Source organism: Tachyglossus aculeatus, chromosome 19 (genome assembly GCF_015852505.1).
Source record: "Tachyglossus aculeatus isolate mTacAcu1 chromosome 19, mTacAcu1.pri, whole genome shotgun sequence".
NCBI classification, from domain to species: domain Eukaryota; kingdom Metazoa; phylum Chordata; class Mammalia; order Monotremata; family Tachyglossidae; genus Tachyglossus; species Tachyglossus aculeatus.
Window position 1 is genome coordinate 36214603 of NC_052084.1, and position 72089 is coordinate 36286691.

The 72089-nt window shown below is 41.7% G+C and overlaps 1 protein-coding gene across 1 annotated transcript; it reads right to left on the reverse strand.

Annotated features, from left to right (window-relative positions):
- Nucleotides 1-23224: 23224 nt before the first annotated feature.
- MCHR2 (melanin concentrating hormone receptor 2) lies at nt 23225-39219 on the reverse strand. Its single transcript, XM_038761332.1, has 6 exons — nt 39132-39219; nt 33909-34115; nt 29724-29933; nt 26998-27192; nt 25452-25571; nt 23225-24082 (listed from the first exon to the last, which is right to left on the reverse strand). The coding sequence occupies exons 2-6, from the start codon at nt 34088-34090 to the stop codon at nt 23758-23760; spliced, it is 1032 nt and encodes a 343-aa protein (XP_038617260.1). The 5' UTR covers nt 34091-34115; nt 39132-39219; the 3' UTR covers nt 23225-23757.
- Nucleotides 39220-72089: the final 32870 nt, after the last annotated feature.

Here is a 72089-nt window from a genome sequence, read left to right on the forward strand (position 1 = left end):
GCCCAGCGAGTAGGTTAGCTTGAGAGGAGACAAGAGGATGAAGCTGCGGTACAGCGATAGAAGGAAGTGGGCAAGGAGGTGGGAGAGAGATGACTGGATTCCTTAAAGCCAATGCCAGGAGTTACTGTTTGAGGCAAGGAGAGCTGCGGTACAGCGATAGAAGAAAGTGGGTAAGGAGGTGGGAGAGAGATGACTGGATTTCTTAAAGCCAATGCCAGGAGTTAGTGTTTGAGGGAAGAGGAGTAGACAACCACTGGAGGTTTTTGAGGAGTGAGGCGATGTGTGCAGAATCACGCTTTAGAAAAAATGATCAGAGCAACGGAGTCAAATGTGAACTGGAGAGGGGAGAGACTAGAGTTGGGGGAGATGTGTGTGAGTGTCCACCTGTCAGGAGACAGATGTGACTACTTTCTCATGCTTTCCCTGACTCTGGCCCTGCAGAGCTCCTCTTTCCTGCCCAGGCCCGTTCTTAGATTAATTCTTCCACCCGCCCGGTAGACCCATCTGAAATATAATAACGAGATTAAAAAAAACCCATCCGAGGCTGGGAAAGGCCTTTGAACTAGCAAATGGCACCCTCTTCTGGCAGCCCGTCTGAAGATTGCCCAGCGAAGGAGAACCTTGAGCCTTCTCCTCGCTTTAGCTTGGTTTTCCAACGGCTTTCCCTGCAAAGTTTGATAACTGCCCTTTAATCCAACCCAGACCCCATTTAAGCCTCTCCCTGAATCCTGGAACATGCCAGTTTGACTAGGAGCACGAGACAGGAAAGGATTCTGGGCAACCTCTGCCTTTATATCTTCCTGCCTTCCTACTTCTAAAGATTAGGCTCTTACTTGCATTGCCACTAAACCTGGCTTCTTCTGAATGCCAGCTACAGCCACTGTGAAATATTTAGCGTGGCATGATGCTTGGGGAAATTCGGACGTGCTGTAATGTCTATTTCCCCTCTAGACTCTCTAGTCTATTTCCCCATCCGCCAAGCTAGCTCTCTTCCTCCTTTCAAGGCCCTACTGAGAACTCATCTCTTCCAGGAGGTCTTCCCAGACTGAGCCCCTTCCTTCCTCACCCCCTCGTCCCCCTCTCCATCCCCCGCATCTTGCCTCCTTCTCTTCCCCACAGCACCTGTATATATGTGTATATGTTTGTACATATTTATTACTCTATTTATTTATTTTACTTGTACCTATCTATTCTATTAATTTTATTTTGTTAGTATGTTTGGTTTTGTTCTCTGTCTCCCCCTTCTAGACTGTGAGCCCACTGTTGGGTAGGGACTGTCTCTATATGTTGCCAGCTTGTACTTCCCAAGCGCTTAGTACAGTGCTCTGCACACAGTAAGCGCTCAATAAATGCGATTGATTGATTGATTGATAGACTGCAAGCTCATTGTGGACAGGGAATGTGTCTACCAACTGTTGTATTGTACTCTCCCAAGCACTTGGTTCAGTGCTCTGCACACAGTTAACGCTCAATAAGTATGATTGGTTGACTGACTGACTGCTTCTACTACAACTACCAACAATAATGTCTTTAATGTAAAAAGCACACGTATTTCTCCAAAGCATTTTCGTATTAATCACTCCACCTTATCCTCATAGAATTCTTTTGCATAAGAAGAGGAGGGTATTATTAGACCCATTTTGCAGATGAGGAAACTGAGGTTCAGAGAAGTTTAAAAGCTTATCCTATGTAGCACAGCAGGCCACTGTCAGAGTGGAACTAAGTTCCAGGTCTCATGACTTCCAGTTTTGCACTCTATCCTCTAGGCTATACCACATTCTGAAACCCTGGTCCATTTGTTTATTTATAACCAATTAGCATTCCTCTTTCTTGGTTCCACCACTTGACGGCTGGGTGACCTTGAGCAAGTCACTTAACTTCTCTGGCCTCAATTTCCTCTTCTGTAAAAGGGGGTTTAAACACTTGTTCTCCTTCTCCCTAAGACTGTCAGACCCATCTGGGACAGGACAGAGTCCATGTGAGCCCACTGTTGGGTAGGGACTGTCTCTATATGTTGCCAATTTGTACTCCCAAGCGCTTAGTACAGTGCTGTGCACATAGTAAGTGCTCAATAAATATGATTGATGATGATGATGATCATGATTATCTTATATCTGCCCCAGTGCTTAGTACAGACCTTGGCACAAAGCAAGCACTTAACATATACCACACACATTATTACTACCCTAAAATACCCAATTCTAGGCTACAGTATAGTAAAGGGTTCAGGTTTTAACTTCACCATTCCCTGCCTTTTTATGGAATTGAGACAGAAACTCTTACCCCTGGTTCTTCATCCCACAGGTGCAATGTAGCCACAAGAAGATGACAAATGAATAAAGAATCAAACAGCAGCTGTGGATGTCGGGTAGGTGCTTCAGAATCTATTTCTGAAACAGTAGGTCACAGCTCCTCACAGGGTTGAAACAGTTTGGAGGTTTGCTCTTTTGGGAAGTATACCCTCCAGAAAGAAAGAGGAAAGGCTTGCCCTAGTTGATGATTTGCCGTTGAATTCCTTGAAAATTTGGCACCTATCCAGTGCACCTGTGGAAATAATTTTATTTAAATAAACCTAAGAATACTTGCTCTTTGGAAGGGCACCAAAGTGCTTTAGTGATCCAGAAGTGTGTGTTATTAGAAAACAGAATAACCTAATCAATCAATCAGTATTTATTGAGCAACTACTGTGTGCACATCATTGTAATAAGAAATTTTAAGCTCCTTGAGGGCAGGGGTTGTTTCTACTTTCTCTGTTGTACTCTCCCAAGCACTTAGTACAGTGCTCTGCACAGAAGAAGTACTAAATAAATGCTACTGGTTGATTGATTGGGAAGCACAATAGAATAGAAGACATGATCCCCTGCCCTCAAAGGGATCACAGTTCAGCAGAGGAGACAGATGGTAAAGTAAGCCCAAATATCATGAGAATATGGTTCCTATATTCTTTAAGAATATAGAATATAGGGCAGTAACACTAATGTTTTTTACTGAGCACTTTCAGGTGTAATACACTGTACTAAACAAAGAGGAAAGTACAACAAAAGTGAAAGATACATTCCCTACCCACAAGGAGCTACAAACCTGCCATTGTTTTTTATTTTTTTAAATGTTACAACAAGCTCAAGTAATGTTGAAGGGATAATTCCTTTAAGTATTGTTTCTGAGTAATTCATCACTTGGAGGAGCTCAGTAAAAATGATTGATTGATAGATGATTGAATGGCAGCCTTTCCCCTGGATATAGTCATGGTGAAGTTGGCACCTCAGTGAGCTATGCAGAGCTGCTTAAACTCATTTCTTATCATAGCAACAACTCGAGAAGCAGAGTGTCGTAGTAGACAGAGCATAGGCCTGAGAGTCAGAAGGACTGGGTTCTAATCCTGGCTTTTCCATTTGTCTACTGTGCCTCCTGGTCATTTCACTTCTTAGTGTCTCAGTTACCTCATCTGCAAAATGGGGATTAAGACTGTGAGCCCCATGAGGGAAATGAACTGTGTCCAACCTGATTGGCTTGTATCTATGTCAGTGCTTAGTACAGTGTGTGGCACCACACCTTTAACAAATACCACAAAAAGCCCCCCAATTTCCTCAAAATCCAAGCTCAGCCAATGGCCCACTGTGTGATTATGGCCAACTATTTAACCTCTCTGGGCCTCAGTTTCCTCAACTGTAAAATAAGGATCATAATAATAATAATAATGACATTTGTTAAGCACTTACTATGTGCGAAGCACTGTTCTAAGCGCTGGGGAGGGGATACAAGGTGATCAGGTTGTCCCACGTGGGGCTCACAGTCTTCATCCCCATTTTACAGATGAGGTAACTGAGGCCCAGAGAAGTTAAGTGACTTGCCCAAAGTCACACAGCTGACAAGTGGCGGAGCCGGGATTAGAACCCATGACCCCTGGCTCCCAAACCCGTGCTCTTTCCACTGAGCCACGCTGCTTCATGATACTATAATGATACTAGCAACTTCCTGCCTCCAAAGGATGTTAGGAGGAATAAACTAATTGATGTGGAAATGTTTCATTGTCATTATTGCTATTATTATTAGAATCCAGATCTTCTGAATACCAGGCCTAGACTCTTCCACTAAGCCACACTGCTTCTCGTCTCTCTGCTTCCTTTGGAAAAGATAACCTCAATGTGGGCAGGACACGTGTCTACCAACTCGGTTATACTGAACTCTCCCAAGAGCTTAGTACAGTGTTCTGCACACAGTAAGCGCTCCATACATATCATTAATTGATTGATTAAAGTGCTTGACAAATTCGAGGTATTTGAGGATGCTGGTTCGAGTTGTTGCAAGGGCTCCTGATGTCCACCTCTATATTAGGGTGGATGGAGCTACAACAGGGACAATGTAGAGGACTCTATCTATTTATTTTATTTTGTTAGTATGTTTGGTTTTGTTCTCTGTCTCCCCCTTGTATACTGTGAGCCCACTGTTGGGCAGGGAGTGTCTCTATATGTTGCCAATTTGTACTTCCCAAGCGCTTAGTACAGTGCTCTGCACACAGTAAGCGCTCAATAAATACGATTGATGATGATGGTGATGAGTGGACGGTGGTAGGAGCCTTGTCCTTCAATCTGTCTGGGAACTACAGAGGAGGGATGTGGTGGAGGGAACTATCTCCACAAACTTGTGATGTTGTTAGAGTGCATTGCATGTGTAGACTAACTCCAAATTTATCCAATCCCACATCCATCTTTGCTTTCTGCAAAAGAGGAAGCCAGGGAGTCATTCTACAGGAGGCACTATTGATGTATGTTGCAGGAACTCACCTAATGATAATAATAATAATTGCTTACTCTGTGCCAAGCACTGCACTGAGTGCTAGGGAAGAGACAAGATAATCACTCCAGACATAGTTCCTGTCCTATATCAGGGTCAGAGTAGGAAGATGGCTAGCTTTGGAAGTCTTGGAACTTCTTACTGAAGTACCACCAATTTTTTTTTTTCTAGAAACATTTCTACTTTATGGGACCTTGTAAAATCGGATCAGAGAGATTTTCAGGGCTGCGAAACAGCTTGCAACTCCAGATGGTTTATAAAGTCTGAAAGCAGTCCATTTCACCCTGTAGTACCATTTTCTGAAACTGTCCCCAGCCCAACAGCTGGAGAAACACACATCGACAGAAGGGAATACTTGACATATTTATAAATAAAAAGGGAAAATATTTCCTATCCTCAGGGGCACAAATAAGCAAGTTAAAATGAATTCAGTATCGTTAAACACCAGGACAAGAGCTAAAATGTAAGACAGACTGTTGAACAGTTGAATCTGTTGATGCATTTTGTCTCTTTTAGAATAGATAACTGTATCATTTTGTAGAATCCTGAATTTGTGTTTTTCATTAGGAACAGACCCAGAAAGGTAGATAATTCCTTCTGGAAAAGCAGGCAGAATGATCCTGTTTCATTGTTGTGATATGGTATTTTTTAAGTACTTATTCTGTGTCAAGCACTGAACTAAGCATTGTGGTAGATATAAGTTAACTAGGTCGGACACAGTCCCTGTTTCACATGGGGCTTACATTCTAAGTAGGAGGAATAATGGGTATTGAACCCTCCTTTTACAAATGAGGAAACTGAGGCAGAGATCATTTGAATGATTTGCCCAAGGTCACATAGCAGGCAACTGGTAGAACTGGAATTAGAATCCAGGTCTACTAACTCCTATGCCTGTGCTCTTTCCACTAGGCCACACTGCTCCACATGCTTTGACTGCCCACTAGATCTCGTTACATCTGTCCCCGAGATCTCATTACACAGTCTCTAGATTGTGAGCTCTTTGTGGGCAGGGAATGTGTCTGTTTTTTGTAGTGTACTCTCTCAAGTACTTAGTACAGTGTTTTGCACACACTAAGCACTCCATAGATACGATTGAATGAATGAATTACATATGGAGTGACTGTGATACAATGCCAATACTGGGCCATAGTTATGCCACCACCCTGCTCACCTACTTACCCATTGCACTTTGGGCTCTGGTGGGAATGAGAATATGTGAGTGACACTGCACAAATCACTAGCACTAGAATCTATTTCTTCGTGCAGATGCTCAATCCCAAAGTCTCAGACCCCAAGCTGGGCCATAATTCTAGGTGGGACGCTTCATCATCATCAGTCAATCAACCAGTGAGTGGTTTGTATTGAGCACTTACTGTGCACTGAGCCTTAAACTAAGTACTTAGGCGAGTACAAGCAGTATGGCTTAATGGAAAAAACACTGGCCAGGAAATCAGAAGACCTGAGTTCTAATCCCAGTTGTGCCACTTGCCTGCTTTGTGACCACGGGCAAGTCAATAAACTTCTTAAAATATTATTTGTTAAGCACTTAATATGTGCCAGGCACTGTACGAAGCACTGAGGGTAGATAATATAGTCGTGGTATTTGTTAAGCACTTATTATGTGCCAGGCATAATACTAAATCCTGGGGTAAATACAAGGTAATTGTGTTGGACACAATCAATGTCCCACAGGGGGCTCACAATCTTAACCCTCATTTTACAGATGACATAACTGAGGCACAGAGAAGTTAAGTGTCTTGCCCAAGCTCACACAACAGATAAGTGGTGGAGTCACTTCTTTGTGCCTCAGTTTCCTCAATGTAAAATGGGGATTAAATACCTGTTTTCCATCCGACTTAGACTGTGAGCCCCTCAAGGGACAGGACCTCTGATATGATTATCATTTATTTACCCCAGCACTTAGAACTGTGCTTGATACATAGTAGTCACTTAACGAATACAATAATAATCATAACATCTATTATTATAATTAATAATATTGTTAATACAATGGATCCCTGAAGCTGACAGTCTAGTGGGATTTGAACACTAAAATAAACTACAGATAGGAGGAAGTACTAGAGTGTAAAGACATGTAGATAAGTAATAACAGGGTTGTGGTACTTGTGCATTTACAATATTGGCTGCGTATTTAGGATACTTGCTGAGAATCTACAGTACTCACCATGATAGGAAAATTGCCATGTATCTATGATGCTCTCTGTAAATCTAGGATGCTTTCAGGGTACCTACAGTACTTGCTGTGAATCTAGGATATCAGCACACAGTCTAGTGCTTGGCACGTAGTAAGCATTTAACAAATACCATAATTATTATTATTTGCCAGGTATCCATGGTGCTCACTGTGTGCTCAGGTACACACTAGGTGTCTACAATGCTCTCTGTGAATCTAGGATGCTCGCAGGTATGTATGGTACTCATTGTGATGCTCACTGTGACTCTAGGTAGGCCATTTACTGAGCCCCCCATCCCTTGGCTTTTTCCCAAATGTTCTTGGGGACTACTGAATTTCCCTAGACTTACTTTCCAACTAGAAACCACATGAAAGGAGAGGAGAAGTCATTTCTCCAGGATCATAAGCAGTTTCCAGTGGAGCCAGAAAACCAGAATTCCTAGCAACTAACATTTCTAAAGCAGAGAGGCCAAGGTGCTCTGGCCATTGATACAATTTGCCTGCCTCACCAACAGCCCAGAGACAGGAATCCCAGATGAGGCTGTCTGCTGCCCCACTCCAGAGATCTGGAGGTAATTGAGGTGGAAGGTGGGTCTCCATTGAGCATGAGTGTGTCCCCTTGGAGTGAGAACATAAGAATTTTTGGGTGAAGATACTGCCCAAGTGGGCAAAATATTTTGGAGAATTAGGAACTGCTGTGATCTAGTTTGATATTCATTACGAGTTTTCTATGTCCCAAGCACAGGAGTACATTCAAGATAATCAGATCATTCACAGCTCCTGCCGAACCAGGGCTCACACTCTAAGAAGGAGGAAGGGCAGGGATCTTATCCCTATTTTCCAGATGAGGCAACGGAGGTCCAGACAGGTTAAATATCTGCCCGACATCACTCAGCAGGTCAGTGGGAGAGCTTAGAGTAGAATGAGAGCTTCCTGACTCCTTCTGTTTCCTTAGTGTCTGCACTATCAATCAATCAATCAATCAATCAATGGTATTTACTGAGACCTTACTGTGTGCAGTGCACTGTACTAAGCACTTGGGAGAGTACAGTAACAGAGTTGGTAGACACGGAATCCGTCCACATTGAGCTTACAGTCTAGAGGGCCCACTAGGACCTGCTGCCTCCTTTCCCTAGGTAAAGAAGGTAAGGATATAAAGATAAGAAAATACAAGAATAAGGATCAAATGACTTAAAACAGAATATCCCTACAATCCAAAACTGTGGGTGTTTCAGACTAAAGACACTAATCTGAAACATTTGAATGCATTTCTTAGTCGAAGTCAAGGAAGACAGTTTAGATCTGAAAGGTCAGTAAAATGCAGCAATTGTTTTCCACCATTTTGAGCAGTAAAATCTCTTCTTTGAGGACCCAGGAAGAAAATGGGGGGCGTTTTTAATCCCTGCTGTCAACACAGTCCAAATGGCAGAATTGTGTAACCTCAAACTCATCACAGATGTGGACTGTGGGGCGTGTTATGACCCCGGAGAGACTGGAATAAAATGTAAAATGTCCAGCTGATAATGTTTTAATTTACACAATGCAGAGGGAGCACTGAGCAGTAGTTTGTGACATGATTTGACTTGCTGGCCCTGTGGGGGGAATGTGTAATCATCAGCAGAAATCCTGGCTTCCCCTCCTCCTCTCTTTGCCAGCTGTTCCCGCATTCTCAATCCAGTTCACTTTTCCAGCGTGTTGGAGAATTCATAACTTTCCCTCATGATGGGTACTGACCCTGGGGACCGAGAAAGTCACCCATGGGCATTGAGGGCAGAGTGGGCAGGTGTGTGGAGAGGGCATTTTGGATGAGGCAAGAATGGCTTTCCTAGGTTCTTCCTCAGGCCCGAGCTATCCAGACTGAAAACTCCTGAGGGGAGGGACTGCATCTTCCCATTAATCAATTAGTAGTATTTATTAAATGCCTACTCTGTGCAGAGCACTATAAACACTGCTTGGAAAAATACAGTAGAACTTGCATATATGATCCCTGCCTTCAAGGAGCTTACAGTCTACTGGGAAAGATTGCATTTTCATGAGCCCAGGAAATGAATCCATCTCCCTCTGCCTCTTCCCCTTCCTATTTCTCCTTTCCCCCTCTTTTCCTCCCTCTCTTCTTCTTTTCTCCTGCCTCCTCAAAGCCTTGCATTAATACCCTGCCCCACAATGCTTCCCCCCAAATTCACCCTCATGTTCAAAATGGATATTTGGCACCCTTGGGTCATAAAGCTAATAATGCAGTGTTCTTTGAATGTTTTAAGAGATGGAATCTGGCTGAGACATTTATGGGACCACTTGATCATAATAATAACAACAACAATAATAGTATTTGTGACAGTCACTGTACGAAGCACTAAGGAAGATGCAAGATAATCAGGTTGCATGCAGTCCTTAACCCACATAGGAATTACATTCTAAGAAGGGGAGAGAACAGGCATTAAACCCCAATTTTACAGATGAGGCAACTGAGGCAAAGAGAAGTTAAGTGACTTGCTCAAGGTCACACAACATGCAAATAATATTGGTGAAGAGCACCCTCGGAAACAAAAAGAAGAGAGCTGAGTTAATGAGTTATTTAGCTTCGTCTATTCTGAGAATATTGTTCTCTCTATTGTAATCTCTGAAGTGCTTAGTACAGTGCTCTGCATAGACTAGGTGCCCACTATGTACCACTGATTGATGGACTGAACCACCTTGACCAGTGAATAGCCTGGTGACTTTATGGCACCTCCATTGGTGTAACTAGCTTCAAGAGGGAGAAGCTTTAGAAGTGGATTTACTAAGCACCAATGCGTCTCTGGCAGCAGTAGTAGTTGTATTTACTGAGCTTCCTCTGGCTCCAAAATCACTGAACTAAGCAACTGGGAAGTAAAAAATAAGTAGATGAGCCATTCCCTTCTCACAAGGACTCTAATGGGAGAAACAGACATAAAAGTTTGTATAAACAGAGTAATCAAAATAAATGAATGTAAAATTGAATAAGTGTATATACTTAAGTGCAGAGAGTGAACATAAGTACATGCATAACCGCTAGAGTTAACTGATGAATTTAAAAGACATGGGGTGTTGGGAATTAATCAGGGAATTAAATCTGGCAATTAATCCGTTTGAAAGAATGGATACAGAGAAACACAATTGCTGAGGAAGAGTGAATGCAGTGTTCAAACTTGGGCTCCTCCATCTCCGGTGCTGTAGATAGAAAGGATCAAGGTCATCCAGTAGATGGCGGGCTTCACTCAGTTTATGAGGGCATTGGAAACCTCCCTTTTTCCCAGGAAAAATGTGCAGTATTCCAGGGAGACAATCAGGAGAATGGATTTAGCTTGTAAAACTGGGACCTCCACACTCCTTTCTTCATTTGCTTCCTTATTTAAAGCTAGCTTGAAGCAGCGTGGCTCAGTGGAAAGACCTTGGGCTGGGCAGTCAGAGGTGGTGAGTTCTAATCCCCACTCCGCCACTTATCAGCTGTGTGACTTTGGGCAAGTCACTTAACTTCTCTGTGCCTCAGTTCCCTCATCTGTTAAATGGGGATTAAGACTGTGAGCCCCACGTGGGACAACCTGATACCTCCACCCCCAGCGCTTAGAACAGTGCTTTGTTGGCATATGTTGCCAGCTTGTACTTCCCAAGTGCTTAGTACAGTGCTCTGCGCACAGTAAGTGCTCAATAAATGCGATTGATTAATTGATTGATGGATTGATTGCTTTGCACATAGTAAGCGCTTAACAAATGCCATCATTATTATTATTATTAAACGTTCGTGACGGTTTTCGATAGCCCAAGCGAGAGCAGTTCGAGCTGAACCCAGGCAGATAAAGGGCTCTCCTTACTCAGGAGATCAATTATTTCAATCACAGGAAAGAGCCGCCTCCTAGGTGAATCCTGGAGTAGAGAACTCACTCTTAAATCAGTCTCATTGGCAGGGGCCGATTAACTCTGGGAGCAGAATGATCTAGTGGATAGACCGCAGGACTGGGAGTCAGAAGAACCTGGGCTTTAATCCCAGCTCTGCCACTTGTCTACTGTGTGTGACCTTGGGCAAGTCACTTAGCTTCTCTGGGCCTCAGTTAACCTCATCTGTGAAATGGAGATTAAGACCCTGAGTCCCATGTAGGGTATGGACTGCATCCAACCTGATTAGCTTGTATGTACCCCAGTGCTTAGAACTGTGCTTGACACATAAGCGCTTAACAAATACTATTACTATTATTATTATTATTGTTATTATTTGAACTCTCCTATAGGATTGGGGTTATTGGATTTTGTGGGGCCCCTGAATACAAATCTTTTCCTAATTTATAACAGAATGGTCATACTCCTGTCAATCATCATGTGATAATTTGTGACCAGGAAGCTGTGTGATTTTGGGCAAGTCACTTAACTTCTCTGTGCCTCAATTTCCTCATCTGTAAAATGGGGATTAAGACTATGAGGCCCACGTGGGACAACTTGACTAGCTTGTCTCTACCCCAGGGCTTAGAACAGTGCTTAGCACATAGTAAGTGCTTAACAAATACCATCATCATTATTATTATAAATCAAAATGGATATATATATATATATATTCATTCATTCATTCAATCATATTTATTGAGTGCTTACTGTGTGCAGAGCACTGTACTAAGCTCTTGGGAAGTACAAGCTGGCAACAACTTGGCAACAAGTTGGCATCAGAGAAGCAGCGTGGCTCAGTGGAAAGAGCCTGGGCATTGGAGTCAGAGGTCGTGGGTTCAAATCCCGGCTCCGCCACTTGTCAGCTGGGTGACTTTGGGCAAGTCACTTCACTTCTCTGGGCCTCAGTTACCTCATCTGTAAAATGGGGATTAAGACTGTGAGCCCCACGTGGGACAACCTGGTCACCTTGTAACCTCCCCAGCGCTTAGAACAGTGCTTTGCACATTGTAAGCACTTAATAAATGCCATTATTATTATTATTATTATTATTATTATATAGAGACGGTCCCTACCCAACAGCGGGCTCACAGTCTAGAAGGGGGAGAAAGACAACAAAACAAAACTTATTAACAAAATAAAATAAATAGAATATGTAAATAGGTACAAGGGCCTCCCTGCCCTAAAAGCAGCCCAGTTAGCAACAAAGGCCACCACCAGGGTCTGCCGGCTCCCATCTTGGCCTTCCCTACAAGGGCCCCGATCTTCTACATCTATAATTCTATTTTAATAGTATTGCCACCCGTCTACTTGTTTGGTTGTCTGTCTCCCCCTTCTAGACTGTGAGCCCGTTGTTGGGGAGGTTGGACCTTATGGGGGGGAACACACCTCTTAGCCTGAAGCCTTGGGCTATAGCCCCTAAAGCCCCTGTGTTGTCTGGTCCAGCTCATTGGCTGGATGAGATAAATAACCTCACTCACAACGCAGTTCAAAGATCAAAGGCAGTTGCTCCACAAAGAAAGGGTTAAAGACCCACTTAGTCGATCCTGACACTAAAGAGGAGTGCTTGCAGGGTTTGTGAACTTAGCAATGGTGCTGCACCCCTGGTCGCTTACTCCTTCCTCGAACCCTGTCTCCCAGTGGGATCATGATGGGCAGGGCTGAGAGTGTGGCAGTGTGCTGTGCAAAGCCCCCAACCCTAGAAACAATTCCTGAAGTTCTTGATCCTGAAGTCTCAGGATGGAGGCTCTGTCTGTCCTTCTCAGCAAGACTTTCCATCCATTCATTAACCAGGAGAGCATCCTCAATCCCGTCAGAAGCAGTATATAATAAGTTAACTCAGAACACTGACCGTAAACTCGTTCCCTAGACTGTAAACTCGTTCAATCAATGGTATTAATTGAGCACTTACTATGTGCAGAGCACTGTACTAAACACTTGAGAGAGTACAATGCAACAGAATTAGCCAACGAGATCCTTGCCTATAACAAGTGCACAAATCTAGAGGGGCAGAGAATGTGTCCATCAACTCTGTTATATTGTATTCTCCCAAGTGCTTAGTACAATCAATCAATCAATCATATTTATTGAGCGCTTACTGTGTGCAGAGCACTGTACTAAGCGCTTGGGAAGTACAAGTTGGCAACATATAGAGACAGTCCCTACCCAACAGTGGGCTCACAGTCTAAAAGGGGGAGACAGAGAACAAAACCAAACATACTAACAAAATAAAATAAATAGAATAGATATGTACAAGTAAAATAAATACATAAATAAATGGAATAAATAATAATAATAACAATAATAATAGTACAGTGCTCTGCACTCAGTAAGCTCTCGATAAATACAATTGATTGATTGAATAACGAGTGTGGTATCTGTTAAGTGTTTACTATCTGTTAAGGACTGTGCAGACACAACATAATCAGGTTGGGCACAGACTTTGCTTTAGGTGGAACTCACACTCTTATGGGGAAAGAGGACAGGTGTTTAATCTCCATTTTAAACCTGAGGGAAACTGAGGCCCAGAGACATTAAATGACTTGCCCAAAGTCGTACAGCAAAGCAAGTACTGGGCCAGGATTCTTTCCACTAGGCCACACTGCTTCCCCAAGAGTGGGAAAGTTTGAGAGGACTGAGAAGTAATTCCAACTCCATTATCTGTCTTTATTAAGGTATTTGTTAAGAACATACTATGTGCAAGGCACAAGCTAATCAGGTTGGACTCAGTCCCTGTCCCACATGGGGCTCACTGTCTCAATCCCCATTTTACAGATGAGGTGATCGAGGCACAGAGAAGTCAAGCGACTTGCCCAAGGTCACACAGCAGACAAGTGGCAGAGCCAAGACTAGACCTCAGGTCCCTATGACTCTCAGGCCTGTGCTTTATCCACGAGGCCACGGTGCTCCTTCTAGGCCATGGTGCTTTTCTTATCAACTTAAAATAAATAATGAAGAATAGATGAGCCTTACTTTTCCTTCAAAATAGGGTCCTCAGACTGTGATTCTAGGTTCCTGAATTCTGTGGGACCAGGGTTCGGAGAGGGTGGAATTGTTTAAATTTCCTCAGTGCGTAACTGGCTTCAGAAACTGGAGCCGAGGTGGGGACAGTGAGGCGGGGGGCTCTTTACAAACTCAAGACTCTAAGCTCATTGTGGGCAGGGAATGTGTCTGTTTGTTATTGTATTGTACTCTCCAAAGCCCTTGGTTCAGTGCTTTGCACACAGTATGTGCTCAATAAGCACAATTGACTGATTGAATGAGTAAATATAAATGTTTGGGGATGGCAGAAGTAGGGCAGATCCTCCAAATCCCTGCCTCACTCAACTTATCTGGTTCTAGCTGAGGTGTTTGTTCTCCTGCTGTGACTGTTGATGCTTTAGTATTCATGGTGTTTTGGGCATTTTCATGGTTTTCCCCTCCCTGGACCCTGTGATCACAGAAGTCACTTCCAACGGGAGCTGAATCCCACCCAGTGACCACCCCCATCAGTGCATCCTGACCTGGTTTACCAGCTCTGTTTCTTCCTGACCTTTTACCAAACTCATAACCCCTGTGTGCCTCAATTTCCCCATCCAACAATACCACCCATCTCTGGCCCTTGAGGATTTTGGGCATAGGAGTGAGATAAGGCTTCCAGTGTTCTAAGATTAAAGATGCATTCTTAAAAAAAGACATTGTTGTATTTCCTTGAAGGTTCTAGGCTGACTCCTAGGAAAGAAATACATGTTCTATTCCTTATTTGCTCATCCCTGAAACCAGTCAAAATGTAAACAGGAAGTCCTGTAGAATCGAGGCCCAGATTCTGGGGAATCATGGGAGTATAAACAATGTATCCAATGCCTTCATGAAAGAAAAGAAGAATATGATCCAAAATTGCGACTTTAATCCCAACACTAGCATGGAGCGAGACATTTTTTGATTGGATTTTGACTAACCAGTAATCCTCAGCATCTGATTTTCTCAGGAGGGGAATGAGGCATTTGGGAGGCGGCATAATCCGGTGATTAAAACATTGGACTAGAAACGGAGAAGCCTGGAGACTGTTCTTTCAACTTCAAATGCTCTCAGAGCACACTGGACCCAACAATGCCTAATATGCACAGTGCCTTTTCTCTCCTCCTGAGAATGGTAATTATGTCAGTCATGGGACTCTGAGCTCCACAAAGCACATGATAACGGTGATCTCATAAGAATCTTTATCAGATCATGTCCCAAATGAAGAACTTCAGCAAAATACATTAGGGACAGACAAAGTCCAGGCCAACTCTGAAGCCGTTCTCCATTATTATTTTAATAATTGTAGTATTTTATTAAGCACTATTTATATGCTGAGTGCCGGGGTAGTTCCGAACTAACCAGGTCGGATTTTTACAGGTGATGAAGCTGAGGCACAGAGAAGTTAAATGACTCACCCAAGGTCACACAGGAGGTAAGTGGCGGAGCTGAGATTAGAATCTAGTCCCCTAACTCCTAGGCCTATGCCATGCTGCTTCTCTATTAGCTTTCATTACTACAGCAGTGTGGTTCAGAGTAGAAGATGAAACATTCTTCTAGTCCTGGCTCTATCACTTACCTTCTGTGCGACCTTGGACAAGTCACTTAATTTCTCTGTGCCTCAGTTCCCTCATCTGTGAAATGAGGATGCAAACCTGTTCTGCCTCTAACTTCGATTGTATACCCCATGTGGGACCTGCTTATCTTGAATCTACTACAGTGCTTAGTACAGTGTTTAGAACATAGTAAGTGTTTAACCAATACCACAGTTATTGTTATTACTATAATAATAATCAGAGGAGCGGCGTAGCTCAGTGGGAAGAGCAGGGGCTTTGGAGTCAGAGATCAGGGTTTCAAATCCCAGCTCTGACAATTATCAGCTGTGTGACTTTGGGCAAGTCATTTTACTTCTCTGAGCCTCAGTTACCTCATCTGTAAAATGAGGATTAAGACTGTGAGCCCCCTGTGGGACAACCTGATCACCTTGTAACCTCCCCAGCGCTTAGAACAGTGCTTTGCACATAGTAAACGCTTAATAAATGCCATTATTATTATTATTATTATTATTATTATTATTAATAATAACATTAGGAGCTGACATTGGTCTCTCTATTCCAGCTACAGCTGGCTGTCATAAAGAACTCATGCTGTGGAGGCTGAGAACTTCCTAGAGGAACCATAATTCCACATAACCCCATTGTATGAAGATTTGCTTTTTCCATTGTTATTTTCGCCTGGCTTTTTGCCTAGGAACTGGCATGAGCAATTAATCCAGAGTAAAAATCAGGCAGTTCAGAGAAGCTTCCTACAGTCACTTGGGTCATTCTGAGGCTTTGGGGTTGTTAAAGCCCTGTGACTGAAAATGCACATTTTGTTTCAGCATGAAACATTTAAATGGAAGGAGAGGCTTGGTGTGGACGTCACATCTATTGCATTCATTTTATTCACTCAGTCGTATTTATTGAACATTTACTGTGTGCAGAGCACTGTCCTAAGCACTTGGGAAAGAACAATACAGCAGAATTGGTAGACACATTCCCTGCCCATAATAAGCTTACAGGCTTGAGACTGTACATAATATTTATATATTAGAACCTATCTAGAGGACAAAAGGAAATTCCTTGAGGACAGGGATATTATCTTCTAACTATTGCAACCTCCCAAAGACCTATTACCTTGTTCTGTGCCCAGTAGGTGCTCAATCAATACCATCGATTGATTCACCCCATGGTATGTGCCTGAGACTGAGAGCTAGACCCAGAGCACAGATAATCTGTCACCAAGCTACCCTTGGAGTTGGGAAAATAATTCCGAACCATAAAAAAGTCATCAGCAAAGACAGTTACTAAAATAGTGTTCTACAACCCCAGTACATTCACCCACAAATATTTTAAAATGAAAGTATCAATGGTTTGAGGGTATAGATCTACATGTATCAGAAATAATCATCAGGGTACTTTTTTGATGGTAATTCTTAAGTGCTTACTATGTGCTGTACTATTCTGTACTAAGCACTGGGGTAGATAGAAGGTAATCAGATTGGACTCAGCCCCTGCCCCACATGGGGCTCACAGTCCAAGTCAGAGGAAGAGGAAGTATTTGATTCCTATTTCACAGATGAGGAAACTGAGGCACAGAGAAGTTAAGTGACTTGTCCAAGGTACCACAGCAGACAAGTGGCAGAGCTGGGATTACAGCCAAGGTTCTCTGACACGAAGGCCAGTGCTTTTTTCACTAGGCCATGCTGCTTTCTAATGTTCCTTTAATTTTCACTTTATACATCTTAATTTGGCCAGACTTCCTAGAAAAATCCTAAATTGATTAAGAAGTATCAGATCTCCAAATACTCTTTCCTCTGTCATCTGCTCCCTAGGAAGCTTCTTTAGAAGATATCAGCCATATGAACGTAAAGGTTCTACCTTGCTCAATAGCTCTCTATACATCGGAATGTCAGTTTTCGGGGCAAGCTTCTAATCCCTTCAGGTTTAAATGAGAAATCACTGCTGTTAACTGAGATTTTGTGGGCCACCCTCTAATCCAGACATAAACTGCTTGGAAGGTTATTTCCTTATTAGACAAGTATTCTGAACTGCTAACTGCACCCCAGATTTTTGAGAGTTTAGAATGTGGGCAAAGCAGAAAAGACAGAAAGGTAGCCTGAAAAAAGGGAGGGTCAGAGACAGAGAGAGGGATGGAGACTTAGAGACAGGAAAAGTGACAGGATAGAGTGAAGACAGAGAGAGTGGAGTCAGGAAACCAGGGAATGGAGACAGGAGAAAGGAGACAGGCAGGAATGTGAGACATACATACAAACACAGAATTCACCCCATCACCACTTTTCCCAGAACAGAAAGAGGGTTGTTTTCCCCACTGCTGCAGGTTGACCCAATGCTCTCTGAGAGGGATGGAGGGTGCTTTTCTTTCTTCTTTTAATGGTATTTGTTAAGCACTTACTATTTGTCAGGGATTGTACTAAGTGGTGGGGTAGACACAGATAACCAGGTTGGACACAGTCCAAGCCCACACTGGGCTCACAGTCTCAATTCCCATTTTACAGATGAGGTAACTGAAGCCCAGAGAAGTTGTGACTTTCCCAAGGTCACCAAGCAGACAAGTGGCAGAGTTGGCATTAGAATTCAGGTCCTTCTTACTCCCAGGCCCATGCTTTATCCACTAGATCATGCTGCTTCTCTTTTCTTTTCTTTTTTTGGTATTCTAAGAGTTCCTCATGTGCAGTGTGCAGCTGTTTTTGATTCCTCTCACTATGACCAAGCAAAAAAGTACCCCCAAGCATGGGAGAGAACTTATTCTGGTCCAGTATATTGAAATGTTTGGGTCACTCTGGAATATCCATTCACAGATATGTGTTTAGGAAGCCATCCTGAATGACTATTGAATACTTGATGCAGCGGGATAAACTGGGAGCTGAACTGCCTCATCAAGCACATGCTCAGAGTCCAAACTTAAATGCTCCCTTTTGTATAGTTTCTCCATGTTATAAATAAAGGGAAAGCTGGTTTCTTTATAATTGAAGGGGTGAATGATCCCATGCTACTACTCCCACTTGGTAAGACCGCTAGCTCATTACAATATGAAAGACTGCATCAGTGTTGGAAATCATTTTTGAGTAAGAAAAGGCATTAGCTCTTTGGCTGTGTTCTTTTCTTTTTAAAACTGAAGGCTCATCTCCTTATTTCTCTTCCTTTCTTGGGGCCAGGACAGAAGATATTTTAAAATTCCAAGCTTGAACATAACTGAAGCTAATAGGGACAGAGTGCAACTTCTTTAAATATCCAGCCAATTGTAAACTTCTTTAGGGTTGGGAATGTGTGTCTTGTTATTTTACTCTCCCAAGTGCTCAGTACAGTGCTCTGCACACAGTGGCACTCAGTAAGTGGCAATGATTTTTTTTAAAGTGACATTTTATGCTACCGTACTGCTACTTATAATATGTTATAGACCCTAAAGACAAACCCTTAAGTTTTGCAGAATGCTAAGGAACCCATGCTAAGAGGATTTCTTAGTAATGTTAGCTTCTAGCTCTTGGTTTAAAATGTACGATGTGAGACAACAAAGAAGGGTTATTTCTGTGGTTAAAAGAGAAACACTTTGCTTATTGAAGGCAATAAGATGATTTTAAAATGCTTAGGATAGTGTCATAGGCTATCAAGGGATGAAAAAACAGTAGTTCAGTTGTAGAAATTCAATTGGACCTATTAAGGAAAAAGCAGGATTATCCAAGATAAAATTGGATCTGTTCTCAGTTTTCAACACTGTTTTCTTTCAGATTTCCTAGGGTACTCTAACAAGGAGGTCCTTCAGACAGCTAAGATAGAAATTGAATTATTCTTTCCTGTGCTTTTTGACATTTTATCAATACTGGACTAAGATACTATTAGGGTTTATTAGTATATTCTCTTCAGTTATAGCTCTCCTGTCTTATGTTGTTCTTAATTTGATTAGTGATTTTAAATTTCTTTGGAGGCATAGTGCCATAAGCATATTTGTCTCAGTGTAGTTGTACTAGGATTTGTACTCTTCATTCACTCGGCCTTCAGCCCCACAGCATTTATGCACATCCATAATTTATTTTAATATCTGTCTCCTGCTCTAGACGGTAAGCTCCTCATGGACAGGGAACATATTTACCTACTCTATTATATTGTACTCACCAAGTGCTTAGTACAATGCTCTTTACATTGTAAAAGCTCAATAAATGTGACTGATAAAGATTTCAACAAAGCTAATATTATGACATTTAAGGAAACCATAGTTTTATAGGTAAAATCATCATCAGTGTTTTCTCAATCAAATATCTTACCATTACTAATGCCAGTAAGGCACAATCTTTTGAAAATTCACTTCTTAAATTCTTATATATGGTTTAAGGGTAGATGGCTATGGTTTTTGAAATTAGAACCTGTCTTTTAGAGTGATTTGCTTAAATAATCCAGTTACTTCAGTTAAGAATATAGTCTTCCCTTTGGTTTACAGTCCACAGTCTAAAGCCATGTTGAACCATGGTGCATCAAAATCATTTGCCTTTTAAGAAGCTCATCTGCTGAATACTGAAAGAGTAATTCTTCTCTGCAAAACACAGCCAAATCATTAGTCAAGAGGTCAAATGTCTTCAAGAAGTTTAACTGAAAAGAAAGACATCAATGCTTGACAAACACATTCAGTTGGAATCAAATGGTAATTCTGGGGAAGGGACAGGACCTTAGAAAGAGTGGGGTAGTTATTGGGCTCATGTGACCCAATAGCAAGCTGCTTTGCTCTTCTTCGAATCATATCTCCAAATTTAGTATTCTGGGACTCTTCCCTTGACTTTAATAATAATTGTGGTATTTGTAAAGTGCTTATTATGTGTCAAGCACTATATTAAGCACAGGGGTAGATACAAGATACCAAATTTTAATATCAGTTCCAGAGATAACCATCTTGGCCAGACGTTGGCTCTTGGATTGAATGCAGAACATAGGTTTTAAGGCACAAAGGAAAAAAATACACAAAACTACATAACACTTACACTGTGGATGTTAATCCCCTTTAGATTTCTGGGTTTCATGATGTTCTGATCTTTCTACTGCCTTTCATTCTGTAGGATGTGTTTCTCCTGCTCTCTCCTTTCATCTTGCCTTTCGCTTTGCACTGCTCAACCGTTTCCTCCAGCCATTAATCAAGAGACAAGTGTGATGGAGAGTTCCATGGGGGAACTAAGAGTCAGGAAATCTAGATTCTAATCCCAGTTCTCCCACTGACTTCACTGGAAAGTCATTTAACCTTACAGGGTAAATTTGCTCATTAGTAAAAGGGAACAAAAACATGAACCTTTATCTAGGTAGGGCTTGAGAGATAGAAACCATCCAGCTTCAAGAGCCACTAAAAGGTCATCTAATTTAGTCCCCTGTCTCCTAATGGGGAACTCTTAAATCCTCTTTTTCTTAAAGGTCTCCAGAAATGGAGATGGCATAGTGGATAAAGCATGAGCCTGGAAGTCAGAAGGTCATGGGTTCTAATCCTGATTCTTCCACTTGCTTGCTGTGTGACCTTGGCCAAGTCACTTCAGTTCTCTGGGCCACCGTTCCCTCATCTGTAAAATGGGGATTAAGACTGTGAGCCCCATGTGGGATAGGAAGTGTCCAACCCGATTTGCTTGCATCCACCACAGCACTTAGTACAGTGTCTGGAGCATAGTAAGTGCTTAATAAATACTGTAATTATTATTACTCTCTAGACTGTGAGCTAGTTGTGGGCAGGGATTGTCACTGTTTATTTTTGTGGTGTTCTTTCCCAAGTGCTTAATGCAGTGCCCTGAACATAGTAAGTGCTTAATAAATACGACTGAATGAATGAATGAGTGAATGTGAGTCCATTGAATGCAGTGTACTATGGCGTGAGACAGGGCTGTTCTATAGCCCAAGGTTTGGCAGGAACACAAGTCCCTTTCTGTTGTCCTGACATCTTTTCCATCAGGACTTAGAATGGTTAGAACTAGGGTGTTTCTCTATTTCAACGGCACACCTCGGTTGGTTTCCAGTATGGAGCCGCCTGATTGTTTATGTAAATATAGACGAGAAGGGGTTTGCTGCCCCTGACAGGTCCTTTGACTGCAAACACACATACAGATTCTTTCCTAGGTGTGTCTTTTTTCCGTCAAGTATTTCTGCATCATGTTTCCTTTAATGCTTTGTAATTAGTGGTGGCCTTGGTAACCTAAAACTAATTAGCAGCCAGCACAACCCATTTAGCCTGGCACTAAGTCTAACATGCTAATTTCTTCAAAATATTCACACCTTTTTTTTTTCTCTCCAGCTGTCCTTTCCCCTCTTTAGTGATGCCAATTGTAGAGAGGGCTTTAAAAAAAACCAAAAAAACCTTCCAAAATAGAATGTAAGTATTATACAGTGTTAGCCCTATGCCTGCCAGCCAGTCACTTACACTAGATCACAGCTTGAGAGTTTATCTGAGGATGGATTCATTCCCTTTTTAAGTTAACCATATTCACTGTGATCACAAATTATCTTATCCATCTGTATTCCAAAGCCCATGAAGCAGCTTGCTTCATGTCTTACCTTACAAGCCCAGAAAGAACCCAATGCCACCTTCAGACATCTAACAAAAACATCACCATCTTCAAGGCCCTACTAAAATCACACCTCCTCCAGGAGACCTTCCCTGGTTAATCACTCACCTCCCCCTCTTATTCTCCTCATCCTTGAATGTCATGTCAGCACTTCCATACCACCTAAGTAAGCACTTAGGCATTCACACTCCCCTTTTTCACTTAGGTATTTATCTTTATACTCTATTACTTCCTTCTATCCAAAATTTTTTTTTTTAGTTTTTGTCTCCTTCACTAGACTAGTGCAGAGATTGTGATCATCATTGTTATTGTTAGTCACTTGATGTGTTAAACTCAATAAAGCACTGGGGTTGATTCTATTCTCATGATTCTTGACCCATAAACCCCATGATTGTTAATTATTATTTCTGGTCTCACCTGAAAAGCAAAGGAAGAATGCTGGTTATGTCACATAATGTCCCCCAGATCTGTTCCTTTCCTTTGTGAGGTGCACTGAAAACCAGACTTGAGGGACTGGGACACACATAGATTGTAAACTCTTCCACTGGATTGTAAGCTCCTTGAGGGGCTGGGATTGTATCTACCAATTCTAATTGTATTCTGTCAAAGGAGAGTTGGTATAGGTTTCTGGGTTTGGGGCTTGGAAATGGATTTAAAAAACCTATGGTATTTATTGAGCGCTTACTATGTGCCAGACACGGTTCTAAATTTATTTAAATTTAAATAAGATTTAAAAGGTCTATTCAGAATTTTTGATTGCCAAAGAGAGAGTACCTTTTGTGGTAGGGAAAAACCTTTCCTAGTGAATGTTTTTGAGTTGGGAGAAAGCTATTTTGTCCTCTTTTCTGCTTCATGTGATGGTGGACTGAAGATGAGTTTTTTATGGTATTTGTTAAGCGCTTACTATGTGTCAGGCACTGTACTAGGTGCTGGAGTAGATGCGAGATAATTGGGTTGGACACGGTCCCTGTCCCATGTAGGGCTTACACTCTCAACCCTTATTTTACAAATGAGGGAACTGAGGCACAGACAAGTGAAGTGACTTACCCAAGGTCGCCCAGCAGGCAAGTGGCAGAGTCGAATTTAAAACTCAGATCCTTCTGACTCCTAGGCCTGTGCTGTATCCACTAGGCCATGCTGCTTCTTGACTTGTTCAAAGTTTATGTTTGATATTCTCACATGATGAAGCCTGAACATTTCAGATGATGGTTTGCAAGCACACAGTCAGAGCTCAAGTCAAAAGCATAGAACTAGTGGCACCTTCCTTCAATGCTTTATTTCTCATGCCTTAAAAACTGCAAGATAAAGCATCAATTGAAGCCAGAGCCCAAGGAGACCATCAATAGAACTAAGGTGATCATTGACTAGTATCTGTCAGGCACTTGGGCTCTCGTTAACAGGTGACCACTCCACATATTATCATACATATGTACAATGCCATGAGGACCAGGTGATCTAAACACATCCCCCAAATACAGTTCAAAATATTTCACACAACGGTTAGCACATTGAGCCTACTTCAAGCTGTAAGTTTAGGACCCACGTCATAAAGCATGTGTGTACGATTATTTTTACTCTGAATTACTCAAATCGACCCAGTGGAAGTAAAGGAGGTCTGATTTTCAAAGCCACCCGGAGTTAGATTCCCTTGCAAAGATAATCTGTTAGACTGTAAACTCCTTAAGGGCAAGGGACCATGTCTCTTAAACTCTTGCACTCTCCTGAGTGCTTAATACAGTGCTCTGCACACAGAAGGTGCTCAGTCAATAAGCGCTCAATTGATACTACAGATTAATTGCTAAAAGCTCGATTTCAGTGTGTTTTCAACGTGGTTAATTTCCCGTTCCGTCCCTTTCCTTTGGATCCTGGAACAGTTTGCGAGGCGTTTCCGGAAATTTCCGCTCAGCAGGATGTAGAGGAAAGGGTTGATGCTACTGCTAGCGTAGCTGAGGCAGATGGAAAGATAGTAGCTTACGTAGAAGGTCAGTGTTGGGCGGGCGATGTGCAGGTTCATGAGCTGAATCACGTGATAAGGGGCAGCACTTACAACAAACACCCCCACCAACACCAGGACCATCTTAGTCAGCTTCATGACTCTTTGTCTCGGGATGCTGGAGCTGCAACTGCAACAGGAATGTGAGAAGCGATAGGCAGAATTCAGTCATTTGTATTTATTGAGTGCTTACTGTGTGCAGAGCACTGTACTAAGCAATTGAGAGAGTACAAAAAAACAGTGTAACAGAGTTGGTAGACATGCTTCCTGCCCACTGTGAACTTTCAGTCTAGAGGGGGAGACAGACATCAATGCAAATAAATTCCCCACATGTACAAAAGTGCTGTGGGGTTGAGGGAGGGGTGAATAAAGGGAGTAAATCCGGGTGACACAGAAAGGAGTGGGAGAAGAGGAAATGAGAGCTTAGTCCGGGAAGGCCTCTTGGAGGAGACGTGCCTTCAATAAGTCTTTGAAGGTGGGGAGAGTAACTGTTTGCTAGATATGAAGAGTTTGGTCATTCCAGGACAGAAGCAGGATATGGAGAAGCAGCGTGGCTCAGTGGAAAGAGCCCAGGCTTTCAAGTCAGACGTCATGGGTTCAAATCCCGGCTCCGCCAATTGTCAGCTGTGTGACTTTGGGCAAGTCACTTCACTTCTCTGTTCCCTCATCTGTAAAATGGGGATTAAGACCGTGAGCCCCATGTGGGACAACCTGATCACCTTGTATCCCCCCAGCACTTAGAACAGTGCTTGGCACGTAGTAAGTGCTTAACAAATACCATCATTATTATTATTATATGGGCGAAAGGTCTGAGGTGAGATAGATGAGACTGAGGAACAGTGAGTAGGTTGGTACCAGAGGAGTGAAGTGTGTGGGTTGGATTGTAGTAGGAGAGCAGCAAGGTGAGGTAGCAAGGACAAGGTTTTCATCCAAGAGACCATAAGTGCGTTGTGTGCAGGGAACATAGCTACCCACCTCCGCCACTTGTCTGCTGTGTGACTTTGGGCAAGTCACTTAACTTCCCTGTGCCTCAGTTACCTCATCTATAAAATGGAGATTAAGACTGTGAGCCCTATGTGGGACAACCTGATTACCTTGTGTCTACCCCAGCACTTAGAACAGTGCTTGGTACACAGTAAGAGCTTAACAAATACCACCATTATTATTGCCCACTCTGTTGTATTATACTCTCCCAAGACCTTATTACAGTGCTCTGCACAAAGTAAGCACTTAATAAATATCATTGATTATTTGCCTGATCATTTTGTTTGCTTTTTTCTGCACCTTCCTCAGATACCAGAACTGCATACTTTGATAATATCTGGCTCATTATGAACCCATCAAATCTGAAAACAACACATATTTATATTGAAAACTTTGATCTCCAGGTCAAGCTCATAAACAGTTAAAATTATATATAACTAATTAGCTAGATCAGGGTGTCCTGTCTTAATATTCCTGAAGATGCTATGAAAAAAAATCACAAGATGTTACCTTACCATCCTGCTTTCTTGTTCTGCTGATACATCTCCCAGGTGTAACATAAAATTAATATGTAGCAGGCCAAAATAAGTGGTAATGGGAAAAAAAAGGTGGTTATAGTGAGATAAAGGGTATACCTGCAAGACAGAAAAACAAAGTTACTTAAAGGACAATGTGATTGTTGTGTTTGAATGTGTTTGATGTTATATTGTACTCTTCCAAGCACTTAGTACAATGCTTTGCACCCAGTAAGCATTCAATAAGTATGATTAATAAAGGACAAGGCACATTTTCACAGTCATGCTGAGTTGCTGGAGAATATAAAACATATCCTGCATCTCACAGACTGCAGATACTGACCTGGATCTCTGAATTACCTTAAAATGCAAGTACTGCCTTAGATTGTAAAACTCCTAATTTCCCCTTATTTTGCTCTCACAAGTGCTTAGTACAATAATCTGTTTAGGGGCTGTACCTGTAAGCTTGTTGTGGTCAGGGAATGTGTCTTTTATTGTTATATTGTACTCTCTCATGCCGTTAGTACAGTGCTGTGCACACAGTAAGTGCTCAAAATGACTGGCTGACTGACTGACTTGTTTGATTGTTTGAGTGAAAGACCCTTGGAAGAGAGGAGAGGATTTATAAATGAGGTGGACTGGGAACTTGACATCTTTAAATAAGAAAGACAATGAATGATAAATATTTTTTATATGTATATGAATATTAACCACAAGTACGCTTCATAGAGAATCCTAAATGATTTGTATCCATATAGTTTTACTTGTGCCTTTGTCAGCATAAGTGTTTTGAACTTTTAAACTTTTTTGCTACACTGTGCCTAACTCATTTCATTCGGTTCCTTCAGATTTTTTTTTGAAGTGGTATTTATTGAGTGCCTAGTGAGGTTTCTTCACTGAACTACGCACTTGGGGGAGTACTGGAGTAATGGAGTAGGGAACAGTTTTGTTCGAGAGCTAGAAGATCATATAGTCACTCATGATCATCTCTGTTTTAAAATTTGGTGTTCCAAATTCAGTAGATGCTTAATAAAGCCTATTAATACTGATGTCTCTTCATATCTTAATTCTAAAAGTATGTATTTAAAACCATACGTGTTAACATTTTCACAATCATACTCCAATCCAGATCTGATGAGAAGCAGCATGGTCTAGTGGAAAGAGCATGGTCCCGATTATCTTGTATCTACCCCGGGGCCTAATACAGTGCCAGGCATATCAACTAGATTGTAAACTTACAATTTAGGGAATGTGCCTGCTAATTCTGTTCTCTCCCAAGCTCTTAGTACAGTGCTTAGTTAGCACTCAATAAACACCGTCGATTGGTAGTAAGTGCTTAACAAATACTATAAAAAAAATTATGAGCCTATATGAAAGAAGCCTGTTCATTGTGGAAAGCAAAGTACTGTGGCTAATGATTAGGGGAATGAAGAATTGTGGGGATCCTTCTACAATATTTTCTGCTTCTCTGCTAACCTGGAGCTCAGCAGGTGAAAGAAGCCCCCGTTTAGTTCAACTCTACTCTCCATAAACGTTCACAACTTACCAAAGAACCTCGTTGGGGGAGGTTAGATCAAAAGCACAACTTTCCAAACCATCTTTGAATTTAATGACTTTAGAGTAGATCCAGACGGGGAAGACTAAAATGAACGAAGCCGCCCAGAGGCTTAAGTTGACTCGAACGGCTTTTGACCTTGTTCTCAGGCTGGTGAGTCTAAATGGTTGGACTAGAGCCAGGTACCTGCAAAACAGTTGAGAAGAGGTTTTAGGAAAATCCATAATATCTCTGAGGATAAGAACTTCACAAGAAAAGAGTATTAGCATTATTATCCCCCCTAAAGGACAACTCTATTGTTTTGGGGAAAAAAAATCTACTCTATCATGAGAGAAAATAACACTAGGATCTGAAAACTGACAAGAATTCATGCAAACAGCTGACACTATCAAGACAGAATTTTCTAGAACTCTAACTCTGCAAGACTGCTTACTTTACAGACATTCTTTGGGAAATCCAGCTGTGGATAGAAGGCATGTGACGCTCAACTCTCAATTCAAATGCATTGAGGGGAACTGGGGGAATCCTGAATGAATTCTTACAACAATCAAAAGCTGCATGCTTGGGAAAAGCATGAAGGGGTTGGAAGAGTGTGTGTGTATGGATATGAGACGTGAAGTTTTCATCTTTGTCTCCTTAACACAAGTCTTGACTTTCTGGATAATTTCCCTACATTGGGTGAAACTCAGCTGGAAACATTTGAATAAGATTTTTATCAGAATTCTCTAAATGCAATGTGTTCTCTAGATGAGAAGTTTGGAAGCTGTCATTTTTCTGGAAGATCATTCACTATGGAAAGAAACTTATTGTTAAAACCTGCAATGGTATAACAACCTTTGCTACCACTCTGAGAAAATTGAGGGTCCACCTGAAACACTAGCATGCTATGATCCATCAAATTGGCATCTATCATAACGACCCACTCTAGACTCATTCTATACTATTTATTGAGGACTTATTCTGTGGTGAGCAATGTACTAAGTGCTTGGGAAAGTACAATAGTTAGAATTTAAAAGCTTTACTTCAAAGTAACATTTACTGAAATCAAGAGCATAAGAGCTTTCACTGAACCTTTGACTTTGTTTTGAAAATATTTGTTTCCATAGATGTGGCATTGCAATTTTGCGGCTAAACCATTATCCAGAGAGTGAAAGAAAGGTGTGATAAATGTTATAGCAAGAAGGCTGTGTATTCAATTTTTCAGAGTATGTATTTATCTCTGATCAGTAACAAAGCTCTAGTGGGAGAGTGGGGTAGGATGAAAGGGCCTCATAGATTTTACTCTTAATCAAGCAATTGTGAAAAGTTGGGACCTGCATAAGATATTACATTGAACTGATAGCTTAGTTAAAACTTTAGAAATTATCTTTTCATTAAAAATTATTTTAAACAAAATATATTCTGGTAAGCGATGTCATACAAAAACTAAACTTTCTTTGCAACTGAGAATTGATTTTTACATGAGAGAAACTGCACCACAGGATGGTATAATTAACTTTTTGATCAATTAAAATAATTAACATTAATGGCGAGTAGGAAGTGGATATAGTTGAAATTTCCAGTTTTAATTTTGTTGCCTAAAATAAAATAATTAAATGCAGTAATTTCATTCAAAATTTGTATTTAACTAAGTTCCAAAAGGAGGTAATAATTCAATCGAAGGTTTTAGTTAAAGATTCCTCATATGTCAATGAAAATAGTTTTCACATAATATAGAGATATGATTCCAACATTTACTCTATGATATGCTTGCGTGTTTTTTGTTTACACGCATTGAATGAAATATCTTTAGAAAGGAATTGAAATTAAAGCCCAACACTGATAAGGCTCACTGAAATAAAGTCACCGAGATTAAAAGTTACAGCACCCATTTTCCCATTAGCTCTCACATCAAGGGGAAAAACCTAACCTTAAGGTTTTGATTTGATGGTTTAAATTGCTTAGTCTAAGAGAATGCCCCGAGTTTGCTGTTCACACCTGTTGCTTTGAGAGGATCATTTGTCACTCAGATTGCAGTGATGAGATGTTACACTGAATGTATAATAATAATAATTGTAATGATATTAATGACACTTGTTAAGAGCTTACTATGTGCCAGGCACTGTTTTAAGCACTGGAGCAGATACAAGATAACCAGGTTGGACACAATCCCTATCCCATATAGGACTCATGGTCTTAATCCCCATGTTACAGATGAGGGAAGTGAGCACAGAGAAGTTAAGTGACTTGCCAAAGGCCACACAGCAGACAAGTGGTGGAGCTGCAATTAGAACCCAGGTCCTTCTGATTTCCAGGCCTGTGCTCTATCCACTTGGCCCCTCCGCATCTCTTCATCCACACTCACACATACGCAGTAAATCTGGCACTTTCTTTTTTTAGTCACACTCCAAAAGAGAACATTTCTTAATGGTTTAGAAACCGTGTCTCAGTTGAGCCCTGCAGGCTGGTGAACACAATTCCCCACTTTGGCTGGCCAGTGAGAACCAGATACTAGATTCTGGCCAGGAGCTACGAACCTGAAGTACAACAACACAACAAGGGACAACCGCTTTGTGTGCCCAGTGTGATTAGGTCTCTGACTGACACACTGACTGGCCTTTTCTGCCAAGCACCCAATGTTGGTGAACTTCACCATGGGTATCTTTTGCAAATATGTAAGACAACACTAAAAAGAGTCTGAGTATGGAGTGAGGTATTTTAAAGAGTAGCTTACATACCTGTCCAAGCTCATAACGGTCATAATCGCACTGCATGCGAACTGGTTGCACGTGTCCAGAGAAGTAATGATGGTGCAGAGAGGACTTCCAAATATCCATTCTCCTCCGCTTACCCACTGGTGGATCAGGAAGGGCATCCCGATGATATGAACCAAATCGGCCAGTGCCAGATTACAGATGTAGATGTCTGGAATCGTTTTTTTCCTTGACCTAAAACAAATGGAGGCAAAAGAGTGACTGATAGATATCAAGCGCTAAGTAATAGTAAAACTAATGATGGTATTTGTTAAGCACTTACTATGTGCCAATATCTGTTCTAAGTGCTGGGGAGGGATACAAAGTAATCAGGTTGTCCCACGTGGGGCTCACAGTCTTAATCCCCATTTTACAGATGAGGTAACTGAGGCACAGAGAAGTTAAGTGACTTGCACACAACATGAGCACTCAATAAATAGCCTGGATTGATTGATTCAACAGCAGCACTACGCCATCGTTTACTCTATTGTGATTTTTGATTCCCCTAAGGCATTGACAATTGCCTTTGTTACCTGCTAAAATGAGAGCCTGGTTTTAAACAAGGTCATCCAGGATTCCCTCTCACAAAGCTCTAGTGGTGACTACTGTGGACTTGTTAGAAATGTGCTATCTGATTGTAAACTCCTTGAGGGCAGGGATCCTGTCTTTTACTCACTTGTACTATCTCAAGTATTTGGTACAGTGCTCTGACCATAGTAGGTGCTCCATCAATTTTATTTCATTCATTCACTCGTATTTATTGAGTGCTTACTGTTTGCAGAACACTGTACTAAGCACTTGGGAAGTACAAGTCGGCAACATATAGAGATGGTCCCTACCCAACAACGGGCTCACAATACCACTGATGAATTACTACTACCAACAAAACTATAAAATTGTATACGTACACCTATAGCTCTCACTATGTGTAATGTAAATAGTATAAACTTTCCAAAAGAGTTCTTACTTTCCAACTAGCAGTCCCAGGAGGTTGCTCTGAGTACAGATTTTATAGCCCAGTGGGACTGTGGTGGCTTCAGTTAAGCTGCAGTTGTTAGCCAGTTTAGTGTTTTAGTGCTCAAGTTGATGCTGATCAGACTCTCTTTTCTTTGTCCTGTTTTATTTCCAATTCCAGAATGCCTTATTTTTACAACTCATTGGGTCAAACTCCATTTTTATTGTTAACATTTTTTTAAAAAGTTGGTAGCAGTAATAGTATTAGTAGTAGTAATGGTTTGTTGTGGGCAGGGAAATTGTTTTTTGTACTCTCCCAAGTGCTTAGTACAGTGCTCTACACACAGTAAGCACTCAATAAATATGATCGAGTGAATGAATGAATGGTAACTGAGTACAATGTATGGCACACTTTGGAAAGTGAAACAAAAACACAAGACACAATCCCTGTTCACAAGGAGATTATATTCCTAAACTCTGAGGCTAGCATTGTCATCAATCCATCAATGGATTGACATTGACATTTATTGAGTGCTATGTGCAGAGCTCTGTACTAAGGGCTTGGGAGAGTATAATGCAGCAGAATTAGTAGGCACGTTTCCTGCCCTTAATAAGCTTACAGTCTAGGGGAGAGACACAGACACATTATTAATATGAAGAAATAGGTAATTTATAGAATGTACTTTAAATATATGTACGTAAGTGCTGTGGGGTTGGGACTGGGATGAATATCAAATGGGTCATGATTCAACCTTGACTATCCTTAACCATCTTAGCTATCTGCTACCTGGATTGCCCCTACTCGATATTTGACACTCTGAGAAGGACACAAAACTCCACAGATCCTGGTCCCATCATAGGGCCTTCTCTATATGTTGCCAACTTGTACTTCCCAAGCCCTTAGTACAGTGCTCTGCACACAGTAAGTGCTCAATAAATACGATTGAATGAATGAATGAATGAATAGGGCCAAGTAACTGGTGGGTACTCAATAAATGTTAACCGAGTTGCATAATTGGATTTGAATTAATTAAAGCTCACTCATGTGGGAAATTGGTCCTTAATATTATTCTAATTATGCCATCCTAGAAAAGAAGTACTAAAATATTTTACATTCATGAAACTAATTAAAATTTAAACTTAGCCTTTTCAATTATTTCCCATAAAAATTTGGCTCCTTTCCCTGAGCTGGAAATGGAATGGTATTTGTGAGAAATTGAGTTTATGGAAAATAATTTGGGCTCCTGGCTTAAACAATCTGAACAAATGTACACACATGATTCTCCTTTTTACTCAGTGTTTTATCTGTGCACAATTCCAAATTTAAACAATGCCAAAGGGGGCACACATACTAATGCCTGACAACTCTTTCCTTTGCATTTTTATGTGGATTGACTTTACATATATAAGTTGAAAATACGTGGAACGCATATGGAACATATGGCTTGAAATGTATCTTGCAAGTCACAGGCCTAATTTTGAAAAAAAAAGGAACTTTCACTTTCATGAAGTGTGATATGAATCGGTATGCATGCACTTATCACTATGTTTACCATATTGCTTTGTTTCAATGAAGAGAATAGCAGACTACCTTATCTACTGGAAAAACATTGTTAACCATTAACTTTCAGCTGAGACACTGGCTCCATCAGAGGGTATAAAACTAAAGTGACTGGTCTGTATGGAACTATGGCATTCAGTGTTAGCTGAATAAGAGGCCATGATGTGAAAACATCTTATTTAAGCATGATTTATTGAATTATTACCCTGGAGTAGCAAAGAGCAGAATTTTGTCCTCTATTGGAGTCTGAGATTGATGCCCTGTCTGAAGTTACAGTTAAGAGCTTGTTGTGGGCAGAGGAAATGTCTGCTAACTGTATCATATTGTGCTCTCCCAGGCACTTAGTACAGTGCTCAGTGCAGAACTTGCTCTGTACAGTACTTTAATATTTAGCACAGTGCTAAATAAATACCACTGATGGATTGAAAATGCCTGTTGATAAAATCCGGCACTGTGATAGGAGACAGAGTAAAGAAACCAGGATATGATGAAAGAGGTGGGATGAGCCTGCTAATTTATTCACGAAAGGCAAATAATAGTGGGCGAATGCCTTTGGAGGACTAGTTTGAATTAATGCCTTTAGGACTAGACCACTCCTCTGGATTGCTGTTTTAGCATGTGGTAAATGCTTAATAAATGCCATAATTCTTATGCTATAAATGCCATAATTTCTGTCTGATCCATGATTTGTTCTTCCCTCCAAAACTACCTCTCACGTACTGATATCAAATTATGGTAACACTGCTGGTCACGCCATCCTCTAGAGCAGTCATTCATTCAATCAATCAGTCAATCAGTGGTATTTCTTGAGCATTTATTGTGTGTAGAGCACTGTACTACGTGTTGGAAGAGTACCATACAACAGAGTTAGTAGACATGATCCCTGCCCTCCAGGAGATAACATTCTAATGGGAAAAAATGCTATTTTCTCCCTCTCTGCCCAACTGGATCATAGTGAACTGACAGCAAAGGACTCCTTGTTTCCTCCTCCTCAATCAATTGTATTTATTGAGCGCTTACTGTGTGCAGAGCACTGTACTAAGCGCTTCGGAAGTACAAGTTGGTAACACTCCTCTCAGAGTGTCTTCCTCCCAACCTCACCCTCACTGCCTCACATGTGCCCCTTAAATCCAGGGCATACAGAAGTACTTTTACAAGTCACAAAAACCCACCAGCCATCTCCAGCACCTATGTACTTATTTATTTGCAGCACTTTTTACATCAGTCTCTTCCATTAGAGTGTAACTTTTTGTGGGCAGAGAACATGTCACTTCCCTGTTTTGTAATAATTCTGTTATATTGTACTCTACCAACTCTGTTTTACCATGCTCTCCCTAGCACTTAGTGTAGTACTCAGCATATGGTAAGCACTCAATAAATATGACTGTTGGATTGTACTTTCCAAGTGTTCAGTACAGCACACTGCATCACTCAATACAACTACAGCTACCCATTCAGGGTGGAAGAATAATATTTTTAATGGTTACGAAGGTGAGGCATCAGTAGAAAACTTGCAAAGGGTTTCTTCCTCCAAATAGCTGAAAAAAACCATTAGTTTAGTGATAATAACTTACCAGGAATAAACCCCATCACTAATGACTGAGGTGGGAATAATGAGCTGTTATCAAGCTCCTGGAATAAATTCCAAGCCATACCTTATAACTGTGAAGACAACAAGAATGTTGCCAATTAGACCCGTGGTGCAGATAATTCCAATTAAAGCAGGAAGGATGACTTTGTCTGCTGTATTTGTGGTCGGAAAAGAATACTCTCTGCTCCAGGACTTGTTCAGTGTGTCACACGTGAGGTTCCAACGAGAAGGCTGAAGTGTGTTCATCTTTCATGAAATACTGGGGTGAAAACTGTAACAATAATCAGAAATGGATTTTTTTTCCACTGGCTCCTGCAACGTGAATACCTTAGCCGTACTTCTAGCTACATCACTGTCAAGGCTAAACTGTGCCAGGACTGTGATCCTTGCACAGAGGGTGCTCAATGGAACTGCTGAATGAGTGAATGAATTAATGAATGAATTAATGAATGAAGGATAACGAAAAGAAAAGAGGCCTTTTAGAATTCGGCTGGTGGGCCAAACATTTGTACTGGGGAATGAAATGGATTTTCCTGGCATTTGCATTTTTTTTTTTTTTGCATTTTAGCACAAGCTATCAATTGAGCTGGTTTCTGCTTCTGTAGAACCTATCAGAGGCTTGTTTAATAGCCTGAAATTAGGCTCCTTCTCCCCCTTCCTCCCCATTCTGACATTTCTCCACCCCATTAGTTAATACCAGGCACAGAAGGCAAACTACAGCATCAAAGAGCATCCCTCCCACTAGTGACTCTGGACACACGACAGAGCCAGATAAAGGAACATGTCACCTCGCTTCCCTTGGGTCCCTTTTTCATGGCTGCTGCTGGGGTTCTGTTGGGGAATTGCAGCCAAATGAAAAACTTCTGGGTCTTAGGCAATCTGCACCTGGAGTTCAGCTGAGAGACTGTAGTAGAAAAACTGGTGGCAGCAATAATACTATTTATTAAGCAACTACTATGTGCAAAGCACTGTACTGAATACTAAGAAAAATACCCTCTTCCATTTGGAGAAATGCATTACATTTAAAATGTAAAATCACTGTCACACAAGTTAATGATATTTCCATCAAAAAGCAGTACATTCATTTTCTGATGCTAGGCATTAACGATTTTACATCATAAGAAATTTATGAAGTGTGTCATAGGAAACAGAATAAATGGATATGGCCTGCTTTGGCCATCTCTGGGGTCACAGTGAAATCTTTTCTAAAATTCTAAATGACCACAGGGCTTAAAAATGAAAGAAGATTATTCAGTCTTAATTCCTGACAGATGTATGTCTACATGGAAGACAACTGAAGGTAAAAAACAAAATGATAACTGTCTTTGCAACCACTTATAATAAGGAGATGGACAGAGGGGAAGGAGAGAAATGGGGAAGTGGTGGAGAGAAAGGTTAAGAAAGGGAGAGAGCAGAAGAGAGGAAAAGGGGGGAAAAGAGAAGAGAGAAGAGAAGGATGAAGAGAGAGAGAAAGAGAGAGAAAGAAAAGGAAAGAGGGAGAGAGAGGAAGAGCAGAAGAGGGAGATAACAGGCTGATTAACTTGTATCTACCCCAGCACTTAGAACAATTCTTGATTAACTTGTATCTACCCCAGCACTTAGGACAATGCTTGACACACAATAAGTACTCAACAAATACCACAGTTATTAATTATTGTCATTATTTTTTGTCCTTAGTACTCTAAGTTCAAAGTTGAGTCCAGTCACTAAGACAGGAACTGAATCCATGAGTGCAGAACACTGAACTAAGCGCTTGAGAAAGTGCAATACAATGAAGCTGATAGACATAATCCCTGCCCACTATAGGTTTGAGAGGGCAGGATTTTTTTTTAAAAACATCTCCCTCCATTTATCTTGTACTAGCCCACGAATCTATTCTGTGCAGTTGTCAGCATTGATTGAGCATCGACCTCACATTTTTCAAAGTCTTTTCCCTGCCTTCCAAGGGAAAAAGAACAAGCTTACTCTTAGTGATAGCCCCCAGATTGTCAAGAAGATATTTAAAATTAATTTTCCCCAAACATCCTCTTTACAACACACAACAGCTTATTTCAGTCACAAGATTTTGTGTCGAATAGGGGTGACAGGCCCTGAACTCTAATCCATATATATGATCCCCTTGTGCTCCTCATAATTGGGAAGTCAGCTTCTGAAATGAATATTCTGACATTCCTAACATTTTCATATTGCTTTATTTAAGTGTGCTCCGCTTCCCACATGAAAGACAAAGTGTACAACTCCTGGCACTGTTGCTTCCATAATTGTCACTGTGTTACCCAGACTTCGTAATTAACTCCAGAGAAATGTCAACTGAACAGACAGGGAAACATCTAAAGATGATCTAACATGGGTGGATTGCATATGACTAATGAGAACATCTTTGTTTGGAGAGGGTATTACCTGAATCAATTACAGGTCCAAAGCCTCCAAATATCCCACCTCCTCCAAAAAGCCTTCCCTGATTAATTCCCAACACCCCAAGTTGGTCCAATCCAACAACTGTTCTTAGCACTTATGTATTTATACTTGTTCATAGTTCTTACATAAATATGTACATTCAATTGCATATTTATGTATTAAACTACTCCACCTTGATATGATTTTGCTATTGGGGTACTTCCTATTTCCTCCACTTGCCTCCATTATTTGTAAATCATTTATGTTTGCTTATCTCCCTTATTAGTTTGTTGAGTCTAGGGACAGCGACTTTGTCCTGGTGTTTTTTAAGTGCTTAATACAATGCTGTGCATACAGTAAGTGCTCAATAAATACCACTGATTATCAAAATGGACTGACGTTTCAACTTGAAACCACTAATTAAGTAGGAAATGCTCCACTGGAGACAACAGTAAAGGTAGGAATCTAAGATTTTTAGGTCCTGCTCTACTTACTAATATGATCATGGGTAAATTTTAACTTTCTTGAGCCTCGGTGTCTCCATCGCCTAAACTGGGATTATGTTATTACTCTTCCATGCCAGGTCTATGGTGGGAGTTCAAGAGAACATTTGGGAGGTGAACCAACGTCTGAACTAAAAGACGCTGTGCAAATATCAAAACCTTGTTCCCATTTTCTCAATTTCTCCTTAAGTAACTTTTTCAAAAGATAAGCAGTTCAACACCTCTGTCTATTTCATTGTCCACAAAATGAATCATGGGGCTGTGATTTCACCAGATCAAGCTCAAGATGAGAGTAGCAGCTTGGCCTAGTGGAGCTTTGGACTGAGAATCAGGAGGCTTGGATTCAAGTCCCAGCTCTTTCTGCGGGCTGCTGAATGATTTTGAGTAAGTCAGTCAACATCTCTAGGCCTCAGGCTCCTCATCTGTAAAATGGGAATAAAATACTTGCTCTCCCAACCACTTAGATTGAGAGAGGGACTGTGTCCAATCTGAATATTTTGTATGCATCTTAGCACTTGGCACATAGTAAATGCTTAATAAATACCATAATAATTGAACTATCCCAATACAATTCTCATTTAGAAGAAGTTTTTGTGTCTTAGAGGCACTACTCCTTACATTGCTTCAAATTCAAGCGTCAAATCCGGGCTCCGCCAACTGTCAGCTGTGTGACTTTGGTCAAGTCACTTAACTTCTCTGTGCCTCAGTTACCTCATCTGTAAAATGGGGATTAAAACTGTGAGCCCCCTGTGGGACAACCTGATCACCTTGTAGCCTCCGCAGCACTTAGAACAGTGCTTTGCACATAGTAAGTGCTTAATACCATTATTATTATTATAATTGCTTCCCCCAAAACTGAGTCCACGTGTTTCAGCTCTCCCCTGTCGCTCCTTTCTCCTAGGTTCTCTTTTTGCCTCACGCTCATACTGGCTGCTTCACAGCACAAACTTAGGAGTAAACGTGAGATGATACTTTAGAGCAACATTTATATCATTCAGAGTTGGAAAGTACCTAGGTTTAAAGAGTGTTTTTAGGGTTACGGTCGTGTCTGTCAGTCAATGTCAGTCAATCATATTTATTGAGGGCTTACTGTGTGCAGAGCACTGTACTAAGTGCTTGGAGAGTGCGGTACAACAATAAACAGATACGTTCCCAGCCCACAGCATCAGTGTGATCCATCAGAGATGACTTGAATCTTCTCACACAAATTGCTGAAATGCAACTACAAACCCCATTTCGGTTCCTATGAGCAAAGGTAACCATCCAAGGGTTTTACCTGCTTCCTTTACTGCCCTGTAAGCTTAAAAGAGGCAAATCCCATTTGTGAACCATATTGAAAGCTCAGAAGCCAGTGAGCTAAAGACAAACTTTCTGGCCTGCTATGCAACCTTGGGCAAATCACTTAATTTCTCTGTGCCTCAGTCTCCTCATCTGTAAAATGGGGATTTAAATACCTCTTCTCCCTCTCCCTTAGGCTGTGAACCCCATCAATCAATCAGTGGTATTTATTGAGTGCTTACTATGTGCAGAGCACTGTTCTAAGCGCTGGGAAGAGTACAACAGAATTAGCAGACACATTCCCTGTCCCAGATGAGTTTACAGTCTAGAGGGGGAGACTGACATTAATATAAATAAACCCCATGTGGGACAGGGACTGTGTTGGATCTGATAATCTCATATCTACCCCAGAGTTTAACACAGAACTGGGCACATAATAACTGCCAAACAAATACAGCAATTATTATTTTTCAGCTACTCCGTTTCTTGCAAAGAAATTGCTCTTAGCCTTTAAAAGTACTATTTTAAAACACGAGTAAAAGAAGTATTTTCCCTCTAACTACAATGCTGGGTTTTACCAGAATCCAACACCTTTCTTTCAATTCTCACCCCCTACTACCTACCTAACTGCTTTGTGATGGATGAGTTTTTGGACAATTCTTCGGAGCTGTCATGTACCAGGACATTATTTTCCAGTCCAATCATCCCTTCCCTAGTCTCCCTTCAGAAATAGGGTTCGTGGCTTCCTTGAAACCTCAGCCTGGTACCAGAACAAGAAAGAAGCTAGAAAAACAGATCGTGAAAAGACAGCCTGTCCCCAGATTTCAACCGCCCCCTCCCTCCAGCCAACCTCCAGGGTCCTTCTCAACGTTTCAGCCACCCGTTTATCCATTCCATTTATCCCAGCCACCCTCCTCTGCAAGGGTTTGAAGTCGTGGGGTCTTCCTCCTGCTTGGAGCATATTATTTCCCTTTCCAGTTGTGCCATGGGCTCTGAGTGCTTAGTACAGTGCTCTGCACACAGTAAAACTCAATAAATACGATTGAATGAATGGGATGCTGGAATTCCCCCACCCCCGGAATGACCCAGACTGCTATTTAAAGACCCACCTGGACAACTTCACAGCGTCCTTTCTACTCTGGCTTGTATCCCAGGCGACGGGAACGCGTGTCCCTATTTGGATGCCCGCTTCGGGATCCCGGAGGGCATCCTAGGATGCCAGTTCCCGCTTGCCAGCCGAGGGTACCCAGTGGAGCCGGTGGAGGCAAAGGCGGATCGCTCAAGGCAGCCCGGGCACGGAGGGCGGGGGCACAAGGAGGGAGGGAGGGAGGGAGGATGGATGCGTTTCTAGAAACAAAACTTCAGGAAAAAGGGAGAAGGAGGGAATCCCAGGTCCGGTCCTTAGGGCAGGAGCCAGAGGCTTTGGAGGATGAGGTGCTCCACAGCTATTTGCATTTCATGATCACTCATGCCAACAAACAGGTCCAGACCCTGGAGGTGCTGAGCCCGGGATGCGCTCAGAGCCAAGGAGGAGCCAAAGGGGTGGGAAGAGGTGGGAATGGGTGGGAATGGGTGGGGAAGGGGGAGGAGGAGAGGGCGCTCATCCCACCCACCCTTCCGAAAGCCACAGGCTCCGGAGCTGGAGCGGCCTGGGAGCCGTGGGATGCCTCTTGCCTGCCGTGTGGACTTGGATAAATCATTTCACTTCTCTGGGCCTCAATTTCCCCTCCCCGCAGCACTTGTGTATATATGTACATATGTATTATTCATTTTATTTTATTAGTGATGTGTATAGATCTATAATTCTAGTTATTTATGTTGATGCTATTGATGCCTGTCTACTTGTTCTGTTCTGTTTTGTTGTCTGTCTCCTCTCTTCTAGACTATGAGGCTGTTGTTGGGTAGGGATTGTCTTTATTTGTTGCCGAATTGTTCTTTCCAAGCGCTTAGTACAGTGCTCGGCACACAGTAAGCGCTCAGTAAATACGATGGAATGAATTGAATGAATAAAATGGGGTTCAGACTGAGCCCCACGCAGGACAGGGACTGCATCCAGCCTGATTTGCTTGCATTCGCCCCAGCGCTTAGTACAGTACCTGGCACATAGTAAAACGTGGCATAATGGATAGAGCCCGGGCTTGGGAGTCAGAAGATCGTGGGTTCTAATCCTGCTCTGCCACTTGTCTGCTGTGTGACCTTGGGCAAGTCACTTCACTTCTCTGGGCCTCAGTTACCTCACCTGTAAACTGGGGGTTGAGACTGTGAGCCCCACGTGGGTCAGGGACTGTGTCTAACCCGATTTGCTGGTATCTACCCCAGCGTTTAGTACAGTGCCTTGCATTTAGCGCTTAACAAATACCATTATTATTATTATTATATACCATAATTGCAGCATGGACTAGTGGCGAGAGCATGGGCTTAGGAGCCAGAGGTTGTGGGTTCTAGTTCTGGCTTTGCCACTCGTTTGCTGTGTGACCTTGTGCAAGTCACTTCACTTCTCTGTGCCTAAATTACCTCATCTGTAAAATGGGAATTGAGACTATGAACCCCACGTGGGACAACCTGATTACCTTGTATCTACCCCAGTGCTTAGAACAGTGCTTGGCACATAGTAAGCCCTTAACAACTACCACAATAATAATACTTATTATTAGGGTGACCACGGGATGCCTGGAACTCCTCCGGGTGCCCCGGGGTTCAGGGGAGATGGTCTTGACCCTCCCAACCTTTAGCTCGGATTTCCTTTCTCCAAACAGTCCGGGCTAGTCCCGCTACCCCCACCTCCCTCGCCCCCTCCTCGCAGTTTAACCGAGAAGGCCCACCCCAAAAGGGGATGGAGCATAAACCTTCATTTCCTCTTCTCCCAACCCCTTCTGTGGCGTTCTTGCACTTGGATTTGCATCCCTTTTTTCACCCCAATTTATTCATATTAATGTGTGTCCTCATTGTACCTCGTTCTCGCCTGTCCTGCCGTCGACCCCCGTCCCACGTCCTCCCCATAGCCTGGAACACCCTCCCTCCACACATCCCGCCAAGCTAGCTTTCTTCCTCCCTTCAAAGTCCTGCTGAGAGCTCACCTCCTCCAAGAGGCCTTCCCAAACAGAGCCCCCGTTTTCTTCTCCTCCTCCCCACCCCACCGCCCTACCTCTTTTCCCTCCCCACAGCACCTGTATATATGTTTGTACAGATTTATTGCTCTATTCATTTTACTTGTACATATTTACTATTCTATTTATTCTGTTAATGATGTGCCTTTAGCTTAATTCTATTTGTTCTGACGACTTGACACCTGTCCACATGTTTTGTTTTGTTGTCTGTCTCCCCCTTCTAGACTGTGAGCCCGATGTTGGGTAGGGGCCATCTCTATATCTTGCCAACTTGTACTTCCCAAGTGCTTAGTACAGTGTTCTGCACACAGTAAGTGCTCAATAAATACGATTGATTGAAAGAATGAATGTCTCCCCCTCTAGATAGTAAACTCGTTGTGGGCAGGCAATGTGTCTACCAGCTCTGTTGTACTGTCCCATCTCAAGCGCTTAGTACAGTGCTCTGCACACAGTAAGTGCTCAAGAAATACAATTGATTGATTGCAGTGGCTTGTAATCGCTGCAACCTTGGGCCCCACACTCCACCCAGCCAGGACGGTCTCCTGCCCCCTCCCCATCCATGGTGGGGTCTCCTCCGGGATCCCTACATCAGAAACATCCTGGTGGGCAGGGGCAAAGAGAAGGGGGTGCTCCCACTCACCAGGTCTGGGTGCCCGTGGCGGGTCTGTGGAGGTGAGGATGAGGCTGCAGGTTCTGCAGGCCCAGGCCTAAAGAAGAAAAACAGATTTTTATGGGGAAAACCTCTTTAAAAAGGGGTCAAAGCAGGAGAGGTGACAGCAAGGGACAGAGAGAAGGTTCACTAGGTTGAGGGTTGGGGAGAAGCAGGTCAAAAGACTAGACAAGTAAGAAGGAGATAACCAACACTGGAGAAGCAGCATGGCTCAGTGAAAAGAACATGGGTTTCGGAGTCAGAGGTCATGGGTTCAAGTCCCAGCTCCACTAACTGTCAGCTGTGTGACTTTGGGCAAGTCACTTAACTTCTCCATGCCTCAGTTACCTCATCTGTAAAATGGGGATTAAGACTGTGAGCCCCCCGTGGGACAACCTGATTACCTTGTAACCTCCCCAGCACTTAGAACAGTGCTTTGCACATAGTAAGTGCTCAATAAATGCCATCAAAAAACCCAACAACTCTCCTTTACACAGGTCAAGGACATCACTGGATCCACCCGTAGGGAATCAAACTAAGCATAGCCTAACATGGCCAAAGCATGATAGAGCTTAGGGTTGGGAGTTAGGAGAGCTGAGTTCTGCTCCCTGCTGAATGACCTAGGGCTATCACTTTTTTGTTCTGGACCTCAGTTTTATCATCTGTAAAATGGAGATAAGATAAGAGCTCTCTCTATCTCATAGGCTGTGGAAGAGGGACTGCGCTTGATCTGACTACCTTGTATCTACACCAGTGTTTGACACATAAATACAATCATAATTACAACAGTGATTATTGTTTTTATAATAATAATAATAATGACATTTACTAAGCACTTACTATGTGCAAAGCACTGTTCTAAGCACTGGGGAGGTTACAAGGCCAGTGTTCTGCCTAATCAGAAGAACTGGAAACAGTCTTTAGTTCTGGTTGTTTATTCATTCAATCATATTTATTGAGTGCTTACTGTGTGCAGAGTACTATACTAAGTGCTTGGAAAGTACAAGCTGGTTATAATTGTCTTCACCTGTGTATGGTCCAGGCTAATATGCGATTCAATTTTCTTCAGGCTTTTTGTTTATTCCTGTCATTACGTTGACTTTGCAAAGGGATTCATACCAGTTTTTGCTTTAGTCTCCTTTCACTAAGCCTATCTTGCTTTTCCACCCTCCTCTAAACTTGTGTCTCTGGTATGGCTCCCCTATCCCCTTCCTCTCCATCCCAGTCTTGGCCACAGAGGAACTTGTACTGTCACTTTCCAACCTAAAGAAAGCCCATGGGTTTCACGAGAGCATAAACAAAAATAATTCCTCATCATTCAATTCAAGTCATTGCAGGTATGAAACTAAACCGAGACTCACTAATGTTTCTTTCTGAAGGTATCTCAATTAAATGAAAAACACTTCTTCCAAACACTCTGCATTCATTTTGGATAAGCACAGGTGCAGAGGAGGATCCTGCAAAGAGTCACTTAATCCTCTTTCCTTTAAACTCTGAGTTCAAAGTCTTGAAGAATCATGGCTCACTGCTTAAGTTCAGGGCATTAAAGAACACCTGGCAACCATGCGTGTTCTGATATTTGCATTTAAAATGGAGGAAAATAGAGTTGTTACAAGAGGTGCGGTTTTGGCAGCTGTGCTTTGCCTTGGTGCTCCGGGGCTGATGTGGCATACGTGAAAGATAATGCTGATATTAGCTATCCTTGAAATTGGTAGCACAACCGACCAGTTGCCGCAAACATCAAACCACAGGTGTTCATTCCATTTCCTGGACTTTGGGGTCTCCAGTCAAGGGGGCAATGGGGTGAGAGGTCACGGTTATCCTCAATCTCCATTTTCTTCCTGCATTCCCAAGTGCACAGTGTAAATTTCCCAAGGGCAGGATCATGTCTTTTACATATCTGTTGCATTCGCACAGGCACTCTTCACAGTATTCTGCACACAGCGGGTACACAACGAATGATGATAACAGTGATGATCTAATGGAGGTTTTATAATGTACAATGTACATATTGAATATGGCTCTTGACCCTCTGACACAAAATCAAAGTTGTGCAGGGTCACTTGGACTGTAAATAGGTTTTGTGCATGAAATTCCTGTTCGCGTGTCACCATGTGCTATAGTCCCGCTCCCCTAATTGCTGGTTGCACTCCATGACCTATTCATTCATTCATTCGATTGTATTTATCGAGTGCTTACTGTTCGTTCATTCAATCATATTTATCAGGCACTTACTATGTGCAAACACTGTACTATGTGCTTGGGAGGTACAATACAGCAATAAACATACACATTCCCTGCCCACAACGAACCTACAGTCTAATAATAATAATGATGATGGCATTTATTAAACACTTTCTATGTGCAAAGCACTGTTCTAGGCACTGGGGAGGTTAAAAGGTGATCAGGTTGTCCCACGGGGGGCTCACAGTCTTAATCCCCGTTTATGGATGAGGTAACTGAGGCACAGAGAAGTTAAGTGACTTGCCCAAAGTCACACAGCTGACAATTGGCAGAGCCGGGATTTGAACCCATGAACTCTGACTCCAAAGCCTGGGCTCTTTCCACTGAGCCACGCTGCTTCTCTGGGAATGTGTATAGTGGGACTGTGGCTGGTGCGGATGAGAGAGTGTGAGTGGCACTCAAAAATTTATTAATTCTAGAATCAATTCCTTCAATCAGTTTCTTGGTTCTGAAGTTTCAGGGCCAAGGCTTGTCTGTCAATCCCAATGGGAGACTCCATCAATCAATCAGTTGTATTCATTGAGCGCTTACTGTGTGCAGAGCACTGTACTAAGCGCTTGGGAAGTACAAGTTGGCAACATATAGAGACAGTCCCTACCCAACAGTGGGCTCACAGTCTAAACCACACTCATCATCAGTCATCATCAGTGATGACAGTGATGTGATGTGATGACAGTCATCATCACTGTCATTTCAAGATTAGGGTGCACAGGGACCGGTGCCCTCCAAACCCTTGGAAATGGGGAGATTTGGAAAGGCTGTGGGTGGTTGTCATTTTGCAGTGACGTTGTTAAAACCCGCTATTTCCTCTCCATTCAAACTGCTACCCTGCTGATCCAAGGACTTAATCTATTCTACTTTTACTACTGCATCTGCCTCCTCGCTGATCTCTTGGACTCCAGTCTCTTCCCACTCCAACCCATAGTTTACTCTGCTGAGGAGTAGGGAGAAGGGGCAATTTGTCACAATGTTCAGGTCTGTGCAAGACAAAGGCTAAGGTTTTCAGTGCCTGGTTGGGTTGACCACCAGTAGGACTCTGATGTGTGCTTTTGTTTTACTGGCTGGTTCCAATTCGAGGACATGCACATTAGGAAAGCAGTGCAGCCTAGCAGAAAGAACGGACCAGGATGGCAGGAGGCCTTGTTCTAATCTTGGCTCTCCTTCTGCTCTGATGAATGACCCCGGGGAAATCATTCAACCAATGAATCAATCAATTAATCAATCAATCAATCATATTTATGAAGTATGCAGAGCACCGTACTAAGTGCTTGGGAGAGTACAATACAACAGAGCTGGTAGACACGTTTCCTGCCCCAAATGGGAATAAGATATCTTTTATTGCTACCAAAAAAGTTGTAAGCCTTCTATAGGACATGGACTGCGTGTGATCTGAGTATCCTGAATCTACTTCAGTGGTCTGCACAGTGGTTGACACATAATAAGGGCATAATAACAACAATAATAATAATTCTCAAAAATAACAATTTTAGCCCATCAGATACTCATTTATGTGGTTCCGAATGCAAAAGGAGTGAAGGTTAAACCTCAATTAATTTTCCTGATATTTCTCTGATTGTCTGCTCAGTGGATTTATCTTTCAGACACTCACCGGCAATTGGAAAGTACAGGCTAAGATCAGTTTGACTTGATTAGACTTTGGGAGTGAATCGTTTAAGGACTGGGTGCTACCAGAACTTGTATCAGTCCAACAGAAATGATGAAAAATGTAATTGTATGATAAGGATAGAGAATCTCATTTATGGGAGGTCAAACCAATACGCCAGTCAAACCTCTCTTTAATCATTTTTTGAATGAATCATCATCTCAAAAAGTCTGCTTCCATTCCAAACCATTAACTGCAGGGCTGGGGGGAAAGGTGAAAGATTCAAAGTGAAAATGCTCTCAGCTCATCCCCAAAAATATGTTCATTATTCAAACAACATCCCTCTCCAATCAGGCTCCTTGAATTCCATATGTTAGGAAAGAAAACTCCAGAACAATTTGCTTTTGCCAAGCTTGTGCAGGGCAGTAACTCAACCAATCAATCAATCATCACCATGTTTTGTGCACTGACCGTGTACAAAGCACTGTACTAAAGCACTTGGGAGAGTGCAGTAGGGTTAGAGGTCATAATCCCTGTGCTCAATAAACTTTCAATCTAGCAGTGAGGACAGCTCTTTTACTCACCACCAGGCTTAGTGAGTTCCAAGAAGGATGCAGGGACTGGGAACTTCTTTTTGCTGCTTCGGTTCCTGTTGGCCTTCCTTCCACTTTGGACCACGTGTGGGGCTGAAACGGAGACCTCTAGGTACTACTCACCCTGGCCACTGACCTGGTCATGCTGGAGGACTTGGAGAGGCTGTGACAGCAGCATTGGCCTATTGGAGGCTAGGAAGATAGGTAGGTAGAGGCTAGAAGGGAAGATGTCTACCAATTCTGATGTATTGTGCTCTTCCAAGTGCCGAGTATAGGGCTCTGCGCACAGTAAGCGCTCAATAAATACCATTGATGATGATGATATTAGAAAGCGCACATACTGTACTTTTGTGAGACACTTGGCAGGAGCTTCTAGCTTCTCTTCCCACAACACTCACACTCATGAACACAATCTCTCTATCAGTAGAGTTGTCTTCGAATCAAAGGAAGCTCTATTCCCATTGGTCCATTTATTTGTCATGCAGCTGGACCATATCTAAGGCCAGGCCTACTGGTTTGGTTAAGAGAGCTGCTTTCTTTAATCTTTCTCTCCCTTTCTTTCTCCTTGTCAGTACTCCTGCTGGTCTTCTCTCCAGAGACTGAGGGGGAGGCAAAAAAAGGGGGAAAAGAAGGTGGAATTGGGGAGGGACAGAGTTTTTCCTCTTAAAAAGAAGGACAGGATAAAGCCTCACAGAGATGAAAAAATATATACACCAAGGAAAAAAAGCATAAAGGTAGAACGTACCAAATGCAAATGTTTCACTGCAGAATGTCCTTTTAGAAAGAGAAGAGTAGGAACTAGATGGTCCAGTCGTGAAATGTTAATTAGGCAGATAGACTCCTGGACCAGTCAGGAGCCAAACTCTAAGGCCCAGTCTGATAGAAAAGACTTTTGGGCCTCTTCCAATCAGTCCTAAACTGATCCATAAATATGTTGACAGAAAGACCTGAATGAGAATGAACCTGCCTCCAATCGTTGACATACCTTCAGAATATATGTATATATGTTTGTACGTATTTATTACTCTATTTATTTATTGTATTTATACATATTTATTCTATTTATTTTATTTTGTTAATATGTTTTGTTTTGTTGTCTGTCTCCCCCTTCTAGACTGTGAGCCCACTGTTGGGTAGGGACTGTCTCTATATGTTGCCAACTTGTACTTCCCAAGCGCTTAGTACAGTGCTCTGCACACAGTAAGCACTCAATAAATACAATTGATTGAATGAATGAATGAATATTTTTGTTGCCAGTAGGTATTGATTTTTGGGGGGTTGCCCAGGCCAACAATATTTCTTCTCTCCTTTAAGAAACAAGACACCAAAGTTTAATGGAAACTACATTCTTCTGGTCATTTGTAACAAAGGGCATGCCCTCAACCTAGGATTTCAGTTCATGAAATCCAAGACAGCTTTTAGTCTGGTCAACCTAGCAGATGGGGACTCTAGGCTCAGAGGTGTTAAGTGACTGGACTAAACCACCCAGTATGTTGGTTGCAGAGCTAAGATTAGAATGTCACAGCCTCTGAGACAGGCTATTATTGCTAAGGGCTAAATATGATGTTTAAACATAATCCTCATGGTGGACTGACTTAATAAAATTAACTCACAGCTATCCAAAGTAGATTGCCCAATTTGTGGAAAACTGTGCTTACCTCTCCCTACCTTTCACAATTCACTAATACAGTTCTTAACCAGAGTAAGTTTCCCTTCTCATTAACAGTCCTGTTCAAGGGCAGAGAAGTATGAAGAGTGAAATCAATGGCTAAATTGAGGTTACAGGTTATTCTGGGTTTCCCATAGCTGGCAGCTTCTCCGGTAGCCCAGATAATAGTTGTCTGAACTCTGATATTTACACTGGAGAGTTGGAAGGCATGGGGAAGATTTGAAGGAGCAATGGCAAACAAGATGAGGATCTGCAGATGAAAGGACATGCAGCCCAATGGTGTTAATTGTGACTTGGAGTTATAATAACAATAATAATAATGATGGCATTTATTAAGCGCTTACTATGTGCAAAGCACTGTTCTAAGCACTGGGGAGATTACAAGGTGATCAAGTTGTCCCACAGGGGGCTCATAGTCTTAATCCCCATTTTTACAGGTGAGGGAACTGAGGCCCAGAGAAGTTAAGTGACTTGCCCAAAGTCACACAGCTGACAAGTGGTGGATCTGGGATTTGAACTCATGACCTCTGACTCCAAAGCCCGTGTTCTTTCCACTGAGCCATGCTGCTTCTCTTATGTTATGTTGCCACACAGATGAGAATTTTTAATGCTGCTTACATGACTGAAGAAAGAGGAGACTCTCGTAGTTGACCTTTTAAAATTATATATATATGTATATATATATATATATTTCATATATATATATATATATATATATATGTTGAATAATTGGGATGCTGACAGAGGAGCACGGCTAGGTTGGGTGAAAGCCTGAAGTTAATGTGTGTATGACAAACAGTGCCAATAAAGACTGGAAGTAGCTTCATAACATACTTGAGGAAGGTGGGAAAATGGAGAAGAAATTGAAACTGGTTATTTTGGTTATTGGTATGTAGGTTCTTCTCATATCTTTTTCTTTCCTAATTCTGCAAATCATTTAAGAGTCTCTCTCTTCTTTAGCCATTTGGTTATTTGTTTATATTAATTTCTGTTTCCCTCTCTGGACTGCAAGCTTATTATGGGCAAGGAATATGTCTGCTTATTGTTGTATGGTACTCTCCCAAGTAATTAGTACAGTGCTTTGCACACAGCAAGTGCTCAATAAATATGATTGAATAAATGAATGAATTCCTTGATATCAGTTAACCTTACTGTGACTATAGAAAGCACATCACCTTGTGTGATTTGGAATCTTGATGGCCCAAGCTTCTTCAATGCATATAATTCTATGATTTGCATCCTGAAAATAAAAGAGTACAAAATCCAGTCAGTAGTGTTCATTGAATACCTTCACGTGCAAAGCACCTAGTGAAGTGCTCTGCATGTGAAGGCATTCAATAAACACTACTGATTGATTTTTGTACTCTTTTTTTCCCTGCCCACAAAGAACTTACGCTCTAGAACTCACATTACACATCCCTGGCAACTCCATTCTATAAGTCTTGCTAAGACTGTGAGCCCCATGTGGGACAGGGACTGTGTCCAACCAGCTTATTTTGATTCAACCCCAGTGTTTAGTACAATCAATCAGTCGTATATATTAAGCACTTACTGTGTGCACAGCACCATACTAAGCACTTGAGTACATATAACAGAGTTGATAGACAAGCTTTCTGTCCACAGTGAGCGTACAGTCTAGAGGGGAGGCAGACGTTAATATAAATTACAGATATGTACGCAAGTGCTGGGGAGCAGAGAGAGAAGTGAGAAAAGGGAGCAAATCCAAGTGCAAGGGCGACAAAGAAGGGAGTGGCAGAAGAGAAAATAAAGACTTAGTCAGGGAAGGCCTCTTGGAGGAAATGTGCCTTCAATAAGGCTTTGAAGGTGGGGAGAGTAATTGACTGTCAGTACAGCGCTTGGAACATAGTAAGAGCTGAATAAATACTATCGTTATTATTATTATCGTTATTCTCATATTTCAACAAGATTTTCTACCTTTCAGATGGAGAGAGAAGTCTCCAATTGGGAGAGAAAAAAAACTTAGATGTGGTCCAAAACCCAAAAAAAGTATTGCAGCATTTCATAGCGCACCATATAAACACCAATCACCTATAGCTACGCAGATCAATATGGTATTTGGCCTAGGCTGTTCACACTGGTCAATTTTTAGCCTTAGTTCTAAAACAGACCTGCTAATTCTCTGTTATGAAGAAGATAAACAGGGCTTCTCAGGCCTACCAACCCTTCCTTGGCATGTGATTTGGTATCAGTGACATGCCTTTCGACCTATTTTGAGGATTCTACGTAGTTATTCCAAGTGTGGGTGATCTTTTAACTCTGCTCACAGTTGGCCCAGACTTTCAGCATCATCCAGGAGGCCGATGGGGAGGGGGGAAGTTGACGTGGATTGAATAGCTGACACGAACTCTGTTGGAGTGTTTGAAAGAGTGATGACAGAAGCCAGTTTGGGGAGATGAGTTTGCTGGGCTGGCTACACTTTTAAATCAAATGGCTTGCGCTTGTCTATGAGATAAATGCAGGCTTCATGACCCCCCTTCCCCTCCCCCAATATCTTATAGTAATAATAATGATGGCATTTGTTAAACGCTTATTATGTGCAAAGCACTGTTCTAAGCGCTGGGGGGGATACAAGGTGATGAGGTTGTCCCTCGTGGGGCTCACAGTCTTAATCCCCATTTTACAGACGAGGTCACTGAGGCTCAGAGAAGTTAAGTGACTTGCCCAAGGTCACACAGCAGACATGTGGTGGAGCCGGGATTCGAACCCATGACTTCTGGCTCCAAAGCCCGGGCTCTTTCCACTGAGCCACGCTGCTTCCCTATTATCCATATTATCTTATTATCTTATTTAATGAATCCACATGATAGGAACCATGATAGGAGAGAAGCAGCATGGCTCGGTGGAAAGAGCATGGGCTTTGGAGTCAGAGGTCATGGGTTCAAACCCCGGCTCCACCAATTGTCAGCTGTGCGACTTTGGACAAGTCACTTAACTTCTCTGGGCCTCAGTTCCCTCATCTGTAAAATGGGGATTAAGACTGTGAGCCCCTCGTGGGACAACCTGATCTCCTTGTAACCTCCCCAGCACTTAGAACAGTGGTTTGCACATAGTAAGTGCTCAAAACATACCATTATTATTATTATTATGTTCTGTACATGGCCTATGTTCTGCCTATGATAAACACACATGGGCATAAATGCTTAAAATCACAGGGCAGGCCTAGGAGTAGTAGTAATAATCTTTATTGAGAGCTTATTTTGTGCACTGTACTAGGTGCTGGGTGAGAATGCATAGGTGGGAATTAGACACAGACCCTCTATCTAGAAGTGTTCAAAATCTAGACAAGATCGTGTGTACACGTCCGCCAAGATTCTGTGTTTCTGGAATGACATGACTGGGAGGATGGGTGGGGTTAATTTGAAAGCCCTGGAGATGGTGATATTTTTGGTGGGTTTTGGAAGAGAGGAGGGATTCTGTTTGACGAAGGGTCCCGTTGGGGGTGGGAAGTGTCCATGATATGTGTGCCTTGCTAGAGAATGACCCACCACAGGAAATGAGAAGCAGCATGGCCTAGTGGAAAGAACTCGGGTCTGGGAGACAGAGAGCCTGTGTTCTAATCACTATTCCACCATTTACCTGCTGTGAGACTTTTGATCGTCACTTAACTTTTCTGTGCCTCAGTTTCCTCATCTGCCAAATGGGGATTCAATACCTGTTACCCCTTTACTCCCTCCCACTGGGCCTGTGAGTTCTGTGTGGGACAGGGACAGTGGCTGACCTGATTACCTTGAATTTTCCCCACCATTTACTGCAGTCCTTTCTCAGATGCATACGGATCTAGTACCGTCACTATGTGCTCAATAAACACCATTATTATTATTAGGTCTAAAGAAAATGATTTCACTTGAGTTATACTGCATTCTCCCATAATACTAAGGCTGACTCTCATTTTTACCTCAATCCTAATATTGTTATATATTTCAGAGAAAATGATTTGGAACAAAAAAATCAAGTATTAAATAAAAAACTGACTAGTAGGGAAGCGGTGTAGCCCAGTGACATTTGATGCCTGTCTACTTGTTTTGTTTTGTTATCTGTCTCCCCCCTTCTAGACTGTGAGCCCATTGTAGGCAGCGATTATCTCTATTTGTTGCTGAATCATACTTTCCAAGTGCTTAGTACAGTGCTCTGCACACAGTAAGCACTCAATAAATACAACTGAATGAATGAATGAATGCAGCATGACCTCATTTAACCTCTCTGGACCTCAGTCTTCTCATCTGTAAAATGGGAATAAACACCCGCTCTCCCCACCTCTTAAACTGTGAGCCTCCTGTGGGACAGGGGTTGTGTCTGATCTGATTATCTTGCATAAATCCCAGCACTTAACACAGGGGAGGCACAGAGGAGTTAAGTAAATTTAATCAATCAAGGGTATGTATTTAGTGTCTTACTATGTGCAAAGCCCTACACAAAGAGCTTGAGACCACACGATAGTGGTAAAAGGCGAGGCCCCTGTCTCCAAAGAACTTACATTTTAACAGAGGAGTTTACAGACTAATAAAGGAGTTTATAATCCAATGGAAAACCTACAAACTCATTTCCTGTGAAGTTTACTTTTAGGAGATTCATTTGCATTGGTCAATAATGCTTTGCATTCAACCATGAGTTTTCATTACTGAAACCGATACGGGGAAACAGAATAAAAGGTCAGTTGGCTAGTTCAGTGTTAAGTTTCATATGATGCTGGGGAATGATGGACTCACTACTGACCATAGGGGGTCGGACTGATGATATCAGTTTGGAAACTGATCATCAGAAAAGCTAGTAAATGCTCATTAAGCATCTGCTTTTTTCTATTTTTATTAACTCATGAGAATCTCTTAATGCTATGTCCTTTGTGAAGCAGATTAAAAATTTAAATCCAGTTTATATTGCAAGGCTGTTTCCAATATGTAATAATTAAGGGCAGAAATAACACATTTACAGAGGAAAAAATCATGTTGAAATAGTAATGCAGTAGATTTACAGAACCTTTTAATTTCTCTTTTGGTGACAACTTATTCTCTCTTAAGTCCACCTTTTATGAATCACAGTGCCTGTGATAAAAAGTATTAGCTGTTTAAAATTAATATCCTGGTCCTAGACATCCATGTGCTTAGTACAGTGCTCTGCACACAGTAAGCGCTCAATAAATAGGATTGATTGATTTATTGATTTATATGTAAACAGTTCAAAAGAATCATAGCTGTCATTAAAATGTGGAAGACACTGTCACACTCCCACTGGTATTTGCATATTAAAAATGATTTCTATGTCATTAATTAGGATATTTTAAAATATTTACTATGTACCACATGCTGTGCTAAGTGCTGGGGTAGAACCAAGATAATTAGATCAGACACAGTCCCTCACCCACCCAGGAATGATCTCAGATGAATCTTGAAGTAGTAAAAACAGATTTTATTGCTACTGTAAAAAGGGACATCAATGTTGGCGTTAATAATAGAGATACTCTTTCCTTCTCCTCTCAGGGGAGTGTGAATTAATTCATCAACAATATTTATAAACTTAATACTGTGTACAAAGCACTCTACTATGCATTTGGGAGAGTAAAGTAAAATAGAATTAGTAGACACAAATCCTGCTCTTAAGGAACTTACAGTCTAGTGGGGGAGATGGGCACAGGATAATTTACAGGTTTTAAAAAAGGAAAGAAAAATTGAATATGCAGGCGAGTAAGTGCTGAAATAGAATCCGTAAAGACAATGGGTACAGAAATACCACAGGTGGGTGTGAGTGCAAACATGTACTTCCCAAGCGCTTAGTACAGTGCTCTGCACACAGTAAGCACTCAATAAATACCATTGAATGAATGAATGAAAGTATAGGAGGGGCAGAGTGTTGAAGTGACCTAGGGAGAAGAAAAATGAATTGGGGAAGGCGTCTTGGAGGAGATGTGATTTCAGAAGGGCTTTGAAGATGGAGAGAGCTGTGGCTTGGTGGATTTGAAGGGCAGGGAAGTTCCAGGTTAGAGAAAGAGCTTAATCATAGAGTCAGAGTGGGAGAGAGGAGAACAAGGCACAGTAAGTAAGTTAGCTTGAGAAAAACAAAGAGTGTGAGCTAGGGTGCAGTGGGAGAAGAGAGTGGGTCAGTAAGTGGGAGAGATCTTATGGAGTGCTGGTGGGAAATACCTCGAGGCCTGTATAATACTTACTGGGAAACTCTTATAGACTTCCAAAGGAATTCAAGACACTGTTTTTGCCCTTGAGAAACTTACAATCAATCTCACGGGGGAGTTAAAACAAACATGCAGACAAAATAAAGTGACCAAAGCAAAGGGTGAAAAAAAGCAACTAACAGATTATGGAACTATCTCCACATAAATTTTAAGAGGTGGGTATCAGTGAGAAAGACATCCCATTTAGGAGGAAAACCAGGGGAGTCTGGAGCCGGAGAGGGGAGAGTCCCTATTGATGAACAGTTAGGTGTTCTGTTTGAGCAGAGCAAGCTGGAATGTAGCAGGAGAGGAGAGTGGATACATAAGGAAGGAGACAGCTGGCGGGCAACAAAACAAGTCTTGTTTTGTGTGAGAAGAAACCTGAACTTGTGAAGGTTTCCGAGTAGGGGAGTTAGGTGGCAGTGTGCTTGGCATTGGTAGTTGGGTCAGTGATGGCCAATTATCATTAGCATCCAATTAGACTGAGCCAATCAAACTGGTAATTCTCAGTTGCCTCTGAGTCACAAAGGGATCCAGCTAAGAATCATGACTGTCCATCTTGGAAGAGATGCCCAGGTCATGGGATGTGTGAACGTGAATTACCTCATGTGAAGGAACAATTATTTTGGGGGCTTCTGGTTGAAATGCCTTCCTTTTAGAGTGAAATGGAAAGCTTCAGTCTACACAGGGTTGGATTCTGACAGCTATAGCTACATTCAATAAGCACTGAGTTTTGTTTTTATGGATCTTTCCCAATGACGAATGATGAAAAGGTTCATTTAATGTCAACTGTGTACTATCCGGCTGTGAGGGAATTAACTGTTCCCTGTGGCCATATTTGGATGCCAAGGTGAAATATAAGGAGGACGATCCATGTTCGACAGACCAATAAAAAAGTTGAACCCGACAAGTGTGGATCACAACCTTCTGCCATTAACAACCGTATCTGCCATGAATGGGCACATTTATTTTTAGTCAATAAGGGTAAATTGCAGGTTGGATTCTTTTCCAAGGCAGGGAAGTGACTGGAAGATTACCAATACCATTTTCCTAAGAAAAATAAAAACAATCTCTACTTTCTATATCCTTAATAATTATAGTATTTATTAGGCACTTTCTATGTGTCAAGCATTGTGCTAAGTGCTAGGGTAGATACAATATAATCAGTTCGGGTATAGATCCTGTCTCACATAGCAGAGAGGCAAGTATCTCATTGTCATTTTACAGGTGAGGGAACTGAGGCCCCTTAGAGGTTAAGTGATTTGCCCAAGGTCAAACAGGAGACTAGCGGCAGAGCTGAGATTAGAACCCAGGTCTACTGACTCCCAGTTCCATCCAATGGGCCATCCAACGTTATTTTGTGTTTTCAGGCACCTTACCTCTCCATTTTTTATTTATACTGACTTCCTTAAAAGGTTTAAGTGAAAACATTTATGTTGATACCACATATCGGTTAAGAAAGAGGATCTAATTGAGACAATACACCAAGTGAAACTTTGGTTTCCTCTTTGAGCAAATACACTGCTGCATCATTGTGTCACTGACTATTGATAATTCAATTAACTGCTGCCTCAGATTATATGTGTCAAGTAGGATTAAATCTAGATGTTAATAGGATAGGCCTATCTTCCTCCCCTCCCACACCCCTGGACCAGAAGCTCTCAAGGTGTCTAAGCTTAAAACTCAGGGTCTTCCTGTGAGTTCTGCAAGCCAATTTTAGGGTTATAGTGACTTCACTAGAGTTAACAAGACACCTTGAAATATACAAAGTGGTTTAACAAAGATTTGGTAATAATGATAACAACAATAATTATTTTGACAATAATAATAATAATTGTGGTACTTGTTAAGTGCTTTCTGTATACCAGGAACACAAGCATTGGGGTGGATATAAGCAAATCAGTTTGGACACAGTCTCTGTCTTACATGGGGCTCACAGCCTTAATCCCCATTTTACAGATGAGGTAACTGAGGCCCAGAGAAGTTAAGTGATTTGCCCCAAGTCACATAGCAGACAAGTGGTGGAGGAGAGATTAAGAACCCAGGTTCTTCTGATTCCTAGGCCCGTGCTGTATCTATCCACAAGAGCACACTACTGTTTGGTATGGTTTTGTCATTGAATTCAGAGAGGTTTTATTTGAAGAGTAGATGGATGTAATTTAAATAGAAAAAATTTTCTTTGCTCTTTACTCTCCCTCTAGACTGTATGCTACCTTTAGACTGCAAGCTTGTTGTGGGCAGGGGAAGTGTCTACCCGCTCCATTATACTGTGCTCTCCGAAATGCTTAGTAAAGTGCACTGCACACAGTAAGCGCTCCATAAATATGACGGATTGATTGATTGATACTGAACAAAAACTTTTCCACTTCTATGCACGGTTCCCTTGGCGATGAGCTGAATTTCTAGTCCAATTTCCTTTAACATTGAGAGGAGATTCTGACATTGTAATGTTCTGAAATAGGGATCGGGTATACATTCATAGTTAAAATGTCCAGGACACAACACATGAACTTCTTGAAGAAAATGGAAGATTCTCCTTGAAATGGTAAAAAAAAAAAAACACTTAATGAAACTTTGCTACTGTCAAACTTTAGCGCCACCTAGTGCCTTAATGAGCCCAGGACTCTATGGATTTTTTAGATCAATCAATCAATCAATCGTATTTATTGAGCATTTACTCTGTGCGGAGCACTGTACTAAGCGCTTGGGAAGTCCAAGTTGGCAACATATAGAGACAGTCCCTACCCAACAGTGGGCTCACAGTCTAGAAGGGGGAGACAGAGAACAAAACCAAACATATTAACAAAATAAAATAAATAGAATAGATATGTACAAATAAAATAAATAGAGTAATAAATATGTACAAACATATATACATATATACAGGTGCTGTGGGGAAGGGAAGGAGGTAAGACGGGGGGATGGAGAGGGAGGCGAGGGGGAGAGGAAGGGGGGGAGAGGAAGGAGGGGGATCCCTCTTAATATCCAGCTTTTTATTAGCCTTTTGGGCTGTTGCCTCACATTCGACGGATGATTTAAAAGAAAAGTCAGAATCAACTCTGAGACCTTTTTCCTGAGTTATGACTGACAGTTCCTTGCCTATCCTCTTGAATGTGTGCTCCTCTTCTAGACTGTGAGCTCCTTGTGGGCAGGGAACATGTCTGCCAACTCCACAGTAATAATAATAATAATGATTGTATTTGTTAAGCGCTCACTATGGGCCAAGCACTGTTCTAAGCTCTGGGGTAGCTACAAGGTAATCAATCAATCGTATTTATTGAGCGCTTACTGTGTGCAGAGCACTGTACTAAGCGCTTGGGAAGTACAAGTTGGCAACATATAGAGACAGTCCCTACCCAACAGTGGGCTCACAGTCTAAAAGGGGGAGACAGAGAACAAAAACCAAACATACTAACAAAATAAAATAAATAGAATAGATATGTACAAGTAAAATAAATAAATAAATAAATAAATATAGTAATAAATATGTACAAACATATATACATATATACAGGATAATCAGGTTGTCCCATGTGAGGTCCACAGTCTTAATACATGGGGCTAAGATATCTGCTCTCTGGATCACACACTGTTAGCCCTGTGAGAGACAAGGACTATATTCTGAGATAATTCTCTTCTCCCAAACCAAGCATAATAATAATAGTAATAATAACTGTGGTATTTGTTAAGCACCTACTATATTCCAGGCACTGTACTTAGAGCTGGGTTGGCTATAAGCAAATTGGGTTGGACACAGTCCCTGTCCCACATGGGGCTCACATTCTCACTCCCCATTTTACAGATGAGGTAACTGAGGGTCAGAGAAGTTAAATGACTTGCTCAAGGTAACACAGCAGACAAGTGGAGGAACCTGGATTAGAACCCATGACCTTCTGACTCTCAGGCCCCTGCTCTAGTGCTTTGCGCAAAGTATGTGCTTAATGAGTATCATCATGATTATACAGGAAGTGAATTATTCGGCTGCTTGGTTTGTTTATTCAGGCTTTCCTGTGGAGAAACCAAATCAACTCAAGTATTTTTTTTGTTTTTAATATCTTGCCACAGTGTTTTTTTTTTGCAAAATAATTATACCAATAAAGTTTGCCTTAGACCTCAGAAGTGAAATGTTTGCAGAAACATTGCTGTGTTGCAATTAAGTGTTACCTATGGAGAGAATAGTGTTTGCTTGCAAATATGAAATGGGTTAATCTTTGAGGCACCCTGGGAACCCAGAGAGAAGAGCGAAGAGGGAAACTAATCATCATTTGAGGGCAAATTACAAATGATGACTTAGTCTAAATCTGGTTGGTCAGAAATGGGCATCCAAGGCAGATTGTCCTTAAATGTTGTAACTATTTATTAACGAATAATGAATGCCCCATGAAATAAACTCTGGTTGAACACATTTATTTATTTGTAAATGCTCTCTGTGGTGGTTATTGTGAAAGTTTTGTCAAATGTTCAATTATTTAACTTTGGTGATAAAAAACTAATATACTGAAGAAAATAGAAGAATCTTCAAGCTAAAGATGTTTTCAATAGTAATGAGAGTACCTGCGTTTTTCATAATGTCTGGACCACTAGCACTATAATCAATTCCCTCTATCAGGTTCTTCATCTTCCTCTAGACTGTAAACTTGCTGTGGGCAGGGAACATGTCTGCCAACTTTCTTGTACTGTACTCTCCCAAACACTTAATAAAGTACTCTGCACATATTAAGCATTCAAATGCCATTGATGATTCATTCATTCATTCAATTGTATTTGCTGAGCGCTTACTGTGTGCAGAGCACTGTACTAAGCGCCTGTAAAGTACAATTCCGCAATAGAGACAATCCCTACCCAGATAGATAGAGACAATCCCTACCCAACAATGGGCTCTGATGATGATCATGATGATGAGGTCTCAGAGCTAAGATTCATCCATGTTCCAAGTGGGAGTCTCCATCATCATCATCATCATCATCGTCGTCCTCCGCCTCCTCATTACAATATACATAGCTGTTCTTGCTAAAGAAATCCTAATTACATGTATGACAACACTAGTAGGCACTCTGGATATCCAGTTAAAATCTTTTCTGTCAATCCATTATGGATGTGTAATTCTATCATTTATCCAAATCTGTCCTGAACCCAATTAATCAATCACTTGTATTTACTGAGAGGTACTGTGTTCAGAGCACTGTACTAAGTGCTTTGGAGAGTACAATATAACAGAGTTGGTAAACATGGCTCCTGCCCACAATGACTGTGAGCCCGTTGTGGCCAGGGATTGTCTCTGTTGCTAAATTGTACATTCCAAGTGCTTAGTACAGTGATCTGCACAAAGTAAGTGCTCAATAAATACGATTGAATGAATAAGCTTATAGTCTAGAGCTCACTGACACGTTCTGAGAATTAGACTAATCAATCAATCCTATTTATTGAGTGCTTACTGTATGCAGACTAAACAACAATACCTTGTACATTTCTTCCACAGAGTTTCCAATCCTTTTATACAGATTATATTTTTATTTCTCCTGTCTCAGGAAAGGCTGGTGATAGTATAGTGCATCCTTCAAATGCCTATAGGTCTGAAGGGAAATAAGCCAGTAAGCATTAGTAGTAAATAATTGGAAGTGAAAATATATGTTCAAACACTAATCTCACTTAAAAAAATGAACCTATCTGGGAATTATATTTGAGGGTCCCTATAAGCAAGAGATGGTTTCTGCCCCCAGGGAGCTTACAATCTAGCAGGAGAGGCAGACACACATTTAGAGAAAGGAGAATGAAGTGCTTAATTGGTATGTAAATAGATATGCACGAACGTGCTCCAGGAGGTTTAGAATGCATGTTGTTTTGTACTCCAAGCACTTAGTACGGTCCTCTGCACTCAGTAAGCATCCAATAAACGCCACTGATTGATTGATATGCTGAATTGGTGTAAAGGTTATGAAGTAGTAACTGGGAAGATGTGACCTGTAATGCTTATTTGCCTAGCACTCAATAAATACGACTGAATGAATAAATGAATATTGCCCAGTCCCAAGGCATTGTGGAACTGCATTTCTATGCTTCTTTTTCATTCTCTTCGTTGGATGAGGGTGCACCGAATTCATGGATTAGAATTCGGTGACCATTATCTGAATTGAAAGCCCAGGAGAGGGCTCCTGTCACTGTATATTTTTCTGTAGGGAGAAGCCATATACTCTCAGTTCCCATGTTACAGCACAGGTGCCATTAATCAGTGTACCATGACCTATTCCCACACAGACACACAACCATTTCTTTCAACACCATGTCCTGATCTATCCAGATACTGCATGATGTTATAAGAACGTATCCTAATTCCTCATTCAGAGAAGCAGCAGGGCCTGGAGGATACAACACAGAGCTGGGAATAAAAGGACCTGGGTTCTAATAATGGCTCCACCACTTGTCTGCTGTGTGACCTTGAGCAAGTACTTAACTTCTCTCTGCCTCAGTTACTTCGATAAAATGGGGATTAAGATTGTGAGCCCCAACTGGGACAGGGACCGTGTCCAACCTGATTTGCTTGTAACCACCCCAGGCCTTAGAACAGTGCCTGGTACACAGTAAGCGCTTAACAAATGCCATGACTGCTATTATTAATTCCCTAAAACAGAAGAAAACAAGTGCCGCAGAGAAGTGAGTGTAGACAATTTTCTTCTTTTATTTTTCTGCGGTATTTCTTCAGTCAGGGAGCTCCTAAGCTTTTGTTTTGGCTTTGAGTATTCCAAGTTTCTGAGTAATGCACTCAGGGCTTCAAAAACACAGATGGCCCCCTGTTTTTTCAGCGCTGTTCATTCTTGAGAAACCCAGAAGAAAGCTTAGAACAAGCGGTGAAAACATCAGGGAGGCCACTGTGTGATGTGAAACAAAAGCCAAGAAAACACCAAGAACATGCTGCTAATGTATTGTTTCCCTCAGAAGGATTTGGTTAGCGCTAATGATGAGGTTCAGGATGACTATGCCAAATTCTCCAAAGATGTAAATTGGGCTGATGCAAGGCAGATGAAATTTCATCTGTAGCCTGTAAATGAAAGCTCCTAAAACAGAGAAAACAAAACCATTTATGCTTGGGGGTGTGTGGAGAACTTAAGTTCAGGCCAAATTCAAGATCTTTTTGAAAAATATCCCTGAAAATTTGCAGATACCATCATTATTTAGCATGGCCTGGTGGCTAGTTTCTTTTGAAGTCTTAATCCTACGTCTGCTGCTGGCCTGCTGTGTGACTTTAAGCAACTCACAGAACTTCTCTGTGCTTCAATTTCTTCATTTGTAAAATAGAGAAAAAATACCCGTTCTCCATACTTTGTAGGCTGGGAGCCACATGTGGGACTGGAACACTTTGATTATTTTGTATTTTTCCAAGTGCTTAGAGCAGTACTTGGCCCATAGTAAGTGCTTAAGAAATACCATAGCTAACCTCTTTAAATACAACAAATTTTTCAGTAACTGGTACTACTGAATTCTTTATTTTAGGATATGGCACTTGAAAATACCCACATATGCATGGCAGAAATCCCTGAATGGGGGGAGAAACTTGAATTTTGGGCTGGTAACTTAGGGGACCAATATTACATTCAAACGTGCTACTTAAGTGCTTCTTTAATATTAATCTCACCATCTGTTACATTATCAACTCCCTGTGGATGGGGAATGGGCCTGGTGCATCTATTGTACTTCCCTAGTGCTTAGTACAGTGCATATCATTTTATACTCTTACTACTACTACTACCTTCAGAGATAAGTGCTGATCACCATCTGTTACATTATCAACTCCCTGTGGATGGGGAATGGGTCTGGTGCATCTATTGTACTTCCCTAGTGCTTAGTACAGTGCATATCATTTTATACTGTTACTACTACTACTACTACCTTCAGAGATGAGTGCTGAATGTTAATTTATTTTTGAGACATTCTGTGGCAAAAAAATACATTCCTGAGTATTAGCGATGTGGGGAGATTTACCAATGGCAAGGATCAAAGATTATGGATGTCCACAGAATAAGGAATAATATTTATTGAGCAGCTACTGTGTGCACTATAATAAGTAGATAAGCACTTAAGCGCTTAGTACAGTGCTCTGCACATAGTAAGCGCTCAATAAGTACGATTGATGATAAGCAGTACAACTGAATTAATAGATATGGCTTTTGCCCTCAAGGAACTTGCAAATAACTTAGTATCTGTACAAAGGGGTACACATTGAGCACTTCTTATGAGTTGAGATTTTTAGCAAAACCAGATTAGATTTTGCAGTGCATCAGGATTCATTTTTCCATTTTCCACCATCAGAAGAGTCCAGCTCGATGAATGGGCAAGTGATGGAATCTCCCGTCAAGGGTCTCACCCTCTAAATTGTAAGCTCCTTGTGCCCAGGGAACACATCTACCAATTCTGTTACGTTGTACCCTCCCAAGGGCTTAGTACTGTGCTCTGCACAAAGTAAATGCTCAATAAATATGACTGATTGACTGAGCAATCAAATACCAATTATGAGATAGACACTTTCAGGTCTCCCGTCCTCATCATCATCATCAATCGTATTTATTGATGATCGTCCTCGCCTACAGTCCTCGCCTACCATGGAATTCAAAAAGGAAACAGAAAAGTAAAATCCTCTGGGTGGCAGCATCTTCACAGTTTTCTCAATATCCCCCAATTAAAAAACAGAGGACTCTACCTGAAAGCCATCCATCCAGCTGGAGAAGTTTGTTTTTCCGCCCCCGATCCTAACTCTCCTGGAAACATTTAACAATTGAGTAAACTATTCTTCCTCCTCTGGGATCGGAATAATTCGGTTTGAATTGAGCTGGGGTTATGCCTTTCTTCTCAAATGGATTCTTAGAGCTGAACTGTGGGAACAGCTTCAGCTTACAGTCGAAAAACCAATCCGGAAGGCCGAGAGTATTTGGAGACTGTGGAGTGGGTTTGCGTTAGTGTGAAGTTGTGTACTCTGCTGATCTGTTTTATCCAACCAGCATCTTAGAGGGCCTCCCTTCTCCTGATACACAGGGTCACAGTCAAGACCGCTCTGCCGTATTTGAATGGCTCTGTTCAGGTCTCCCCTCTACTTCAACAGCTGATGCAGTAGTTCTGTAGGAGGAAACAGAGGTGTCAGATGAATTAGGGAGAAGGGAGAAGAGGTAGCATGGTCTGTTGGAAAGAGCAAGGGCCTGGGAGTGGAAGGATCTCGGTTCTAATCCCAGCTCCATTGTATGTCTGCTGTGTAACTTTGGGCAAGTCACTCAGCTTCTCTGTGCCTCAGTTACCTCATCTGTAAAATGGGGGTTAAAGCTGTTAGCCCCATGTGAGACATGGACGGTGTCCAACGTGATTAGTTTATATCTACCCCAGTGGTTGGCATAGTAAGTGTTTAACAAAATACCGTAAACAAACTAGCCAACAAACAGGAAAGAAAACTCTACAGTGGAAGAAAGTAAGGGCAAAAAATGAAAAGAAGGGATGGTGTAGAGATATCTCAACACAGGGGAGATGAAAGTTACTGAGAGACAGAAACATCTTCTAGTCTTAACTCACTGGAATACAAAAGCAGCAATGATCAAACATGGATAATCAAAAATGATCAAAAAATGGCATTGGCATCCCCAGTCGAATCTGGTACTTAACAAACAGTAAACAAGGCTCTCTGCACAGCATTGAAAATTCACTCAAATTTGGCCAAAGAGAAGGGGGGAGAAAAGAGTTCTTTTTTCCTTTCTCATTAAGCTTGGGTACCAAGAGGGCGTTCTCCTCACCTTCTCCATAGGTCCAGGTAACTACTGCTGGGTTATGGTATGTTAGAGTGTCACAAGGACATTGTCCTGGAGGTCACAATGGCCATCCATGGGTTCTGCCTGCAAGAAACATTTGCACGCACTCAACAATGGGCTGCGTCCTTACCCACCTACTCACTCGTTCCCGCTGTGACCTAATAGAACACTCCTGGTAGACACGAAAGGGTGGAGGTGGTCCTGCAAAAGCCACTAGCACTATTAGCAACTCCTCCTGTGAAGGTTCTCGGTTCTGAAGTCTAACTTTAATGCTCCTCTAGGTAAAAACTGCAGCAGTCTCCCCAGTGTCTAAAATGGGTAAGGGTTGCTTCAAGGGAGCTGACAGGATTCAGAGTACATACACCACCTCTCTCCCATGAGGCTATCATCACCTTTGCAAGTCTTTTGCAGGAACCCAAGAGATCTTTTCACAAAGAAATAATGAACATTCACTCCAGAAAATGCTTTTTTAACTTCTCGCACTGTTCTGCCACCAGTTATAGCACCAACTGACAGCAAAACAGCTGTCTCTCAGACTTGGTCACGGCAGTCTGGATTATTTTGGTTTCTTTGGCTAGCTCTCGGGACTTGACCTGCTTCAAGATGTCTTTCTACATTAACCCCCTGTCAAGAGAAGTCAAGACCCACCTCTGGGAAGCAAAGAGTGATCTAAAGTTATTCTGATGAAATCCTCACTGGTTGGTGTTTGAGCTGGAGAAACCCCAGAGCTTTGAACTAGAGGAAGGCATTGATTTCTCTATGACAAAAGTGAAGCCACTACAGCTGTTCCATGGCTGAAAGCCTTGCCTTGAAGGATATTGGTGCTCAGAGTGTGAAGAACCAGAATGCCGTAAAGGTATTCACTGAACAATCACTGTATCCAACGCATTGTACTAAGCACTTGGAGAAGTTGAACAGAAGAGTGGCATGATCCCTGCTCACAAGAACCTTTAACAAGGGAATCAGAAATATTTTCAGAATGTCAGAAGACCGAATTTAAGGTTTATGTGGCCATTTCAGTCATTAAGAGATAGAGCCTGTGGAGTAGGAGTAATAGAACCGAGCAATTCAGGGAAGCAGCGTGACCTAATGGAAAGTGCATGGAGCTGGAAGCCAATCAGAGGACCTGGGCCCTAATCCAGGTTTGCTGGATGTGACCTTGGGCCAGTCACTTAACTTCTCTGTGCCTCAGTTACCTCATCCGTGAAATGGGGATTAAGACCGTGTGCCCTACATGGGACATGGACTGTTTCCAACCTGATTAACTTGTATTAAACCCAGTGTTTAGTACAGAGCCTGGCACCTAGTGAATGCTTTAACAAATACCAAAAAAAAGTCACAACTTAGTGTCACAGGAGCCTCATCTGTAAAATGCATATTAAGTGCCTGCTCTCCCTTCTACTTAGATTGTAAATATCATGTGGGGACAGAGGCTGAGTCCGTCCTCACTGCTTTGTATGTACTCATCATATTGTGAGCCTCACGAGGGACAGGGACTATGTTTAATTCCCACTTGTGAATTCTCTCTCAGCTCTTAGTAGACTACTTTGCCCTCAGTAAACCCTTAATAAATACTTTACTACTATTTTATCTACTATTACTACCCCAGTGCTTAGTAAAGTGCTTGGCACATAGTAAGTGCTTAACAAATGCCACAATTACTATTAACTTCCTGTTCAAAGTAAAAAAGCTCTGTTTATCCAATCATATGGTCCTGCCCAAGTGTCACTAAATTCAACCCTCCTGGAAGTGCACGTCTAAGCTCTCTCTCCTCACCTGCCAAGTGGTTTTGTTGTAATCAAGCACAGCCATGTGGACATCCACAAGCCCAAGGATATCTTCTCTTTTCTTCTCCCAAGATCAACTTCTAACTGTACCTCGCTCTTGACTCTCCTGCCTCCGATCTTTGCTCATGCTATTTCCCCAGCCTGAAACTCCCTATCTCTCCAAATCCGCCAGACCTCAGGTCTCCCTGTCTGCAAAACTCAGCTAAAATAAAACCTTCTCCAGGAAGCTTTCCTTGTTTAATTCACAATAGCCCCAACAAGTCAATCCCAACACCCGCCCGTAACACTTAAATATTTTATTCCTATTTTCTGCACTCATGAACACATGTGTATTTATACATACATTTGTGCATTCAATGAGCTAGTCACTTACTTCATTCTAATGTATTTATTCTACTCCCCTGCAATGTTGTTGTTCTTCTTTCTGCTTTCAGTATTTGTAAGTACTTTTTACCTCCCCTATTAAATTATAATCTCCATGAGATCAGGGAGTATGAGGCTGGATTGGCTTGTTTGGCTAATACTATTTGAAATATTCAGGTAATAATTCAATTTCTCCTTTACTTTCCCTGGGGATTGCTATCCTCCTTGGAATTCAGAACATTAAGACTGTGTCTTTCCCTGAGGAGACAATATCTTAATGTTCTGAATCCAAGGAGAATAGTAATGGTTAACAACAATCTTTCTGAGATACTCTTATAACTCCCTGCTGTTTTTCTAAAAGAATGCAGATTTCTCAGCCTAAATCTATAATATTAAAGGAAGATGGATTAAAAAGCTGAGGTGAGGAAATGTACCTCTCTGACACTCGGGGAAGTAATTCTCCCCAAATTGCCCATTCAGCTCAACCTTTAGTTGAAAGTAGTTGTGCTCCCCACAGACAAATAATCAAATGATTCTTCCAGTCTTCATTACTGCAGCAATGGCAGCAAATGCCACTGGGGCAAATCAGCATTCATTGACATCATTGATCTGACATGTTGAATTATAACTTAAGTTATAGTTTAATTCCCAGCACATACTAAAATGGAAATCCTATTACAGGGATTACTATTTCTACAATACTCGGTAGAATAAAAATGAAAGACAACAAGGGACACATCACCCTTAGTGATTCATTTTTTTTAACGTTTAAAATATTGATTATAAAATGCTGCTTTGACTTCTTGGACAGTCTCTTTGCTTTGATTTTCGTTTTAGTATGCTGAAAGAAGACAGATTTCTCTTTTACCTCTCTTTTCCTCTTTATTTTGTTCTTCCTCTTTCTCTAGCCTTGTCTCTTCCTCTCTTTGTCTCCCCCCTCCAATAGGATAATTATGGTATTTGTTAAGTGCTTACTAGGTGCCAAGCACTGTTCTAATAAGTGGGGTAGATACGAGGTAACCAGGTAAGACATAGTTCCTGTCCCGCTTGGGTCTCACAGTCTTAATTCCCTTTTTACAGATGAGGTAACTGAGGCATAGAGAAATTAAGTGACTTGCCCGAGGTCACACAGAAGACATGTGACTGAGCTGTGATTAGAATCCACATCCTCTGAATCCCAGGCCCTTGCTATCTTTCCACTAGGCCCTGCTGCTTCCCACAAACACACACAAGATTACTACATAGATATTGGTTTACTTTTTCCCACCAGACCATCTTTTTTGACATTGTCCATAGGACTCCAAATCTCAAAGCCAATGGTATCCTGGGAAACCTCCAGTAACGAGCAACAGAGGCTTGTTTCAAAGAGCCAATGTCCCCAGTGGAGTAGGCCTGGCCTAGCCTAATGTTTTCATAATCTACAAATCAAAGCCAGTGTCCTATGAACTATTAGCCTAGAGACTTATTGATTTCCAAATATTCTTCCTCTATTCAGTACTGCTTGACTGTCTGGGCAAAGGCACGGCTATTATTCCGTCAGAGAGGAACGATGGTGATAAAACTCACAATCTTCTTCCCCCGGAGTAGAACAATCAAGTGAGAGAAACAACTCCAAAGTGATGATGGAGCCTTCCATCAGGAAGAAGGACAAGCCTCACCCCTGAGATTTCAGGACCGGAAACCTGAGTGAAGGAACTGAGTTTAATAATAATAACAACAATAATAGAACAATAACAATAGTTATAATAATGGCATTTATTAAGCATTTTCTGTGTGCCAAGCACCGTTTTAAGTGCTGGGGTAGATCTAAGCTAATCAGGATGAATGCAGTCCCTGTCCGGGCTAACAGTCTTAATCCCCATTTTACAGATGAGGCAACTGAGGCCCAGAGAAGGTAAGTGACTTACCCAAGGTCACACGGCAGACAAGTGGTGGAGCCAGGATTAGAACCCAGGTCCTTCTGACTCACAGGCCTGTGCTCTATCCCCTAGGCCATGCTGCTTCCAGTCTAGTGCTAGTGGCTTGTGCAGAACAATTCATACTTTCCTGTTCCTGCCAGTTTTGTTCCCACTGGTGTATAAAGTGCAAGGAGAGAGTAGGGATGCAGTGCACTGCAAAATGCTTGTGACATCTTGGCCCACATTAACCAGCTATAATAATAATAATAATGGTATTTGTTAAGTGCTTACTATGTGCGAAGCACTGTTCTAAGCGCTGGGGGGGATACAAAGTGATCAGGTTGTCCCACGTGGGGCTCACAGTCCTAATCCCTATTTTACAGATGAGGAAACAGGCACAGAGAAGTTAAGTGGCTTGCCCAAGGTCACACAGCTAAGTGGCAGAGTCAGAATTCGAACCCATGACCGCTGACTCCCAAGCCCGTGCTCTTTCCACTGAGCCACACCAAACCGGGACTGAAACCCAAGTCTCCTGATTCCCACAGCAGTGCTCTTTCTGCGGCTCAGAAGACTTAGGTATTAACAAACTTCCAAAATGATAGAAAATGAGTCTTCACCCCACAAACCTTCCACCACACCTCTTGATGTGGCCCTTTCATTCTTTACACACTCTGGATCTTTCTACTCTTGCTCTTTATTTCCCACTATTTTCCTGATAAAGGCTGGTTTTCCTCTTCCCTTTCTATTTTCTACTTGTATGTTACAATTCCTTTAATGGTCAACAAGATACATTTTGTCCAAGTCCCGCCTGTAATTCTTTCCCAGCACTTAGTTCAGTGCTCTCCGCACACAGTAAGCACTTAATAAATACTATTTCTACTGCTACATGTGCAGGAGAGCATTAGTACTGCTGGCATTTGTTAAAAGCCTACTGAGAGCAATGCACTCTACCAATCACTTGGGAAAGTGCAGCAAAAGTAGAAGACACGATCTTTGCCCATGAGGAACCAGACATAGATATATTCAGAGGCAGAGGAATCAGAATAAATAAAATTGAAAGTTTAATCTAAGATGCAAATATAACAGGAGCTCAGAATAGGTAAAGATAAATATAAAGTGTAAGTGGCAACTGAGGTTTGATAAGACTGTTGACAAGAGAGCAGTAAAGATCTGATATAATCATCAACTTTTATACCCTTTCTTTTTCAAATAAATACAGAGGTCTACTCGGATGCTGCAGATACACGGGGAAAGGTTGTTATCGAGAAGAAAATTCTCCACAACTATTGATAGTGTGCTCGCTATTGTGGCTATGAAATTTGATTCTTGAAAATAGCTTGTATTGTTTTGAAAATTCAGGCTCTTGCACAGCACATGTCTTATCTAGGAAACAGGATCTTATGAATAATTCTGAGGTTGCTGTAGGGAGTCTCCTGAAGGCACTATTAAAACTAAAATTGGTTAGTTCGCAGCTTTACCGAGAACAAAGAGAGATGAAGACACATGAGAAACAAGAAAAACGGAAGAAGGTAATTTGATGAGACAGAGATTATCCCTGGAAAGCATAGCTTAACTTCCAGAAGCCAATTCAAAATAAATGTTCCTAACCTCTGGAAGTTAAATATTGACAAAGTAATTCTTCATTTTTTTCATAGATTTTGCATAATTTACCTATTGATATATCCAGCACATGATTATGTGAATAAGAAACTAAAGTTTGTTTGGCACCCAGGCCTTTAGCATGCTTCTGGTAGGTTATTTTATTCTCTTCTTTTTCACACCACATTTTCCCTCAGACCTGGCATGAGATGCATAAACCATCTTCCTAGAACTGTGTTTATATTCATTTTCTTTTACAGTAACCATCACATGTTATTCTTTGGTCAGAATTCACAGGACCCTGATTAGATGCTTGTAGATAAAATATAACTGGAGATTTTACTTGTACTAATCAATTAATGGTAGAGGAGCAGCATAGCCTAGTGGAAAATGACACAGGTATGGGAGGTCCGGAGACCTGGGTTCTAATCCCCGCTTGGCCATTTGTCTGTTGTGTGACCTTGGGCAAGAAACTTAATTTCTGTGTACCTGACTTTCCTTATCTGTAAAATGGGGATTCTATACCTGTTCTCCCTCATAGTTAGCTTGTGAACCCCCATTAGGACAGGGACTGTATCTGACCTAATTAACTTGTAGCTACCCTAGCACTTAGAACAGTGCTTGACACATAATGAGTGCTTAACAAAAACATAAATATTGTCATAGTAAGTGCTTAACAAAAACATAATTTTTATCATTATTGTTTCCTTATTCTGTTGAGAGCACTGTACTGGGCGCTTGGGAGAGTAGGTATAGAGTTGGTAGATATAATCCCTGACTTCAAGGAGGTTACAATCTAGCTAACTCTCCAGTTAATCTTTCCAAGGCTGCTTTGCTAGCCATGTTATCTTGGGTACCACTGGTGCTACAAAACTGGGTTATCCTTGATACATTGGCACCCACATACCTTCTGCCATTTAAGAGTATGGGGAAGAATTTAATTTTAACAAATTTAGTTTGTTGTCACTATTTATTAAAACCAGGCTTGCTATTTGTTTGGGGGTAACTGAAAGAAAAAATCAACAACTCAGCCTTCTCACGTTTGCGATGATGGCCAGTTTGTGCATAGTAATTTTAATAGCCATAATATGGAATTTATTAATCATTTAGTATGTATTAAGTTCTGGAGGAAATCCAAGGTTATGATATTGGATACCTTTCCTGTCCCACATGGGGGATGGCAGAGTGAAGCAGAGGAATGGTAGTCAGGAGACCGGGGTTCTAAACCTAGTTATGCCACTTGCCTGCTGTGCGCCCTTGGGCAAGTCATTTACCTTCTCTGTGCCTCAGTTTTCTCATCTGTAAAATGTGGATTCAATATCTGCTGTGAGCCCCAAGTGAGACAGGGAGTGTGTCCAACCTGATTGCACTGTATCTACCCCAGTGCTTAGCGTACAGTGCTTGGTACACACTAACAGCTGAATACAATGATGATAATGATGATGGTGATTTTTGGGTTTATGGTCTATCTTGGATCTATTTAGCCAATGATGAAATTGAGGCCCAAAGAGATTAAGGACACAACAATAGGCCAGTGGCTGAACTGGGATGTAATAAAAATAACTGTGGCATTTGTTAAGCCCTTGCTATATTCCAGGCAATGTACTAATGCTGGGGCAGCTACAAGCAAATCTGGTTGGAAACAGTCACTGTCCCCCCATGGGGCTCGCTGTCTTAATCCCCATTTTACACATGAGGTCACCGAGGCACAGAAAAGTGAAATGACTTGCCCAAGGTCACACAACAGGTAAGTGGCAGAGCCAGGATGGGAACCCAAGTGTCCTGACTTCTGGTTCCTTGTTCTTCCATTAAGTCTTGTGGCTTTCACGCTTCTGTGATGAAGGTGCAAATCATTTCTAGTTAGCAATCCAGATGAAAGATGAAAGGGATGAAAGAGATCCTGGCCAAGTTCTATGCAAACAGACCTCTACCCAGAAATGCTTTTCAGACCCATTGGCCATGGGGAAGCGATGGATGAACGAGTGGCCAGTAGGTGCCCAAGGTCTGTGTTTTATGCATCTCTAATGATTGTCTTGATCCTGGATGTGATTGCCTGTGAACAAATACCGTCCTTGTTCTGACTCAGCGGTGACATCCTGAATGAAGGGATGATTTGTGTCCAGTGTCAGCTGGGCTAGATCACCAGTGAGCAATCCTTTCCCCCTGCCATGGCCAGCTGCACAGCTGCCCTCTCCCTGGTCGGTGTATTAACTGCGGCCATACCAGCCCCGCAAAACAATAGTTCTGCACCTGCTATCTAGGCTGGCCAAAATGATGGCAGAGTCATCTTTCAATCGAGGGAAAACAGGGGCTATAAACATCACCAAGCATATGCCCATGCTAGCTCAGCTGGGGTCCTCTCCGAGAAAAATAACAACAAAACCAAACCCCTTCCTGCCAAACAAACTCTTTTCTCGTCTCCCCACAAAGTGATGAAAGTTGAGCATGATAATGGGAGACAAGCTGGCCCTGCCAAACACTCTGGTTGTCCAGGGTCACTACATGGTTGAGTCCCTGCCCAAGGGGTGGGCACAGGGTGATAGGACTACATCATTTCTTCATCTTTACATTCAAGAATGGAGTCCAAACAGC

Excerpts from the sequence above, each read along its gene's own strand:
- MCHR2 (XM_038761332.1), bottom strand. The coding sequence starts at position 34,090 with ATGAACACACTTCAGCCTTCTCGTTGGAACCTCACGTGTGACACACTG. Across the intron at positions 29,934-33,908 it reads GTTGTCTTCACAGTTATAAG|GTCAAGGAAAAAAACGATTC; the intron begins GTATGGCTTGGA and ends CATTTGTTTTAG. Across the intron at positions 27,193-29,723 it reads ACCGTTATGAGCTTGGACAG|GTACCTGGCTCTAGTCCAAC; the intron begins GTATGTAAGCTA and ends ACTGTTTTGCAG.